This window comes from Centruroides sculpturatus, unplaced genomic scaffold (assembly GCF_000671375.1).
Source record: "Centruroides sculpturatus isolate CEXI.00-Female unplaced genomic scaffold, Cexi_2.0 scaffold74, whole genome shotgun sequence".
NCBI lineage: Eukaryota > Metazoa > Arthropoda > Arachnida > Scorpiones > Buthidae > Centruroides > Centruroides sculpturatus.
In genome coordinates, this window is record NW_019384309.1 from 455,358 (window position 1) to 517,347 (window position 61,990).

The following is a 61,990-nucleotide window of genomic DNA, read 5'->3' on the forward strand; positions in this document are numbered from 1 at the left end:
GGTCATTAAGCCAAACTTCTCTAGCAGCATGCGGTGGTGTACCATTATGTTAAAACCAAACATTCTGGCGTTGACATAAGGCGAGGTCGTCCAACCATCCATCAATTCGTTTGCAAGAAATGCAGATAAATCCCTGCAGTGTCTTAAAGTCGTTAAAATCGACTTTAATTAAAGTTAATGCATGAAAATATTTGTCATTAATTATTATTTTTAAGACTTTTTCTTTATTATTTTTATTTCTGTAGAAACGGCATCACCATTGTTAAGCCCCAAGGTCGTTAGAAGCGGAGTATTAAAATGATAAAAAGTAACATTAAAAAAAACTGCTCACTATTTTCAAGAAAAGTAATTTTATAAAATATATTCTTAATATATATTTAATATTTTAATTTTTTTAATTTAAATGTCCTCCTAATTATAATTAAGCGAAACACTTCCACTGAACGTGGTGTTACAACAACGAATTGTTAATTAGCACTTTTCAATGTCGTTTCGTATTTTGCTAAAATAATAATAATAAAAAAAACCGCTGATAATAACTTTATTTTCGAATTCTTGAGAAAAATTTTATTTCATTAATTAAAATTCTAATAATAAACTCAAGTTTAAATCGTGAAGAAATTAACTTCCGATAAATTTACAAAATTTTCAGGTTGTGACGCTTTTTTAATCTCTAAATGCATCGAATTAAAATTTAATTTAATTCGAAAAAACAAGAAGACCCCTCTTTAATATAATATAAAATATACATGATGGCTCAAAAGTCGATTAACTGTTCCGTTTGTATGTTCCAGTATTTTTGTGAATGTTTGTGGTGAACTGGGTTTATAGCAGCGTGTTTATCTTTCACGAAATCGGTGGAAGCGTGATAGAAATCAATTTAAATTAAAATTATCAAAAAAGTCTTAGTGTTTACGACGGTTAACTGACTTTAGGACTACCCTTAGTTTAAATAGTTTTTTTTTTAACGGTAAAATGACTTGAAGCAGTGGCACATGTATTATGAATAATCATAATTGTTAGATTATCATCAAATACANCACTCCACCATATTCCAATCTTTTAAGTGCTCTCTTACCTTGTGCTCATCTTGTATTAATTCCTAATGCATTTCTTCCATCTTGATGAATATATATTCCAAGATAATTGTAATTCTCACATCCCTCAATCTTTTCTTCTTCTTCCAGTTCCGTGTCTGTTTTACCCCTCCTATGCATAAATATTTTGTTTTACTCGTGTTTATATATAAATCTCCTTTAAAATATTCCTCTTTTATTTTTCTTGTCATGTATTCCAGATCATCCTTATCTTCTACCATTACCATCTGATCATCTGCGAATTGCAATGCAAATATCGGCTTACCGTTAATATCTATTCCCATATTACAACATTTCTTTTTCGATATTTTCAATACTCCTTCTACGTAGATTTTAAATAAAGTTGATAAGATATAACATCCCTGTCTTAGTCCTTTTGAAACCATAAATAGAGAGGTTGAGGCAGACGTTTTAAACGTGTAAACGTGTAAGTAGGACGTTCGGCGCCGCTTTCCCGTAAGCCTAAAAGTTTGACAATGGTGTTTGGATAGTCGGTGGAATCATGCTCGACATTCCAAACACCATCGTCAAACTTCTAGGCTTACGGGAAAGCAGCACCGAACGTCCGTCCTACACGTTTAAAACGTCTGCCTCAACCTCTCTAATACTTCTGATATTTTTCTTCTAATTTCTATTTTCGTTATGGATTCTCTATATAATTCTTTAAGTGTGTTATTAATATTTCTCTTTTAATGTCTTTTTCTTTTGTTTGATATCTTTCTTCGATTAGATCTCTGATTATTCGTCCATATAATCTACTAAATGTTGTTGTTACTGTAATTTCGCGATAGTTCTCACATTTTTGTTTGTCTCCTTTTTTTATAGATAAATGTCTAATTTTTATAATATTCTTCCTATTGAGATAAACTGTCCTTTATTACTATTACTTTCATTTCTAACATTTTTTAGAAATTTCCATGCTTCGGTGCATTTTCTTCCTCCTATATATGTTCCTATTTCTCTACAATTTCTATCCCAATCTTTTCCTTTCTTTTCTTTTTGATTTTCTAAGTTCTTTATATCTTATTCCATCCTCTTCTTTTTTAGTGTTCATCCACTCTAAGTAAGTTACTTCTTTTTGTTGTATCATGTTTTCTACCTCTTTGTCCCACCAGAAGTTTTTAAAAGTTTTTCTATGTTCTTTGATTTGACCTAGAGCTTTATTTGTTGCTTCATGCCGTGCTGTTTTCGTATAATTCTATAGTGTTATCATACTCTTTTTCTTTCGATTTTTCATCTAATCTTGTCTATAACAATTTTCTCGTACTTTCTTCTGCTAAGCTTTCCAGATTAAATTTAAGATCTTTAATTACTTCCATTACCGGTTTTTTTTTCTTTCTGTGTCTGTATTAATCTTCTGTAAGGAATAATGATTTTTGCTCTTACTAGATAATGGTCTGAGTCGCAGGTAACACCTCTCTGTGCTCTTACATCTAAAATTTTAATTTGAGTTCTTTGCTTCGTAATAGCATAGTCAATAATTGATTTCCACTGCCTAGTACCTTGGGTCCAAGTATATTTATGAATATCTTTATGTTTAAAAACCCATTATTGGCATTAAAGTAATTTGTATTACAAAAGTCTATTAGTCTTCTTCCATTGTCATTTGTTACATTTTCTCCGAATTGTCTAATAATTTTATTATTTCTCAATGATTCCGTTCTTGCATTGAAATCACCCAGTAACATTATTTCTCTTGTCTCTTCGTTTTAGAATTCCACCCTGTCAATTCGGGTTCGTTCCGCATCGAAAACAGTACTTTTAATGGGCAGTTTTGTCTCTGATAAATCGAGTCCCATCCCTCATATAATAAATGTATGTATATATAAGAAACGTGTGACCCAAAAGTAAGTTAACCTAAATATACTTTAATACAATTTCAACGGTTAACCGACTTTTTGGCCACATTTTATACTAATTACAATCAATATTTTTTTTATGGAATAATTCAGAAAGTAGGCTACTTATATTGCCTTTTATAGTAATTCCAGCGTTATAAGGTGACCCAAAAGTCAGTTAACCGAAGTATACTTCATTTATAAAAGAAATATTTGTATATATGACTCCATATTCACCCAATTTCAGTTTATACAAAATTTCATAATATTATCTCATGAAATTATATTCTAAATAAATCAAAGATTCGTTCTTTGCTTTATTTCACTATTTCGCTATACAAAATTTCATTATTTCAGTAAAATTTTATATAGTGAATAGTAGTGAAATTTTACAGAAAATTACGTAATAAAATTTATTTTTCATTCTTACTATTTATTTTATATAATTTTCTAAATACAGAGACCGAAAACTTTCATTTTTAATTATAATTTACAACGAAACAATTGAAATTTCATCTCACAATTGAGAAGAATGATTGTCTACAGGAACGNCTATAAACAAAAAATTGTAGGATTACTTACCGAGTGTGCACCGTTCGACGACGCCATTGCTTAAACTTGTTTTCGTCGCGGAGCAGCTCACCAAACGGCGGGCGCATTTTCTGATGAGTTATTTTTCTGCGAAAATATCGCTGAACTTTGGAGACATCATTAATAGAAATAATTTTTATGGCCGTTGAATGAGAAATGTGTTTTTCACAAGAAATGTATATAATTACAGTACTGTATTAGACTTACAGTACCTAATTTATATACTGTACAGACGATAGTAAAATCAACTTACCCGCTAAACTCTCTGTAGCGTGTAAGTAGTTCGGCTGCTCGTCCACTATTGGTCCAGATTCGACCAATCCTGTCGCGACACGAGTCGGCGATGATGATTTACCGCATTTTACGAGTCTCTTTTAGCGTCTTTATACGAATACGGGTCGCAATTTTTTCGCCGCGATATACGAATCCGCATTATATGAATCCGCGTTATTGGGGTCTACTGTATATAACAACAAAGTTTTCATAATAGCTGGAAAAGTAATAGAGGGAAAGTATGACGATTGGTCAAAAATGACGCCCAAGACTTTTACATTTTTTGACTCAGGGAATCTTGAAACGTTTGAAATGTTTGTGTATGTATGTGAGGGACGATTTTGTTCTCCCACTTTAAAGCTTAACTACTCTTCTACCTTTTGTCGAAAATTTCTGAAATGTTCATGTATTAGGGGCATTGATGCTATTAAATTTCGGTGGTTAAAGGGCGAGGGGTGGAGAGAGGGGTCCTATAATGTGTTAAATTTCACAACTTATAATTACATAACATATTTATGCTAAGTAAAATCAGCTGTTAATAAAAATACGCAAAAACTTTCCGTTCAAATCCAAATAAAATTACTGTAATACAGCAGTCATTGTTATTCTGTATTGGGTATGTATACTTTTTGACTTTTTTTATGATTTATACATGCTAGACTTGTAAACTTCTTGTTAAATTTGTGTTAAATTGGATAAAGACACCAATTTTTCCATTATACTGCCCGACTTTCCATTTCTGCATTAGACAGGTTCTGCTATATACAAGTTAACTCACATTAATTATTGCATAAAATTCAAGAAACTGAAGAAATTTTCCATTAATTAATGACAGGTTTTCACTATATACTGTTTTGACTGTATAATGCTTTTTTTATTATGATTCTCATATTTACATCAATTTTAGTCATTATATTATAAATCTAAACATTAAAATGGTAAATAATACTTTTATAAAAAAAAACAAGTAAAACAGCAAAGCCATTTTCAGGACAAGACTATGTCTCAGAGAGTGCAAGCAACACATTCGCAAATCTCGCACTCATGCCTGTTTGTAGAAACAGTCTCAGCATTTCTTATTTTTTTTTACCCGGATCTCGGTCCCCTGACTACCAACAAGTCTGGTATATTTTAAGTGCACATGATTTGGACACCAAATACTCTGTGCCAAATTGCAACTCCTGACATGTAATCCTTCATACCTCTAAGGTATGCAGCTGTTGACAGCAGTGCAATTATGCAAGAAAATATTTGGTTATTTTGCAATACATTATATACAAATGTTTGTAAATACAAATTTAACAACAAAAATTAATTTCTCACCCTAATCCTATTTACACATCCTTGATGAGGAATCATTGCACATTCAAGTTCTGGCTTATCATCTTCACATTCTTCATCACTTTCACTATCACTTTCATCCTCCAAAGTATTCTTTTTAATTTTTATTCTATGTAAATTGCTCATTTTCATAACTATGACATTATTTGTGTGTAATCTTTGGGCTTGTGTACCAGCAGCTAAATATGCTGTTAGTGGAAATGCATCAGCTCGATTGTCACCAAGACTGTCTTTAATAATATCAAAGCTCAAACATGGAGCACCTAAAAAATTTATAAATAAAAATAGTTAAACTACTATAATCATAAAAGTTTCAATTAATGAATGACAAATTTATATTAACATAAATAATATTTTAGAAGATTAATTATAATAATAAATTATCAATACATCAATTTGCTATGTGGTGAGCTGGAATATATGAATAACATCTTCCACATGAATACCTGTACTTTCATTTAGACATAGTATTCTATTTAGACATTTGATTTCTAAATGTTAAAACCTGAAGCAACCACTTAATGTAGTGGTGGATCACCCCAGCTGGATGCTGATGTGTGAGACCAAAGCACACAATTACATGTAAAGAAGTCACTCAACCAACATTAAGCATGGAGAATAGGCAGTAGTACTAATTCAAGATAAAAACTGTTTTCAGTCAGAAGTTACTGCATTTATTATTTGTTATTGGCACTGGTTGCCATTATGGCATCCAGTGCTACATGCAAACGTGATGTCAGCAAGCAAGATGATGACTGGAACTGCCACCATTGGAATTCCACAGTGGTGGCAGTTCCAGTCATCATTAATAGAAGGATGAATAGCTTGCAAGAGTCACACACAAAAGCAGGCGTGGCCAACATACGGACCACAGGTCAGATCCGGCCTGTCTAATGAATTTATGTGGCCCGCGATCAATCTTTTAATATTAGGTACTGAAATCCAAATAGCTTGATGAAAAATTCTGACACCTATAGAAAAGATAAAAAAAAAAACAGATCAACAACTCACTGCATGTTTAGAGTTAACCCTCCATTACAAATCTTGTAAGTACAGCATAGAGTGTTGATAAAGCATATAATGTGAATAATGTATCTGTAATCTCTATCTACAATTCAGTCTCTACGGGGTGATACCACAATGAGATCTCACACCACCTCAAAATCTTCCTAGGCCAGCCTCTGGTTCGGCCCGTGGAAAAAGTTTTCTTTCCAATTCGGCCTGGGGGCAAAAACTGTTGGCCACCCCTGCGTAAAGGTATGGTTCCTTTGACTTTTGCTCCTATGGATATGGTTTACAGCTCTGTTCAGGTCCAAACACTCATTCAAATCTGCAATCTTACCGTAAACCGTCTCGGTTATAATTGCCAATGATTGAAATCATAGAAGTTAGCTAATTCTTAGTTTCGACGAAGAAATCATTCTGATTTTAGAATTGATATTGTTTAACAACGTCACTTTACTCTGAAAATAGTAATTTAATAATCACGGAAGATTATTTATTTTTTGACATAATCAATGTAGCCTTATGATTATATTTACTTATAATTACTATGCTTTGAAACTTACCTGTCTGAGCGTGATGGTACAGCACATAAGCCGTTTCATCGTATTCCAAATCATCATCATCATCAACAGTTTTTCCGGGAAGATATGTTTCTAATTCATTATTCAAATTACAATTTCCATCTTCATTACCCATTTCTTCCGATTCATCACCGGAACTCATGACAATCTCATCGTCTTCCATCTTGAATAAATCTAAAACACGTGGTAACAAATTACAATAAAACGCCCTCTAATGTCTAAAATATAATTCATAATTTATTAATGTAATTTGTTAATTTTTTTTCACAAATTTATGTTTTCTTAATAAAATAAAAATAAAAAAATGACATTTAAAAAACTTTTTAAACTATTTTACGAATTATTTTTGAACAATTAAAGTCAATAGAATTGAATAAAATAAAATCGATGTATTACGATAAAGCTAAAAATAGCAAAGTTGCGGCAGAAGTTTTCATCTCTAAAACGTGAACGTCGAACGTTGAACGGCGTCACTTTACGAGATAGAGGCGCTCGACGTTCGACGTTCACGTTTTAGAGATGAAAACTTCGGCCGCAACCTTGCTAATATTAATTATTATTATTGTTGTTATTTTCATTTGTAACTTACCTCAACATTCTAGAAAAAAAGAATAAAACAGGATTTAGTATTCCTTTATTTTCTTGTAATTTATTCCACGTTGTATGTACAAGAAGCATACCTCTTAAATTAAACAAAACTGAGATAAGTCTGAGATAAACACACAATATTTAGTTAAGAATGAATAAAGTTAATGTTTAAGCGAAGTATTCCACTATCACCATTCAACTAGAAATGTTAGTAACCTCTGAACGACGACCACTGACGGAAACATAAACACGGCCTTTATTGGAGGTTTGACTGTATTTTGATCACATTTTCTAATATGTATATTTATAGAAAACTTGATTTTACGATCAAAACATTTATAGAACTATACATTTATCCTATATTTTGTACACGAACAATAAGAGTTTCTTACACTTGATGATAGTTAAATGTATGTTTGTAAATAACTTAAAATATCATTTACACATTGCAAATAGATTCTCGGTAATTAAATCATGTGGGTATTTTTCTTACAAAATTAAAATATAATGAGCAAAATGGCGTTTGAAAATGAAGACACTTCTTGTCTCAGTAACTGTCACGTCGCAACTTACAGTTAAGTTTTTATATCCTTTCTCTATAAAAGAATTATTAGTTAAAGTTCAAACCTCTAAACAACGGTCACCGACGAGAACGTCCATTGTTTTGGAGGTATTCGGTACAAAAAAAAATTCCCAAAATGGCCGCTATTTAGAGGTGTCCGTTGTTAGAGGTTCGACTGTGTTTATAAATATTCAAATAAATATATAGAGGAAGTTTCGTAAGCAACCCAAATACTTTTTGTGTTCTAATTGCATTTAATCTGCTCCAAAAGTATGTATTTTAAAGGGTTCAAAAATGGAAGAAATCATCATCAACAGCATTTTAATTTATTTCTATTGAAATTTATGATAACGAGTAACTTACGACATGAGAAAGAAAGTATCTAAAGCAACAGTTCCATTTGTAATTGTTTTAAACATTAATTCGTCGACAAATTCAGTTAGACCAGTCAACCTACCTAAAATGAAATGATAAAATATTATATTACTCAGTTAAGATTTCAATAATATTAATTTAATTAAGGAATAATACTTACGATATTTAGAAAAATATAAAATATGTGGGAAGAAGTACGTGTGTCCTAATACAATCCAGAAGGCTGACAGAACTCGACATCCACGAACGGCCGCTAGCGAGCGAATTCTTTGCGAAGTGCGAAACAAATGAATAGTGTTGGTGTATACAGAAAACGTCATCAGTAACGTAATCAGTCCGCCTGAAAGATTTCACCCCATTTATTGCAAATAAACTAATATTTAAAACATTTCGTGTTCCATCGTCTATTGTTTCGGCTTAGACAAATTGTGAAAAATATATTTATAACTTTTATATATTATTATATTTTTTTTTATTTAATTAAAAACTTCTTTATTGACAAATAGCTTATTATTTTGTTTCTATTTGCAAATATAATTAATATAAAGTTAAAATAATTATAGTTCTCATGTAACATATTCTACAAGATGGCGGATTGTGTGGCGTTCAGTTATTAAATCGGATCGATCCGATTCAATAACGAAACGCACAAGACGTGCTCTAGACGTAACTAATCACGCGCTGGAATTATCTTATTATATCTATTCTAATAAACTAGAAGAAATAACAACCAATGACGTTAAAGAGCTTAAGAACAAACGTGACCAACAGCTACATCCGGGTCTCTTTTTTTATGATCGTCTGCTTTAGTTCGAAGACGCCATCTTGAATATCTGAAGTAAAAGACGTTTATGCATTATAGAATCGTCGGAAATTTGTGATGCGATTTATTTATAGTTCATTAACGTAATTTTTCAAGAAATAAGAAAGAATATAAAATAAAACAAGTCAAATTTGTCACCGAAACATGTTAAGGAAGCAGTTATGACTGCCCGTGTGAGTATATTTATTTGCCATTTTGTAGGTTAAATAAACTAATATAATTACTCTTTAATCCAAAAATGACTACTTATTTAGAAATATTATTATGTAAAGAGAAAGAATTTTAAAAAAATCTATCTTACAACATTATTAAATTTCATTAAAATGACAGTAAAAATCTCCAGTTTGATTAGACTTTGTGATTAGATAATACAGTGTATTCGAGAAGGCGCCGCCATATTTGATCCTTTTACCACATAGCCTTTACAGTATCCTTTTTTTAAAATACTTATTTTCTCAAGTATTTTAACAAATTCAAACAACAATAGGGAGCAATCAGACTCGAGGGTGTTCTTGAAGGCAAGAGGCGGTAAGTAGATTGGAAGACATCTTTAAAAAAAAAAATAGGTATTTATATATATGTATGAAATATATACACTAAAAGGGGAGATAGCCCAAAAAGTTTGGAAAATACTGATTTAGACCATAAATAAGAAATTAATTTCAATTCTTCACACTTTACACACTTAAGTTCAAGTTGTTGTATTGTTTATTAATTATTTATTTATTATTATAAAAATGTGTGAGCGAAACAGTAGAGATGGAACACGAAAACTTAATATAAATTATTAAATTATAGTACAGAATTTTATACCGTGTTGGCCTATCAATGCTGTATGTTGTATAATGATATCGAGTACTGTACCCAGTATAACCAGTAAACCTAAGCATCCAAAAAAAGATCTGAAAAATATTTTCCGTTGTTTCTCAAATAATAATAATAATTAATTAGCATAAAAGAACAGAAACTCGAAGTATTTACATAAACAAGATCTGAGCCACGTTTGGTCTTACCACCATCTTTGTATGGCACTTAGCGTTAGAAGTTATACCAAAACTTCTGGTTGCTAGAAATAATTTTTTTTAAAATAAAATAAATATTAAAGTTCAATTACGATTTTCGTACATAATAATAAATTAAATTAACGAACCCAAATATACCACTTGTTTTATGTCACGAGCCGAACATTTGTCGGGAACACACAGTCCTAGACGGAATGCAAATTCGTTTCCCACGTCTGCGTATCTTTGTAAACTTTTCCACAGCTTTGCAATTTGTATATGGAAACGTCTCATAATTCTTTAAACATAATTAAATAAATCGTCCGGATGTAAATACTACTTACTGATGTTTTGAGGCCCGTGGAATTTAACTGTTTCAGTTCCGAAAAGAAAAAATCGGGAGGTTTTAGTTCTACCATACAATATTGACCTCTTAGGATTGTTTTTTCTTTCTTGTTCTTAACATTAATATCGAGGCATTCGTCGTAACCACCGAAAACCGTTAGGGTACCTTGAAGAATGCTAGCAGGAGGTTTAGCGCTTGCATCCAACACTATGCAAAAAGTATAATATTAATAGAAATATTTATTATATATATATATATTCTTGCATGTATAATACTAAATTGAAAGCATAAAGTAATTATCTTAAGTTTATGGGAATGTGCATATTCTTAATATGCTGATGGAAATATGGCCACACTAAGCTTTATAAAATTTTCCTAAAGTCATTTTATGGAATTTTTAATAATTTTTGTGAGACAACATAGTTGGATTCTTTGGTAATAAGGAAGAAATAATTAGACATTTCATTCATTTGGGACCCAAAAAAAACAGCTTATTTTCAACAATCTAACTTTGTGCCACATTAAAAGCATATGAAGTCAATATGACCACCAATTTCCCCTCTGTCTTAGACTTTTTAAATTTTTAACTATTATAAAGTGGCAAAAAACTTTATTTTGAGGGTAGGGACGGGTTTCATAAAAAATTCTAAACGCTAATAACGAGTAAAATCGTCATTAAGTCTGCCTCTACTGAGATACACACGACCCTCTTTACCGTCTCACTCCCTCGATCTTTAACCACCAAAATTTAACCCCCTAATACACAAACCTCCTTGCAAAATTTCAGAAAATTTCGACAAAAAGCACATGAGTTATTAAGCTTCAAAGATGGTGAACAAATTCGTGCCCTCCATTAACATCTATACATACAAAAAAAACCGGAATTTTTTTGCATTCTTGACGTTTCAAGGTGTCTTGAGTCCAAAAATGTAAAAATCTGGGTGGGGGTCATATTTTTACCGACTTTCTCTCGGTTATATGTAACAGCCGGAAAAGTAATGATAATGGAATAAAATATAATTTTCTTTTTATTTATATCACTTTAAGCATTTTAGACAAATGAATAAATTTCCAGAAAATGGCGGCTCTACGTCATTCTTTGGTCTTTTTTCCAATAGAAATTGTTCAGACACATCTGGAAAACTATACTAACGCTATCTTTCCCTACGATCTACTGCCAATTGTGCTGCCAATTGGATATATCATCAACATCGGCCATATTCCCATCATGTACCTTTTTATCTATTGTTTCAATGCTCGTATTATATGTATTTATTACAAAATAATATGATAAAAAGATTTATACTTCTAAAGTCGTCAAGGTGCTTTTTAATATATACCAATATCAGTCAGAAATATCATTTTAACACTGTTGTATTAATAGAGAAATTTTATTTATTTATCCAAATTATAATTTTCTATTATTATTAACCTTGGGCATAAACAATTTAACTATGGGCGAAATTAAGAACACAGTTTCGCATATTTTGGCGGGAAAGAGAGACAGCTTTATAATGCGCGGAAAGGACAATGTTCGTTTGTATACGGCAACGCGATACGTGGATGTCTCCCAGGAGTACTTTCTATGGAAAATTGACTCCTATTTAGATATAAACTCCACATGGCTAGCCCGTTAGAGAAACATGAACCCACGACCAAATGCCAGCGTTCAGTGGTTTTATCTATTCGGTCACTAGTGGGCTATGGAAAGGACAGAATAGAAAAACTCTAAAATTTGAGACATGCTTCTTATTTACGAATTTTTAAACGAAAATTATAGAGGCATCCGTGACGAGAGTCTCCTTCTATACCTTCTACTATGTAATGGCGGCGATGCTCTCGGTTCATCATGTGCTTTTTTTTGTACAAAGTCAGGTGATAGAGTTGCAACCCTGGCTTCCCCTCTTTACGAGCGAAGACCCAATACGAAAACAACACTACTTACATTATTTACTTTCTACAAAAGTGTAGGTTTATAGCCTACTGCCAAAATGAAACAATACCACTTACTGTTTACGGCCCATTCTTTCAACGTTTTCAAATTCGTAAAAAAATGCAGAAGGCTTATAGTACAGGGTTGAGAAACGTTAGATTCGGATACAATTCGAACTGCTAGAGGAAAAATTTGTTCCAATACTGAATTCATCAGTTTCGTAACTTTTCTTTCGAACTCCATTATGTTAGTAGGAACTGTATTGTCTCGAAAGACGTCAGATATAGAAGACTCGGTGTTTTTACACAAAAATAAAACAATAACGACAGACATCCATTTGTACGGTTCCATTTTCAAACTGTTTCTTTCTCAGAGAGAAATTTATAAGGCCTCTAGATTACATCATCGGGGTTTTTCAATGGTAAGACATCCGATAAGTAATGAGATTTTTCACAGTAGATTGTTAAATTTTATAATTATACAAACGTACGTATACAATATACATAAATATATTACGAAAGTATATGAATTTATAATTAATTTGTAACTTCATTATACTGTAGACTTATTATTATTATTCTTTTATTCATCTCGTGTTTCTATATAAGGGAACAATTTTGTTTTTGTCATTTCTAACTATTAATCTCTTCTTAACTTTATGTTTAAAATAAAAAATGGAGTGACTTATAATAGACGTGAAAGCAACACGAATAGAAAGTGGAAACACCGTGTTAATTTGTACGAAAATGTGAATGAAATCTATTCAGAATAACTTTAAATTCTGGAATTTTTAAATAAAAAATCCTAAGGCTACCAATGCAAGAAGAAAATTCTAACTATAGTTATTAGTTTATATCAAGGTTTCCCAATCTTTTAAGGCTTTTTCCAACCTTTCGACTTCTCTAAAGGTCCATCGACCCCTTTAATAACATATATATAGTATGTATTTGAAACAGTCTTTCTACATAATATTTAAATGGCATCTTCCTAAATTTATTTGAGAAAAAAATTATGTAAAATTTCTAAACATGGGCTTCCCAATGGGGTCGATAATGATACTTACCGTGTTTCCTCGAAAATAAGACAGTGTATTATATTAATTTTTGCTCTGAAAAATGCGGTAGGTCTTATTTTCAGGGAATGTCTTATTTTTTCCTGAAAGAAGAATTCACATTTATTATTGAACAAAAAAATTCCCAAGTCGAACATAGACGAGAGTGATGTATATCCGGTGTGTCGAACTGTCGCCTTTTCATAGCGTCAACATCGGACTCGATGACCAATTAGTGCTTACTGAACCGTAGCACTATGCAAATGTCATGTGGCGTGATTCCCGGCCGACCAATTAGCCATCACCAGCCGTAACGTTATGCAAATCTGTGATTCCCAAGCCATAGTCTTATGCAAATCATGCCGCGTGGCGTAATTGTCTGCTGACCAATTAGTGGCTGTACTTTGAAAAAGCCAACGACCACTTTCAACCATGACCGTTACTACTAAAAAAAACTTCGCTAGGTCTTACTTTCAGGGGTAGGTCTTATATTTCGCAATTCAGCAAAATCTGTGCTAGGTCTTATTTTCTGCGGAAGTCTTATTTTCGGGGAAACACGGTAGGAGTCAATGCCAACGCCCGTTTGGAAGCCATGGTCTAGATAAAGAACGACATTAATTTTAATGTTAGGCTATTTATCTCAACTTTATTCAATTTAAATGCTTAAATGAAACAGGAATGGAAAGTTTGGGTTTTTAGGGAATGATATAAATGGTAGAAAATTATTTTGTTAAAAATATTCGATTTAAAATAAAATTAATTAATTTTACAAAAATGTATTTTTTAATGTTTAAATTTTATTTTTAATTTTAATTATTTAAATTCCTACAGTGATAATAACGTTTCGGTTTGTATAATAATTAAACGGAAGATTGAAATATAGAAGAAAAATTCCAGAGAGAAATTACATACATATACGTGTACAGTACACATGTAAGTTAAGTACAGTGCGGTTCAAAAGTCAGTTTGACTAGACAAGTGAGTCAGATGTAGGTATAAAGGGTCTCCTTAAAAGCAATGCAGGATAATAGCTCAGAAAGAACTGTCTGATTCATGTAAACATTGCTTTGTTTCATACATCATTGAAGATGGGCTATTAATTAGTACATCACTAAATCCCTAGCTCGTAAAAATGAGGAGCTAAAGTTATCTTAGCTCCTATTGCAGATAGAACTACATTTCCAATTGTAGAGCTGTAGAGCAGGTCGAGATTAGTACAGTTTACATTTTGTTCAATTAAAAAAAAGATAAAGAAGGGTTGTGTAAGTTTGGCTTCTTATAGTACTGAACTGCTTGGCATTGATTTCATTAATTATCTCACAGGACATAGAGCAGACTGTAATTTGGAGCTTAGCATTTTATTGCACTCAGTGAAGATAAAATAACTTTTCCGGGTCACAAATGTCACTTTCTACATGAAAATACAGTCACTTCTATTTAGCAGCATCTTAAAAAATCACTTAAAAGTGCCTTCATTAACGGCAACACACCTATGTATTCGTTCAGTTGTTGAGTCACGACGTGGAAAAACACATCTCGAGTAGTGTTTGACAGACCTCCACAATTCTTTCGAGGTCTGCAGCATCTAATGGGGATTTATACACACGATCTTTTAAATATTCCAACAACAATGGGGGGTCTTGGGTGCCATCGAAGTAGTCCATGTAGACGAATCCAGTGGTCATTAAGCCAAACTTCTCTAGCAGCATGCGGTGGTGTACCATTATGTTAAAACCAAACATTCTGGCGTTGACATAAGGCGAGGTCGTCCAACCATCCATCAATTCGTTTGCAAGAAATGCAGATAAATCCCTGCAGTGTCTTAAAGTCGTTAAAATCGACTTTAATTAAAGTTAATGCATGAAAATATTTGTCATTAATTATTATTTTTAAGACTTTTTCTTTATTATTTTTATTTCTGTAGAAACGGCATCACCATTGTTAAGCCCCAAGGTCGTTAGAAGCGGAGTATTAAAATGATAAAAAGTAACATTAAAAAAAACTGCTCACTATTTTCAAGAAAAGTAATTTTATAAAATATATTCTTAATATATATTTAATATTTTAATTTTTTTAATTTAAATGTCCTCCTAATTATAATTAAGCGAAACACTTCCACTGAACGTGGTGTTACAACAACGAATTGTTAATTAGCACTTTTCAATGTCGTTTCGTATTTTGCTAAAATAATAATAATAAAAAAAACCGCTGATAATAACTTTATTTTCGAATTCTTGAGAAAAATTTTATTTCATTAATTAAAATTCTAATAATAAACTCAAGTTTAAATCGTGAAGAAATTAACTTCCGATAAATTTACAAAATTTTCAGGTTGTGACGCTTTTTTAATCTCTAAATGCATCGAATTAAAATTTAATTTAATTCGAAAAAACAAGAAGACCCCTCTTTAATATAATATAAAATATACATGATGGCTCAAAAGTCGATTAACTGTTCCGTTTGTATGTTCCAGTATTTTTGTGAATGTTTGTGGTGAACTGGGTTTATAGCAGCGTGTTTATCTTTCACGAAATCGGTGGAAGCGTGATAGAAATCAATTTAAATTAAAATTATCAAAAAAGTCTTAGTGTTTACGACGGTTAACTGACTTTAGGACTACCCTTAGTTTAAATAGTTTTTTTTTTAACGGTAAAATGACTTGAAGCAGTGGCACATGTATTATGAATAATCATAATTGTTAGATTATCATCAAATACAGTAAAACCTGCGTAAACCGGACTCGCAAGGTAGCTTCCGGTTTGGCAGGGTTTCCGTTTTGAACAGGTTTTACTGTACCTGCATTGGATGTCTGAGTCTATGTTTCACTTGAAGGAACCGAATAGTATAGAGATGGTTTAAAATAGAGATGCATGCAAAATGAGTTTTTGTCTGTGATACGTAAAGTCCGTCCTAGATGTTCACAAAGTACAATGGTTTCGCCCTGCTTTAAAAGAAATGTACCAGAGCTTTATACGACTAAAGCGCTGGAAACGAGTAACTAACGAAAAGAATGTGCCAAATCGTGCTTCTAACAGGTAGTAAAAAAGTATATAGTTTTCTATTATCCTGCAATAATCTAATTTCTATAATTTTATTCTTCGCGAGACCAATGATATTTTGTATTATGTAATTTTTTGTAATTAAACTACTCAACGTGATTTTTACCTCCGAGGAAATAAAGGTAATTTCTTGTCAATCCAAATACCTATATTTCTAAAAATCATCACAAATATGTCGCATCATCCAACAGTTCGATGGAAGTGCGATTGAAGCTTAAATATCATCTGTGCATTTACCAATATAAAGTACAGGGAATGGAAAGTAACTATGCACTAAGGAATCGCTGTAGTTTTTGTTATAATAATGCAATAATAATAACGTTTATGTGTGCAAGTACATCAATCAATGGAATTTTATAAATTCCTCATTGATGGAGTGGACAATGACCCAGAGATGCCACACGCACAGTGACAAAATCGATGGCAAACCAATTGTCTGTTCGGGGGCGAGCGCAAATTGCTGCACACTACAAAATTGGAGGTTGCCGAGTACGGTGAAGGGACGTTGTACCACGCATCGTCCGGAAACAATTAAAAATTGTCAGTCGAAGTTCAAATGATCACAGGTTCGATTGCGGACGCACAGGGAAATGGCTGTCCATTCACATCACGTTCTAAAGTGTCATTGGTAGATGGATCCAGTATTTACGTTAAATTTTAAAAAGTAGTTTACATCTATATTTCCATTTAACAAGGTACAAAACAAATAACATTCATCATTTTTGCTTTAGAAGTATAGAAAGTATTAAGATTTCTCAATGCCTAGTTTCCATCGATTCTGTAACACCATCAATATTAAAAATGAATGCCACTTGAAGCACCGGAAGCACAGCAACCAGTTGATATCCCAGTTCCTGAATTGAATGTATTGTTTATGGCGCTTAAAACCAGAACTAAACTTCTTTGCTAGGCTTTGAAACAGTTTGTTGAGATTCCTCTGACATGATTTCGAATAAAATAAATCTTCATTTACACTCAATAAAAAGTAAGAATCTATAGCAACTGTAATCGGACAGACTATAATAATTTTTGCAATTTAAAACGTCGGTTGGCCAAAGTAAAAATCTGCCTTCACTAATTTGTTAATGGGAGAAAAGACAAGTGGTACTGTGCATCTTTTAATTTATTCGATTTTCATTTTACCGTATTTTATAATAAATAGTAGTATGAGTAAAATTTATATTCAGCACGGACATGCACTATTACCAGAAGTATTGAAAAAGTAATCAACTGTTGCAAGAATTATGGAAACTTTACGTATTTAGTGGAAACATTTCAGTACGGTATAACTTCAATAGTTAAAGTACAAACCGTTCCTTCTTTCACTGCGCATTGTGGACACTAAGAGGGCCTTTATTCAAGTCCCTCAGTCTAGGCCCATAACGAAACAGCCGGATAGGGACGGGGCCCGACATATCCGAGACGAACCATTCCCCGAAAAAATAGGAGGCGTTAGGCGCCAGCGTTCGGCCGGCTCCGAAGAGCTGGCCGAAGCTTTTTTGCTTGACCATACGAAATTACTCGCGAAGAGCCGGGTAAATGCCTTCCGGGAATTCTTTTAAGGACATCCGACCCATATTTAGGCGTTAGAGACGTGGAAAAAATCCAAAGACAGTTGATGAGCATAGCCAAAGCAAGAGATAAGGCATCAAAAGATTTTACCTCTATTAAACTGATTAAAGATGATAAAGGAGTAGTATTACAAGATTACGAAAGGGTCAAGGAAAGATAAAAAGTATATTTTAGGAATTTATTGAATGAAGAAAACTCCAGAACTTTATACGAGAATGGAGATGCAAATGAAGGAGTGGTGGAAGATATTAGCAGGGAAGAAGTGGAAAGTGTGCTTGGGAAAATGAAGATGGGGAAAGCAGTAGGCACTGATCGGATTCCGGTTGAGGCTTGGAGAGGTTTGGGTAAAGAGGGAATTGATATCCTCTGGGACCTTATGAAGAAACTCTGGCAGCAGAGAAGACCCCAGATGAATGGAGGAAGAGCATTCTGGTGCCGATCTTTAAAGGTAAAGGAGATGTACAGAATTGCGGAAGTTACAGAGGTATAAAGTTATTGTCCCATACAATGAAGATTTGGGAGAAAATTGTAGAAAGAAGGATTAGATTGGAGAGGAACAGTTTGGCTTTTTGCCGGGAAGGAGTACGACTGATGCTATCTTTGCTCTAAAACAGCTGATGGAAAGGCATAGGGAAATGCAAGATTTGCACATGGTGTTCATAGATCTAGAAAAAGTATATGATAGAGTACCAAGGCAAGAGGTATGGAGATGTTTGAGGGAAAAGAATGTTCCAGAGAAATATGTTAGGATCGTAAAGAAAATGTACGAGGGAGTAGAGACCCAAGTTAAGAGCAGTGTGGGCACTACAGAAGGGTTCTTCGTTAACGTTGGTTTACATCAGGGATCGGCCCTTAGCCCTTATTTGTTTGACCTGATAATGGACGTGATGATGTGTGACCTGAAGTGTGAGGCTCCGTGGAGTATGCTGTTTGCGGATGATATTGTGCTGTGTGAACTTTCCCAAACCAAGGCTGAGAAGAAACTGGAAGATTGGAAGAAAATTTTGGAAGAAAAGGGCATGAAGATTAGCAGAACTAAAACAGCTTATATGACTCTGAATGGTAGAGATGGAGTGTAATATTAAAATCCAAAATGTGCGCTCCCTTTTGTTCCAAGTTTTAAATAACTTGGAACATTTGTCGAGATGGAAAGAGAATTGAACTCGGAGGTGCAGCATAGAATTCAATGTAGATGGATGAACTGGAGGAAGCTGAGCGGTGTGATGTGCGACAATAAAGTTAGCTGCAATCTGAAAGGAAAACTGTATAAATCAGTTGTTAGTCCCGCAATGTTATATGGAGCTGAGACGTGGGCAATAACAGGAGCCCAAGAAAGAAAGATGGAGGTGGCGGAGATGAGAATGTGGAGATGGATGAGTGGAGTGTCAGGGAAGGATAGAATAAGGAATGATTTTATTAGAGGTTCTGTTAAAGTGGGCCCCTTGAGCAAAAAGATGTAAGAATGAAGGTTGAAGCTGTTTGGCCACGCAGAGCGAAGAAGCGACAATTATGTTGGAAAGAAAACCAGAAAACTGGTAATAAAAGGAAAGAGGAAAAGAGGAAGATCAAAGATGAGTTGGAAAGATAAGGTGGAAGAAGACTTGAACCAGAGGGGACTTAAGAGAGAAGAAGCCCTTGATAGGGAGAAATGGAAGAAACGTATTAGAGAAAGAAACGCCGACCCCATATAAAGAGGGGAAAAGGCGAGGATAAAGAAGACGTGGAGAAAATCCGGAAAACTTCACAATCCTAGCGAGGAGCGAATCCACGACCGAACTACCAATGTTCAGGGAACGGACCGCTTCTACGTAGTATACTCCAGCTCGTCGTTAATTTAAAATATTTTTATATTGTTGATTTTTGCCACTAGAGGGATATCGTTAATTCTTGTGTCCCTCTGGTGGCAAAAATCATAATTCATAAATTACGAATAGTTTCGATATTTATTCAAACTGTACCCAATTGGCGATACTTTAAAAATGCCATTCACGTGACCGAAACTTAAAATTAGTGGACTATAAACTTTTTAGCTTTGTTAATATTTATTACGAATATGTTCGTTTATATACGTTTTAAAATGTTAAATTAAAATATATATATTGTATTCTTCGATTAATTATTCAGCTACTATTATAAATCCAACGGTATATTTAATTTTATCAGAAGGGATTGTGCAAAATTGCCACAAGGGTGACTCATTCGCATTATCGATTCAATATGGCGGATCACACCGATTTAACCATGTTCCCTTTTTATGTTGAAGAGTGTTTTTTCAGTTTTATAACGAATGTATCCGATCTATCATTATAACATACGTGATATTTATCATTCGGATTAACATATAATAGAAATATTATACTATTTCTAAGCATATTGCTTATTAGTAGCCTATTTTGATGATATAATTCTAACCATTGTAACAACCAAATAAATTAAAATCAATGCTTTCTCAATGTAATTACTTCTTTATCTACCTCACTATGTTCATTAAATATTAATGAATAAAAGCATAAATATCCATTTGTTTAATCAGTGTTGTACATAATCATAAAATATATGTTTTATAAATTTTCAATCAACATTTAAAAAATTCTCTGAAAAATATACTATGAACACATTTTGATAGGAAATGATTTAAATATATGTACATATTTCTGATAAACTAATGTATATTTATAGTATTCAATAATAAAGCTTTATTTATCAACAAACAACAATACATTACACTCAATATTAGTCCACATTTCACAAAAGAAAAGAAAAACAAAGAAAATATATAAAGAACAAGATAAAGTCCACTTTATCTCTAAGTATGAATGCTGACTTTTTCATAGTAAATAAAATGATTTACACATAAAATTCATTTATAAAATCAAAATAATGAAATTTACATACTTGTTTCTACTCGAATTATATAGCTCTTACCAATGAATAAATGTCGAAAATTTTCACAACTGGTATATACAGTATTTTTCTTGTTTTGTGTAAAATTATAATAATAACTGGCACACTGTAAAAGAAATGAAATTAATATATTATCTGTTACTAAGAGAATTGTTTGAGTTGTATGGATGCCAACGCAAGCATTCGACGTCGATCGATCTGTCGGTCCGACGTTTTTTTGCTTTAGAAAGATATTCTCCGATCAGTTCTTGTCTCTTCAAAACAATGTGTTTACCTTTCCAGTACTTCAACAGTCCCAGAGCTTGTAAAGTGCTAACTATATCATAAGCGGTAATTGCAGTTTCTTGGCTCAGATCTTTAATTGAGATTTCTTTCCCGTCGTAATTGCACAGATACTCAAGAAGAATACTTTTCCAGTAACTACGATAAGAGATGAGTCCTAAATCGGAGAGAGGCTTTTCTGGAGATCCTACTTTATGTTCTACCTTGCTTAAAAGATAGCTGAAATCTATTAGCATCCTTCCGTAACCTTGTCTCTGATATGGAGGTAATGTTAATATGCACGAAACATTATAATTTAAAAATGAATTCTTCTCCTTTGAAAAATATCCGATCATATGACAACCTTCACTATCACTTTCTGTCATAACGTAAAAGAGAAAAGGTTCGACATCAAAGTATAGTGTTTTATGATCCAAAAACAATTTTGCTAACAAACATAAATTCTGACAGTATAATTTATTCTTTTCTCCGTCCACTTCAAAGTAAGAAATGTTTCCTTTTCTATAAATCTCATCACCGGGAGGATGACGCCAAACACACTTTGCCATGTGACGACGCAGAATGGTGGGACTATTCATATATTTTAAACAAAATTCACACAAATACAGTTTCGGTAAGCATTGATATTCTTCAGGATATGGCGAACTGTACCAAACATCCATCTCGTATCGTCCCATTTCTATTGTTCTGATACCGATGCGTTTTGATTTCTGTTGTTGTTCTTGTAATTCCTGGGCAGCTCTCGCTTGAGCTTCTCTAAACATTTCTAAATCAAAAACTGGGCTTAACAAAGTAAGCGACGGTTCTCTCATCTTCTCTTCTGACGAATTGTGACCGTTCTCCAGTTTCCCGTTCTGTTTATTTTTCGATGGATCGGTTTTTCTTCTCTGTTCCATCAAACAGCGGAACCGTTCTCTCTGATCGGGTGTGGGTCCCATCTTTCTCAAACCAAATTTATTGACGGCACTCTGTTCAGCCGCCTCCTGCCTTTCGGCCTTCCGCTGCATTCTTTCGTGATAGCGTCTCTCGCACTCCTCCGGAGTAGTATTGTGGTAGATCGGGCAAGTACTAATACAACGGTGGTGTAAAAACTTTCCACTGAGATGACCTCTAGAATCGCATCCGGGAACCTGACACTTCAATTCCTCCTCGCTATCCTGTTTCTCCTGATTTCCCTGCTTAGAATCCTGACTAGACACGGACTGTCTGTTCGTTCTTCCCTTGGCGGGATTCCTCTTCCTCCTGAACGTCTTCTTGACGGGGCCGGAATGTTCGCTTCCACTCTCGCTGCTGGAATCGTCTCGGTGGAGAGGAATCTTGGCGCTCTGAGCAGACCGCGTCTGGTACGACCGGGCCATACCGTTACTGGCTTCGCTTTCTGAATTCTCCTTCTTGATTACGGGGTGAATGAACGGTTTGTTTTTACCCCGCTTTCTCTTCGGGCTCTGCCTCTCACTTCCAGAATCCGAATCCGAGACGTGATTCTCCACTTTCATCTGCCTCCTCCTCAACACTCGAGACTGTTGGCGACTCCCGGTGTCATCAGTGTCTTCAGAAGAGGCTCCATTACTCATAAAATCGCTATCGGCCACGTGATTGGAATTCTTGTTAATTTTATCGTTAACGGATTTGAATTGCTTTGATCTCTGTCGAGTCAAAACCGGTGTAGCAGCCAATATATCCGAGCTCATACTTTCGTCGGAAACATTGTCCTCGTGAACGGGGCTACTACTTCTACACTTTCTTTTCGGCATGATGATTCGTTTATAAAGTAAAATATAGCGAAATTTATTGTAATTTTAAGCGGAGAAACAAACCAAAGTCACTACTCAATCGTTATTTAGGCTTAACGTACATTCTCGATCGAGGGCGCCACTTTCTGTTTTCCTAATCTCGTAGCCTTGATTTTCAAAAAACGTCATCTTTGTTTTGGTCCGTTTGAAATTGAAATGTGGTGAGTTACACGTGGAAAAATAAATAAATAAATAAGGATTGAATTAATAATTTATTTAAATATTTATATAAGTTATAGTTGAAATCAAGCGGAAAAAATTAATAATATCGTTATTTTGGGGGATAAAAATTCGAAATTTAAGTATTAATTCAATAATAAAATAATGTTACAGTTTAAAAAGTTCAATTTAAAGTAAAATTGCGTTAAATTTTACCAAAATTTTACTTGTAAATATAAAAAAATGTATATAGGAAATTATATAATATGGTTATATAATAATACCTTTATTACAAATATAGCTATAAATTTTAATTAACGCTTGTAAAGTATAACGTTTTTTTTTTTTTTTTAATTCCTGTAAAACTGTTTTTGCTGTTGAACTCTTATAAAAGTAAATGAGAACAAATTACTTAGCATTTGTTGTTATTTAACACTAGAATTGCCAATTTTTTAGAGTAAATTCCTGTTTTTTTATGCTTAAATCAATGGACTGAGGCAAGTAAATGTTACCTAAGTAGGCACTTCCATAATAAATGTAAATAAAGTCGTATTCACTTTAAGATTTTGCAATAGCACATAACAGTAAAAAAAAATAATTGGGTAGCAAGTATGAATGACATTTCATTTCTTATAAAATTAAACAGAATGATCTACAAGAACTGCTCAATATGTGCTTTGTAGATGCAGATGTATAATTACAATTTTTAACATTTAAAATAAAAAGCTTCAGTTTCTAAGTGTTGATATTACAAAATTGGAAAACAAACAGCAGTATCCTTTTGGCAAGAGGTTTAAAATTGGTTTCCAATATGATTTTTTGGCAAGCCAGATTTTGAAAAGTGTTTATAGAGAATTTTAAGGTTATTTTTGACTCCAGAGTCTAGCCCTAAAATATTGAGGTGATGTTTCATTACACTTTGTATATGAAAAGAGTTAAAAGCTAGGCATTTTGATATTGCTGACAAGTGAGAGTAAAAAATGTCAAATCTCTCAAAATTTTTTACTCCTGGAATGGAAATCTCCCAGAATTGACTCATCGGGAGTTGGTAAGCTTCTCAGCTGTAGACAATTGGAAAGTCCAGGGTAACTGTCAACTCTTGAAGATGGCCCATTATCAAGGTCAAAAATGTTAACATTATTTGAAATTCACCCACTGTTGATGATTCAGTTATTAATTCATTTTTCTACCTTTATTATTCTTCTTCTTATTATTATTATCAAAAAGTTCATTAATATTACTGCTATTTTATATTTTATTTATAATTTACATTCTTTTACAATATTGTTTACAATTTATTTAAAATATCTGTTATAATATTGTATGAAAATGCACCTAACTGTGTTTGGGTTATGTTTCAGTTGGTCAATACTAGATATCAATTTAGAAAGAACACTTAACTTTACTATAATTTGAGTCTTACACTTCTAGAATTACATTACAAAACATTATTTGTATCAATTCAGAACAAATTCAATATTTATATAAACAGATTATAATTTTTATATATTATGAATAATGATATGAATTGTAAAGTTTGATAAAATTAATGATTTTAAAATACTTTTCTATTACAATATTGAATTCCTTAATCATTTTATTATTAAAGATCCAGTTTGTGAGTACGGTAAGGTCTTGTTTTATGCAGGATTGGTGTACACAGATCAGTATCTTTGTGGATGATGAATGATTAGCATTAAGTGAATGATCTTGAGTGCATGGCAGATAATTCTGGCTATTAATGTGCATGCTAACTATTTTTATTATGAAATTCAGTATGTAAAGTAAAAATCTAAACTAGGGGTCCCCAAACTTTTTATCCCGTCGACTCCTTTATAGAATATTTGCCTTCTTATCGACCCCCAGATTATTTTTGAAAACATAACAAGTTATATTGGGTGGAAAAAACCTCTTACTGTCATTTTGTGACTACTACTGAATGCCTTAAAAATATGTTAACATACCTTTTTATTAAAATAGTTGATATTAGTGGGATGGATGTGTCTGAAGAGAAGCAGCAAGATTATTGATATTCGGTTGAAAATTGGTAAGTTTTAGTCGCAAATCACCACGGTTTTCCAAGTTCAATCTGTTCCTCTGTTTTGTCAAAATAGCGTTCTCGTGGCTAAAATCAGCTTCAACCACGTATGAAGTTGGGAATGCGAGTAAGAAAGGTTCGGCTTCTGCTCTGAGCTTGGGATATTTAGTGGCAATATCGTTATTGCTCCAAAATTCACTGAGTTTTTATTTTTAAACAACACTTTAGTTTTGAGATCTACACATATTTCACTCACTTCATCTTCTAAGCCAGGTTCACTACCTTCATTATCTATTTTTACATCAAATGGATTAGCAAACCATTCAGGAACGTGCATATTCTCCAAATCTTCAAAACGTGCTTTAAAGTCTTCTCTTAATTTATCAAGATGTTTAATATACTGTATATCTCCAAATCATGGTCGGAAATCTTTTAGTTTTCTTTCTTTCTTTCGTTTCCTCCCCGGTTCGTGTGGAGATTATAGTTTCATTTTCTTCGCAAGTTTGAAAAATATTTAAAATCGGATTGTGCCAGTGAAGATTTAAATAGCTCCAGTTTTACTTGAAAGGCCATTATGATTGTTCGAGCTTGAACAATTGTAACGTTTTTTCCTTGCAAATGCTTCTGTACTATATTAATGATCTTCGATATATTACGATATTTTCTCTGTAAAGGATAAAATATCTACATTTAGATATAAAATACTTAGAGCGACAACCCTACTAGAATGTAACTGTGCAGTGTAACGTATGTCTGTGTATAATGAACTACCAGTGTTCGTAACAGGTTTGTAACACTGGTACAGTTGCCAGATGCGTGAAAACAGAGTAGCACATGCTTAAAGCGGCGTAGGCTAAGGCAAAACTCAAGTTATAACTAGTGTAGTCAGTAATGTTGTTGATCATATCCGTTTTTCGAATTTTTATTGAAATATTCTATATTTTTCCTAGACAGTTTAATTGATCCTCTTTGGTATTGATCGACCCCCTTTCGACCTTCGTGTATTAATCGACCCCTGGAGAACTCTTATCGACCCCAAGGGGTCGATATCGACCACTTTGGGGACCCCTAATCTAAACAAAGCATTTTAATATAATTTAAAGATTGGACATTGATTGAAACATCCACAGAAGCTGAAAACTACTTTATTGGTTGAAACTAATATCGTATCAAATACGACCAACTATTTCTAAATTAGATTAAAAGTATGTAAATAATAATTTGTCTTAGTAATTTTTTGGCGAGTGTTAGGTGCCATCTGTTATTAAATTTAAATATATTGGGTTTTGGGATGTTCGTACATAAAAAGTATTCATTTATATTTAAATAAATCAAATCTGGTTGTTAACATATATAATATATTTCAACGGTATTTTCAATTTTGTTATTGCTCATTTTTTTCTTACAAATTTATGATTTGTTCTCATACTCTGTTCATCAACATTAATTTTTAGTAAATGATTAAAATATTGATTTGGCATAAATGAAAACAGTATAATTATTTCAATAAAAATTATTTTCTTGAAAAATATAACTGTTTATTTAATCCTTTTATATAACTTTTTTGCTTTTTTTCAAAGGTACCTTTAGGATTTTGTCTTGGAGAGCAAAACTTACATGCTTTAAATGAATTAACTGGTAATTGATTCACTAAAATCATGTCTTTCTGTTAGGAAGTTGATCATGGGGTTCCACCTCACCAATGGGCTGGCTGTGTGGAGTTTTTTGATTTCTCTTCATATGTCTAATACCTAAATAGGGACTAGTTTCCTATAGAGCAGTGATCTTCAACCTTTTACACTTTTAGGAATCCTTCGAGCTCATGGTTTTCTTGAAGTAACCTCATATTTAAGTAGCAGATAAAATAGTTTATCAAAGCTTTTTTCTACTCAAATTTGCAAAATTATTCTTGTATCTTCATTTAATCTTAATACAAACATCTTAATTAATAAGACAATGAATAGTGAGGTAGTGAATCAGGTTTTATTTTATTTATTTTCTAGAATAAATTTTATGAATAATTAACAAAAGGAACAATATATTATAACAAATTAATAAAAAAAAATTCTTTTAATGACTTGACTGCTTTTTTTTTATCTCAAAGCATTTTTTCATCGGGAATAATTGTTGAAATCTGCAACCTGATGTCATCTTCAGCATCCAATCTGTTTCTGTATTTTGTTTTTGTGGCAGCATACAAAGAGAAAGATTTTTTGCATATATAGATCGATACAAATAACATTAGATGTTTCACAGCTCTTTTGGCAATTTCAGGATATTCATTCCTAATGTCAATCCAAANAAAAAGAAAATCTTTTAATGACTTGACTGTGCTTGTTTTTTATCGCAAAGCATTTTTACATCGGGAATAATTGTTGAAATCTGCAACCTAATGTCATCTTCAGCATCCAATCTGTTTCTGTATTTTGTTTTTGTGGCAGCATACAAAGAGAAAGATTTTTTACATATATAGGCTGATACAAATGGCATTAGATGTTTCACAGCTGTTTTGACAATTTCAGGATATTCATTCCTAATGTCAATCCAAAAATGCATAATGTCAATTTGATTAAATTTTAGTTTCAATTGAGTGTCAGACGATATATCAATTTGTCATTCTCTTTGTTTTATTGGGAGTTTGGAGGTGTCACAGTCTTGAAAAGGATTTTGAATCCAAGATAATTTTTCTTTTTGAACAGGAAAATATTCAAGAAATGTTTTTTGCAGATCCGATAAATGTTGGACCAAATTATTTTTTACATTTTTATCAAGATTAGCGTTACTGTCTACTAAAATATTGTGCAAATTAGGAAAGCATTCAATATTTCCTTTCAAAATGCAATCTGCCCAAAATTTCAATTTTAAAAGAGTAGCATCAATTTTACTCTGTACCTTGAAAATATTGATATTTGTTCCTTGGAGCAATGTGTTGAGTTCATTTAAATAGGTAAAAATATCTGCTAAATATACGGTTTTCTGAATCCAAACTGCACTATTTAATTTTTGAGCTAATTGAGGTGCATGTTCAGATAAGAAAATTCTTATTTCATCTTTTAATTCACAAAATCTTGCTAACGCTTTTTCATGAGATAACCAACAGACGTCTGTGTGCAACAGTAGTGTTTTATATAAACTTCCCATATTTTCACACAATAAATTGAAAACTCTTGAATTTAATGGCCTTGATTTGATAAAATTTATAATTTTAACACAATCATTAAGTACGTCTTTTAGCTCTTCTGGCATTTTCGTCACTGCAAGAGCTTGTCAATGAAGACAACAATGAGTACTTCTCATGTGAGGATTTTTTTGTTTCATGCGTGCAACTATGCCATTCAATTTACCAAGCATTGCCTTGGCTCCATCGCTACATACTTGATGACATAAATCCCAAGATATACCTTGCTTTTTGAAATATGAATCTATCAAATTAAAAAATTTCTTTCGCAGTTGTTCTGGTTGGCAGACTTTTCCAAATTAGCATATTTTCTTTCGTAGCCATTCCATGAATATATCTCACAATAACGAGCAAGATTGCTAATCCAGCTATATCTGTAATTTTGTCAAGTTGAATAGTAAATCCATGTTCAGAAGCTTGCAAATGTCTTATGAGCTCATTTGCACAAAAATTAGACATATCTTTAACACGCCTTGAAACTGTAGTATCCAAAACGGGGATACAATCAACTAATTTAGCATGTTCTTCTCCAATCATGGTAGTAACTATAACTTTTACACATGGCTTAATTAATTTTTCTGGGATCGTATAAGCTTCACCCTGTTGAGCAATATGATAACTGACACGATATGATACTTCCAAAGCATTATCATTATCATTTTTAACAAAGTTCATAAAGGTCTTTTTTCTAATCTTCAACTCATTACATTTTCTTTTAAAATACTCAACGTTTTTATTTTGTAAAGTTAGATGATTTGTTTCCAAATGTCTTTTCAATTTTGTGGGATTTAAACTGCTGTTGTGCATCATATGTTTACATTCAACACATAACCTTTTGGTTCATTTTCATCACCAATCCATGTAAAACCAAATTTTATGTACAGTAATACCTTGACTTACGCTACCTTGACTTATGCAAGCCTGGAGTTACGTGATTTTCAAATCTCATCAATTTGTCTTTTATTTGAGCGCCACGCAACTGTTGATTACTCACTCCCTCCCACACTATTGTTCAGCTTACGTGTTTGGACGTGTCGTGCAGAATCAACACATAAATAACACAAAATAAATTGTAGCTATTTCTGTGTTTGTTATATCTACAGAGACTTGAGAGACTCTATGTGGTGATTTCTTGTAACCGTGAACAAATCAAAAGACAAGATAAGATTAATGAGAACATTTATTAGTTTACATATATCCGACTTGGTTTTACACAAATTGTGAAATTATACCCCGACTTATGGGAATTTGACTTACACGGTTATTGCTCGGTCCCACCTATTGCGTAAGTTTGGGGTATTACTGTATTCTTCATTATACTTCCGCTTTTTACAAATGGGTAACTCTGAATTACCAGACAACTTTTTGGTATTAACATCTGGTTCATTTTCAACAGTAGTAGCGAAACTAGTTCCCACATCTGTGGAATGAAGCTTACCAGTTTTCAACCACATATCCATTATTGCTACGGTAGTCTAATTAAATTGTAAATAAATAATAAGAGTTATCAATTATGATATAAAAACAAAATAAATACTCTCTTGCACGTACACTTGTACATGATTGTATTTAACAGATAGAATGAGATTAACAGAACTAATATGTGATGTCATGCAGCTCAATTGGTGTATTTGAAGCACGTGACTTTTACTGAATTTCAAGATTTTATTTTATCCATAAAATATTTATTTTTTAAAATCAACTGCTACTTTATATCAAATTTATATTAATATTGTAATTTTTAAATATTATATTAATCTAATATTTTAATAAGCCAGTCCACTACCCTATTCCTACATGAAAAATTCCTTGTATAGATGATTTCCATTTTATGTGCATTTTGGATGAGCAAATAGTGATCACTTGCGGAACCCCTGTCAACATTCCAGGGAACCCAGGTTGAAGACCCCTGCTATAGAGTATTCCCGGAAGGCACTTTCCCTTGGCAAAGTACTGGTGGTGCATTGTCTTATCCCATCAAAACCAAACTCAAGTCCCTTGGAAACTTATTAGTTTCTACTTATACTAACTATATACATGGGTAGGCTGAAAAGTAATGCACACATGCTTGTAGAATACGAACAAAAACAAATAGCAAGATCGGGCAAAAAGTACATTAAAGTACAATTTTTAAGCTTCAAAATCATATATTTATTTTTCAACATAGTCACCGTTAAGGCTAACATACTTCTTCCAATGTGTAACAAGTTTTTTCATTCCATCACTGAAAAATTCTTCCGGCTTTTCTCGAATCCAGGACTTGATAGCTGCCTTCACCTCATTGTCTGAGGTGTAATGATCATCCTTGAGGTCTCTCTTGAGTAGAGGAAAAAATAAAAATCTCAAGGCGCAAGATTGGGGGAATAAGGGGGGTGCGGAATCGGTTTAAACTTCATGTTTCGCAGAGCCTCTCCAGTTGCACGCGAGGTGTGTGGACGAGCGTTGTCATGTTGCAAGATTATTGGCACCAGGCTGCCTCTAACATGACAAACTGAACGTCAGGGGTGTTTTAGAGTCTGTATGTACTGAAAAGAATTAAACATTGCAATGAGGGGCAACGGTAATCGTCTGTGGCAGTGATCAGACGTCTGCTGCGTGTTTCATCAACAATTATGGCTTTTCCAGGCTCGCAACCATGAAATTTTATTATCCATTGATTTACAGTAGACCTATCACCAGCATTGTCACCATAAACGGTCTTTTAGCGACGATGAATCTCAGTAGGAGTCACTTTTTCAGCAGTTAAAAATTGGATAACAGCACACTGTTTAACTCGCGTTGACATAGCACTAGAACACATCTCCATATTTCCACTTCTCAAAATATACTGAATGAACGCAACAACCTCACACTGCACATACGCATAGAGGGGGAATGTTACTTCCATATGCCACCTGGCGCGCTTCTGAAAATCATTTCGTTCGCGCTCTACAAGCATGTATGCATTACTTTTCAGCCTACCCTTGTATATTGTCAGCTCTTTTCTTGACAATGAATAATAAACATGAGTTAAAAAACTCTAACTACTGTATTTAATGTGGATTCTGCCAAATACAGGTATACCTCGACTTATGTCGTTTCGAGTTACATCGTTCCCGATTATACGTCGTTTGTCAAAAAAGTATATGGAAAAATAAAAATCAAGTTTAAGTCATTTTATTCGACTTTACGTCTGTCCGCCACAAATATTGAAGTCGTAATATCACTAGAAAAACGTTTAAAGCACATAAAATCATATTAAAATATATACATTTACAAGTATGTACTGTATTTACAGTACATGCATTCGTAAATTTAGATTACTTTTTTCTGTACTATATTAAAAACTAAAATTTATTTGTTTGTAAGCTTAAAATAGATTCTTATTAACCATATATTATTAAAAATGCATTAATAAATAAAATACAGAACCAGAATTGGCAATTTATGGTTTAGCCTAGTGACAAGTAGATTTGGAGACAAGTAAATTAGACTTACGTCGTTTTTTGACTTAAGTCGTTCTCCTGGAACCAATTACCGACGTAAGGCGAGGTATACCTGTAGTTTAGTTCTTGTGTACAGCATAAAGGAGAGCTATAGGCAATGTCTCATTGCATTATGTTTCTTTAGTTGGAAGACTATTCTTATAAATTTATTCTTATGTAAACATCTTTGCATTATAAAATTGTTATTTGAAAAAGCAAAGAATAAAATAAATCTCAGCAAGGGCAGTTGGGCTAATAGCACTTTCTGTGTTTTCAAGTTCTTTGTTACCTGTTCATGTTTTCTTTCTATAAAAGAAATAATATAGTAAATGATTGATTCTTCCAATAACAACAGCAGAAACTGTAAATGCAATGATTTCACGTTACAGAAAGATTCTATCCAATTAAGAAAATTAAGACTTAAAGAAAATTAATCAGCTTTTTTACATTTATTCTAATTAAAGCATATTTGTCTAAATATCATTTATTCAAAGTCTAAAACTTTGGCACACATAAACATTTTTAAAGCTAAGTATGATTAATATATAGCACACAGGCTCAAAAAGGTGTGCCAACCCTGATATAGGCTATACCGGTATTCTTCAACTTCATGCTTGTGGATTGGCAAAAATAGTAATAATATTTTGCAGATTGGCAGAAGGCTAAATTTAAAATTTAAATGATAAATTTTTTTAGATTTAAACTGCTTAGACATGGGTGACATGTGGGACTGTTATAATTTTATTTAAATAATTGCAATAAAAAAAAACTGTTTATATTAATTACATATTTAAAATCTTATTATTTTGTTATTGCAAAATTTCCTGCCATGTACGAATTTTTTGTGGACCGACAGGAAATTTCCCTGGACTTGCAGTCTGCAGACCCAAGGTTGAAGAACACTGGGCTATATGAATCAGAAGCAGATCCCAGACTGCAGACATATGTGAAACAACTTGAAAAATTCTAATTTTAATCAATTTAAAAGATTTTTAAATTATTGTTTTTAAATGTCTACATAATTATAGACATTAGATTAAGTTCCATATATTTGACACAATATGTATAAATTATTCTTTATTACTGCTTACTCAGGAAGCCAAAAAATAACCCTAAGAAAGAAAGGTTTTCATTTTGAATTAGATCGTCATCAGTTTAATCAGTAATAGGTGGAATGTGAAAATGTGAAAAACATTCTAAGAATCAAATTTAAGATCAAACATTTGAAATAAACGAAATCAAAAGACAATAACGAATGCTTCATATGCAATAAATACAAAATGTATGCATATTGTTCTAGCCAGTGTGATAACATAACTAAAGACACAATTATATGCAGCAAAAGGCAAAGTATAAAGCCAATCAAAAAGTTTATTTAATATGGCTCCCATTTACCAGTGAAAAAGAGTGCAAGATGTATATGGTTCTAAGTAAGCAGCCAATTTGTGTTTGACCGAATCAACCAAACAGCAATGTACATAGGAACCGATGCTATCAGGCTTCTTAAAAGTTTTGTAAAATCCAATACAAATATAATAAGATCCAAAAAATTTACTTTTTTGCTACTTGCTTCGTTCTTTTCTAGGATAATGCCTACAGCATTGTTATTTATGTCATTGAGATAATTACAGATTGAGCTCTCATCTGCAGATGAGCTTACTATTATGTAACAGTTATTATGTAGAATACTATTTTGCATAAAACATGGTAACAGTTGGAATTATTATACTTATTTGGTATTTTCAAATGATCTAGATCTGGTAGTTGTCGTCATATTATGTACATATGTTGGGTTTGTAGATGTTGATCTAGTTACAAAATGTTACTATCACTATGGTCAGTTGTCAAACTTAATGATACTGAAATATTCCTCCACTAATTAGAAATGGTTGTTGAATAAACTTAAGAAGCAATGGAAGTCTTATTGGATGTTTTCAAGTCTGTTATTAGTAAAAGAATTAAGGATAATTGAGGATTTTCTAAATTTTATGTCGTCTGAGAAAAAGAAAATATTTTATTTACCATATTTTATATCTTTTTGGTTGATATTATGATCTTTGCATGTTTTGGCAATAGGTATGATAGTAACAATTTGAGTTATAACTCAAAATAAATGTTAAGCAGACAATTTTTATATTTTATTCTATTAAACAATGATATAATTTGTATATTTGATAGAATTGGATTTATTGTATTTATAAAATTTATTAGATTTATTAATTATTTGTTAATACTGAACAGATCATACATTCTTTGAAGAAAGGATATCTGCTGAAAATCTATTGTTGGAGGTAATGCCATTCATAAAGATCTTACTTGTCTATATTTATAAACACTCCATCATAATGACTGCTCTTCCAGTGGGATCTTGTTAGAATTTTTCCATTCAACAAATCCTGTTTTAATCAGCATTATAAAAGAAATATTATCAAGTAAGTATGAACAATATTTAGTATGATTGTGATTGTATGAAACTAGATAGGACATTATGTGGATATTGTACAATGAAGAACATTTATAACCAAATAGTTTATTTTAGATATTTGTTGACTAATTGTAAATTATAAAGCATTAAATAGACAATAAATAAGGCTTTAAACTCAATAACAGAATTAATACATAGTGCCATCCTAATTGAGTCCCTAAATTTTTTGTTTGTTTGTTCAACTCTGATTATTAGTAGTGTCTTTGTCTTTCTATTATTCTAGTGAATGATAAAGACAAAACTGTTGATTTTGAATAGGAAAAGAAAATATTGAAGCACTGTCTGCAGATTATATTTCAGAGATAATAAAATTAAATTAAACAAGAACAAACAGTCAAAGCTGTATTCAAAAGAGGACAGGAGGGCAATACAGTTTGATGGAAGATGGTTGACAAATCTGATTATTATTATTGTTGTGTTTAGTGGGTTATACTCGGTTCACACCAGTGGCTGTGTACTATGCTAGACCAGAATGAAGGCATAGCAACCAAAATAAAACTAAAATTAAATAAGTGTGTCAGCGTCTGTATTAAGGAATTTCCTAACAATATGGCATGTATTCAATATAGAGGCCTTCTGTAGTGTGATGTATGTATTTCTACTCTATTGTAATGTGCCCAGGCTTTTGTGTAGTGTGTGTGGTATCAGACCTGTACAGGAGAGAACGACAGGTACAATAAGCACCCTATCCATCCTCCACAGATGCCTTATTTCCTGGGCAAGTTCTGTGTACTTGCTAATTTTTTCAGTGCATGTGTTTTGTACATTGTGAGTGTTTGGAATGGCTATGTCTATAATGTATGTAATTTTAATGTGTTTGTCAATGAGTGTGATGTCTAGTCTGTTGTGGTAAATTGTTTTATCTGTGATTATGGCTCTGTCGTAGTACATTTTGTGCGTGTTGTTTTCCAATACTGTCTGTGCAATATGTGTAGTATGGTTCATGAATATCTGCCAATTTGTGTTTCTTTGCAAGCTCTTGGTGTATTATATTTGCTACTTGATTATGTCTGTGTAAATAATCTGTCTGTGCCAAGAGCTTGCATCCAGATGTAATGTGTTGTATAGTTTCTGGCATGATGTGACATTTTCTGCATGTGTCATTTGTGAGTGTTGTCTCTTTGAGTATGTGTTTTCTGTAGTTTTTAGTATTTATGACCTGATCCTGTATGGCAATCATGAATCCTTCCGTTTCCCCAAAGAGGCATCCCCGATCTAACCAGCTGTTTGATGCAGTTTTGTCAACAAAATCCTGGGCCAGGTCATAAGGATGCCTGCCATGGAGTGCCTTTCGAGCCCACGATTGCTTAACGGTGTCTATGCTTTTTATATGTTGTGTCAAGTCTGTATGATGTGAGTGTAAGTTTAATGGTGTGTTATTTGAGTCTGCTAGAGTTACTGCTTTATGTAATTGTGATGTTTCTTGTTTCCTGTAGAAAAATTCTCGCAGAGACTGTATTTGTTTGTAGTGAAGGTTAACTATGTCAATCAGGCCACGTCCGCCATCTTTACGTGGAAGGGTTAATCTTTCTATAGAGGATTTAGGATGATGTTACTTATGGATATGTTACTATGCTTAGTAAGTGTTGTTCTTGTTTTCCTTTGGAGTTGCTCAAGATCTGTGTGAGTCCAATGTATAATGCCAAAAGAGTATGTGAGTACTGGGACGACATATGTGTTTATTGCTTTAACTGTGTGTTTTGCATTTAACTGTGTTCTGAAGATAGCATTTAACCTACTTTGGTATTCATTAATTAATCTTTGCTTTATTTGTGTATGTTCTGTTAGTTTGGCCTGTTGGAATCCTAAATACTTGTAGAATTCATCCTCTTCCATGGATTCAATAATGTTTCCATTTCCAAGTGCAAAATCTTCTTTCTTCAGGATTCCTTTTTCTATGTGAAGTTTTTTGCATTTGTCTAAGCCAAACTCCATTTGTATGTCCTTAGTGTATGAATGTGTGATTTGTAGGAGTTGATGAAGTTGTTTTTGTGTGGATGCATAAAGTTTTATGTCGTCCATGTACATGAGATGTGAGAGTGTAAACTGTGTTGTTTTTTCGTGTCTGATATTGTAGCCGTATTGCGTGTTGTTTAACATGTTGGATAATGGATTCAGGGCTAGGCAGAACCAGAGAGGACTCAAGGAATCTCCTTGAAAAATTCCTCGCCTAATGAATATTTCGTTTGTTTGTATGGAAGTGTTACTAACCCTGAGATGTAGTGTTGTTCTCCAGTGCTGCATAGTGTTTTCGAAGAATGCAATGAGTGATGGATGTATTTTGTACATGTGTAGAATATGTAGCAGCCAACTGTGTGGAACACTGTCGAATGCTTTTCTGTAGTCTATATATGCCATGTGTATGTTTCTGTGTTGTTTGTGTGCTTGCCGTAGAATGACTGAATCTATGAGTAACTGTTCTTTGCATCCCCTGTGATTTCTACGGCAACCTTTTTGTTGTTCTGTAAGAATGTCGTGTTCTTCAACACGTTTGTATATTTTGTTTGTGATACAGGATGTCAATAATTTGTAGAGTGTTGGAAGACATATAATTGGTCTGTATTGTGTGGGGTCTGTGGTTTTGTTGTTTATTATTATTATTATTATTATTATATATTAACTAATGAATGAATGGATTATTATAATTTCAGAATTATTAATATTTTTTTTCAGTTCCAAGAATTTGAATGAGGAGGATAACAGTCATATTCTAAACTTGACTGAATGTCAGACTAATTGTTTTTACAGAGCAAACAGAAGAATTTATTGTGAAAAGCTTAAGAAAGTGAAAGTAGGTATAATTTAATCCAATTTATGAGCTCTATGATGGCTTTTCTTTTCCACTAGACTTACACCATCATTTAGAAACAGGACAAGCTTTAGAAAATCACATTTTTATTCCTAGTTTATGCATTTCGGACTTTGAGTCTGTTATCAACTCTTTATGATGTAACTGTTTAGAAAATAATTCATACAAGTTAACATAAAATTTTTGCAGTGTTACAAAATTTGAAAAATTTTTTAACTTACATGGTTATGAGAAGCACAGAATGGTGACAATTGATAAAATAAGGATGACAATTATTAATTTACAGGTATTTGCTATAACAATAGAATGTTAATGATTTACAGGAATAATATATATAACATAGATGTAAAAGTTGTGAACTTACATTAGATATGACGGTATGATACATAAAGCCATCATAGAGCTCATAAATTGAATACAAGACTAGACAAGAAGCATATTACAGAATTCATAAGTATAATTTATTTATTATAAATTAAAAATTTAAAATATTCTAAACATTTAAAGAAGTCTGTAGTAGAAGACATCAGTTTATTTCAAAATGAATAATATAAAATATACAGAAAGACTATTTGAATATTTAATCAGCTTTATTTAAGTTTCATATATAAATATAATTGGGCTGCAATTTGAAAAAGCTGTAGACGTATAAATTCCCAGTCATCTGTTCATCAATCTGTCCTTCCTTAATCTTGAGAAAGGAGTTAGCTAGATGGAAATTGAGACCGGATACAGAAAGCTTAGGGAAAGGATTAACTATATACAAACTTCTTATGTAAACCAGAAGTCATGTTATTTCAATTCAAAACTTTTCCCCTGAAAGCATTTAATAGATGACCAGTATACAACACTATTGTTAAAGAAAAAGTATGATGTACAGGGGCAAGCCACTACTAATTTGAGGTGGAGAGTAAGCTTTCTCAAACAGGAAATCCCGCAAATTTCTTAAAAGTTCATTTTTTTCTTATTTTGTCTTAAGGTTGAGGAAATTTTGCAAATAGAAAGTATAATTAACTCATAAACTTTCAGAATACATTCGTATTTATTATTTTAAGCCTGCTTATTAGTTAGTCTATCTTTAGATATAAAAAATATGTATCCTAGTATAACAAAAAGTAACATTGAAAAATCTTTACAGAAAATTAATGCACCTATCTGGATTATTAAATTGTTTGTTAGTACTGGATAACAATCATTTCAAGTATGGTGATAACTTTTATAGTCAAACTGAAGGAATACCAATGGGAACGTGCATAGGCCCAAGACTTGCCGAAATCTTTATGATAGACATAGATAAAAAAATTACAGATATAAAAGGAATAATATTTTATAATAGATATGTGGATGATTGCATTATTTTATTTGATAGTAGAAAGACTAACGAAGAAAAAATTTTAAAACAGGCAAATTCAATAGAAACAAACATACAGTTTGAAGCCGAAACAGAATGTAATAATAGTTTAAATTATTTAGACATAACCATTAATAGAACTGACAACAAATTAGAATTCAGAAAATTTATAAAACCTATGCAAATACCAAAGGTACTAAATTATAAAACCAACGTTCCACAAGCTATGAAATTTAACATCTTCAAAATGTACATAGAAAAAATTAAAAACAGAACTAGTAAATTAGAAAATCAAGAGATGGAAATAGAACATGTAATAAAAATGTTCTTACTGAATAGTTACCCCAAAAAAATATTAGAAAAATGGTTAAACTGGACTAATAATAATGACAATAAAAATAAAAAATTTAAAAAAGATAAAAAATGTGTAAAAATGATGTATGTACCTAAACTGTTTGAAAGAGTTAAAAATGTACTAAATGAAAAAGTGAATTTAATACCCGAAAAAAATAATTTATTTAAAAGATATTTATATAATAGGGTAGATAAAAAATTGGATTTAATGGAAGAAAAAGAAATTGTGTATTCATTCAATTGCAGTTGTGATCCGGTTAAAACTTATATAGGTGAAACAAAAAGAAAATTAGGCACAAGAATAAAAGAGCACATACGTGCAATAAGGGGTAATTATGCAAATTCTGCAGTAGCAGAACACTGCAATAGTTATGGGTGCCAAATCAACAAAGATACTATAAAAATAAAGAAAAAAGAATCAAATAATTACAAACGTCAATTATACGAACATTTAAACATAAAGAAAGAAAGAAATAAAATAAACAATAATTTGGGTCGTATAATCCACCAATCCTGGAGCACCATACTAGATGACGTTTATAAAAAAGCATAGTTAAGCCTCTCTACCATAATACTGTTGAATTGCGAAAATTTGAACCTTGATGTGAGTTCTTTTGGTTTCCTATGTAATGTTTTTAGTTTTTAATAATTTACAACCTTTATTTATTATATTTTAATTTATTTATACAGTGAAATGTTTAACTCATTAATTAATTATACAACGAGAAAAATACATTTATACTCGGGTTTGGAATATGTATTTACAGTAAGTTTTTAAAATTATTTTTATGGCTATGTAAAAAATTTTAACTTATACAATAACTTATCTTGTTTATTATTGTTACTTTTTAGTGTGTGGTAGTAGTACTGCTGATGAGGGGCATGCTAGCCCGAAACACGTGTAATATGTGTACAGAAACTATTACTACAGGTGATATAATAAAGAAATTTTGCTCTTTCCTGAACTAACTCTCATTGCTGTGTCAATCTTTAAACACCAGTATTAAGTCCTATTAATAAATAATGTCCAAGTAGACAATTAACAATAATATTACAATTACTGCTTATTAGTTTTTTTACATTTTTGTTTATTATGGCATGTCACAGGTTGTCAATAATCAATATTTAGCTTACTTTTGACAGGACTCTAAAAATTCTTTACCTTTCAGAACCTGTAATATCTGGAATAATTGTGTTTACGCTGTCTTAATTTTTAACCATGCCCAGTATCTTCAATACTGCGTAATGCCAGGTCGTGCAAATTGGGCAAGGATATATAGTCTGCAAGTATGAAATTTTTCTTCATAAACCTGATTATTAAAGACAAACGAACTGCCGAATTATTGGGCTATGATGTTTCTTTTAAAGCAGTCGAAGTAGACAAATCAAGAATACTAGAGAGCAAAAGAAGTATTACAATATCGAAAACGAACTAGAAATCTTCCAGTCTACGGGTTAAAAACACATAATAGAGGGGTTGTGGCTGACATTTTCAACACGAAAACGTGTTGAAAATGTACGTTGGATGTTCAGTGCCGCCTTCCTGTGAGCCTAGAAGTTTGACAATGGCGTTTAGAACGTTGAGCATGATTCTACTGACGTTCCAAACACCATTGTCAAACTTCTAGGCTCACAGGAAAGTGGCGCTGAACGTCCGACGTACACGTTTTTGCGTTGAAAATGCCAGCCGCAACCTCTCTGATGTCTGTCCGGAGTGCCGAGTTTTTGATGCTATACTGTATTATAAATATCATTATGTTCCTATTTATAAATTATTTTTATATAGGATTTTATATGTTTATAAATTATTAGACTGATCAGCATGCTGCACAGTCTGAACTTTGGTAAATGACTTGCTGTTAGAATGTTGAAGAACATAAATTATAATAAAATAAAGTTACAAAAATTTAAGATTTATCTTTGACTTAAGCCAAGTGTTTATGTATAAAATTACTTAAACTTTTACAGTATGAATGGAAAAACTATATCATCTATTATGCCTGAAGAACTGCCATGTAATTTCAGATAAAAGTACTTCCTGAAATTAAAGATAAATCTTAACTATTTGCAACTTTGTATTTGTTTTAATTTCATTATAATCTAAACTTTGATGTTATCATTTTGAAATCAGGTTTTGGTTGATTTAATGTTACAGATTTCAACAGTCGACTCATGAATTGATAATAAATTTCTCTTTAATGTGTGTGCAGAGTGTCTACTGACTTAGAAAGTCTTGAATTCTTAAGGAATTTTTTTTTGCATGAAAAATAAGGAAAATTCTTTTTCCTTGCAGCATTTCTTTCTTGCAATTCAAGTGAAATTGCACATTTAGATTATCATCGCCACTGATAATTATGAAATAAATTGATATAATTACAAATATGGCAAGTAATTGATTTGTCAGTGATATGTAACAACATCTGATTAATACATGCACAACTGAAAATGTGTATTGTGTTTGGAACATGCATAGACAAATTTGAGTCAGTTCCACTTAACAGATGTTTCGACATATGGCAAAATTAAATCAATCATTTATTTAAATATTAATAAAGATACATTAATATGTTTGATTTGTAAAGAATAGTTAATTTCTCTTTTACTGTACAAATGTCAATTCATTGATACATGAACAGAATTTGTATTTAAATTGTATATTTATATTCACATAAAGAAAGATGCTTGTCAATTTTCGTATCAAATTTCTCAGTGAAAAAATTTTTGAACTGAAAATTTAACATAGAAATGATGAAAATATAATGGCTCAAATAATAATACCAGATTTATCTGGCCATAACTTAGCTAATTAAGTGTGCAGATGCAAAGTAATTTCATGCTCGGTTTATTGTATTATCATAAAATGTAATGACTTTTTAAAAACGTTAAGAATATAAAGTTTCCTCTTAATTTTTCATATTTAAAATAAGTTTCTCGAATAAATGATATAACAATTTTTAAAATAATTCATAATTTTAACAATATGAATATATCATTGAATATAAGTCAATAATGTTTTCAAAATGCTTGATGAAACTTCTAAATAATAAAACTGAAATACTGAAGTAATATTGATAATTTATTTATTTTAAAAGTTAAAAACCAAGGCAAAATATATTTAAGTATATTAACATCCAAAGCCCGATATAAAGTATATGTAAATAACCAAACGATTGCTTTAAATAATCAGGCTATAAATCTGCTATTTAATGATTAAATACTAAGTAATTTGTTACTAGAGGTAATTTATTAGGTACCATCTCTGATCTAAATTAATAATTATAATTTTAATAATTTATTAAATAATTTTAGAGTCATCTAAAAGAAAATAACTGGCTCAGGACAAGGCTTGAACCAGCAAACTCCACTTGCCATGCGGTGTGCTTGCCAGTTGCGCCACTCGAACTCCAAGCAAGCCTTCGCTTCCAGCTAGTGCCATCATTATAACCATGTAAGATTATATCTAAATTTAAATACATCTGGAAAAGTGAGTGAACAAAATCATGCACCACATACACACACACATACACATCCATACATATGGGAAAACACCCAAACTTTTTTGCATTTCTTGATGTTTTAAGGTTCTCCAAATCCAAAAATTAAAAATCTTGGGGAGAGGTCATTTTTGATCAATTGCCATACCTTCTGTTATATATAATGCTGGGAAAGTAATATTGCAAATGAATACAAACACAAATAAAATTTGTACTCTTACATATTCTTCACAGCTACAGGAACACAAAGCATTAGTAGAGTCAACCTTACATTGTAGGATTTAATTTTTTAGAAAAATTTTTTGCAAGAACTTAATAGTAGAATGACTATAGAAGCAATTTTTACATATTTGGAAGTAGAGAAGAGCCTATAATGGAAAAACTAATGTTTAATTATATTCCTGTACGTGAGAAGGCATGCAAGGAGTTTTATTTGTGTTTGTCTTCAACTGTAAAATTTTAAAATTTATTTACATATAAAATTCTTTTCCATTAGACGTTTAAATTTATAAACATGACTTTATTAACAAGTAAAAAATCAACTTCTTTTAAGTACAAATTTATTTATTAAGTGAAAACATTCATCCAAAAGAATTTTCAAACTCTTTACGTCTACTGTGATAAGAACGGTTTTTCATCTTGGTTTTCTCTTTATGAATGTGACTGAAATATTCTCGCCAATTTTGTTAAATTTTCACACAATAATGTCATTTGAAACTAGAGCTTTTAATATTTGCTTTTGTCCTTAATTTTCATTTGTAGAATGATCAGGATAAAAAATACAATGCCCCCCTTCAGAATTATTTTTCAGAACCACTGATAGATTGATCCAGACTTGCAAGTGAATTTAGCCTGTCCAAGGAAGACTAGATTTAGCTCGATATAGTTTTATTGCCATTCTCATGTTCACTAGAGGGCAACAAGCTTTCAGCATGTGAATACTGCAAGTATATTAACAACAATTCAGTTTTTCTTTGGGACTCCTGCATTGCTCATATCTTCTCTTTAACCTTTCCAAGTCTAAACAAGTGTTCTGTCTAGATTCTATTAAGTTCCACATACCAATAATTCCATGCCTATTCTTTTCTTCCAGTTTTATGCAATGTTATATCATAAATGGAAAAAATTCATNCCTATTTATAAATTATTTTTATATAGGATTTTATATGTTTATAAATTATTAGACTGATCAGCATGCTGCACAGTCTGAACTTTGGTAAATGACTTGCTGTTAGAATGTTGAAGAACATAAATTATAATAAAATAAAGTTACAAAAATTTAAGATTTATCTTTGACTTAAGCCAAGTGTTTATGTATAAAATTACTTAAACTTTTACAGTATGAATGGAAAAACTATATCATCTATTATGCCTGAAGAACTGCCATGTAATTTCAGATAAAAGTACTTCCTGAAATTAAAGATAAATCTTAACTATTTGCAACTTTGTATTTGTTTTAATTTCATTATAATCTAAACTTTGATGTTATCATTTTGAAATCAGGTTTTGGTTGATTTAATGTTACAGATTTCAACAGTCGACTCATGAATTGATAATAAATTTCTCTTTAATGTGTGTGCAGAGTGTCTACTGACTTAGAAAGTCTTGAATTCTTAAGGAATTTTTTTTTGCATGAAAAATAAGGAAAATTCTTTTTCCTTGCAGCATTTCTTTCTTGCAATTCAAGTGAAATTGCACATTTAGATTATCATCGCCACTGATAATTATGAAATAAATTGATATAATTACAAATATGGCAAGTAATTGATTTGTCAGTGATATGTAACAACATCTGATTAATACATGCACAACTGAAAATGTGTATTGTGTTTGGAACATGCATAGACAAATTTGAGTCAGTTCCACTTAACAGATGTTTCGACATATGGCAAAATTAAATCAATCATTTATTTAAATATTAATAAAGATACATTAATATGTTTGATTTGTAAAGAATAGTTAATTTCTCTTTTACTGTACAAATGTCAATTCATTGATACATGAACAGAATTTGTATTTAAATTGTATATTTATATTCACATAAAGAAAGATGCTTGTCAATTTTCGTATCAAATTTCTCAGTGAAAAAATTTTTGAACTGAAAATTTAACATAGAAATGATGAAAATATAATGGCTCAAATAATAATACCAGATTTATCTGGCCATAACTTAGCTAATTAAGTGTGCAGATGCAAAGTAATTTCATGCTCGGTTTATTGTATTATCATAAAATGTAATGACTTTTTAAAAACGTTAAGAATATAAAGTTTCCTCTTAATTTTTCATATTTAAAATAAGTTTCTCGAATAAATGATATAACAATTTTTAAAATAATTCATAATTTTAACAATATGAATATATCATTGAATATAAGTCAATAATGTTTTCAAAATGCTTGATGAAACTTCTAAATAATAAAACTGAAATACTGAAGTAATATTGATAATTTATTTATTTTAAAAGTTAAAAACCAAGGCAAAATATATTTAAGTATATTAACATCCAAAGCCCGATATAAAGTATATGTAAATAACCAAACGATTGCTTTAAATAATCAGGCTATAAATCTGCTATTTAATGATTAAATACTAAGTAATTTGTTACTAGAGGTAATTTATTAGGTACCATCTCTGATCTAAATTAATAATTATAATTTTAATAATTTATTAAATAATTTTAGAGTCATCTAAAAGAAAATAACTGGCTCAGGACAAGGCTTGAACCAGCAAACTCCACTTGCCATGCGGTGTGCTTGCCAGTTGCGCCACTCGAACTCCAAGCAAGCCTTCGCTTCCAGCTAGTGCCATCATTATAACCATGTAAGATTATATCTAAATTTAAATACATCTGGAAAAGTGAGTGAACAAAATCATGCACCACATACACACACACATACACATCCATACATATGGGAAAACACCCAAACTTTTTTGCATTTCTTGATGTTTTAAGGTTCTCCAAATCCAAAAATTAAAAATCTTGGGGAGAGGTCATTTTTGATCAATTGCCATACCTTCTGTTATATATAATGCTGGGAAAGTAATATTGCAAATGAATACAAACACAAATAAAATTTGTACTCTTACATATTCTTCACAGCTACAGGAACACAAAGCATTAGTAGAGTCAACCTTACATTGTAGGATTTAATTTTTTAGAAAAATTTTTTGCAAGAACTTAATAGTAGAATGACTATAGAAGCAATTTTTACATATTTGGAAGTAGAGAAGAGCCTATAATGGAAAAACTAATGTTTAATTATATTCCTGTACGTGAGAAGGCATGCAAGGAGTTTTATTTGTGTTTGTCTTCAACTGTAAAATTTTAAAATTTATTTACATATAAAATTCTTTTCCATTAGACGTTTAAATTTATAAACATGACTTTATTAACAAGTAAAAAATCAACTTCTTTTAAGTACAAATTTATTTATTAAGTGAAAACATTCATCCAAAAGAATTTTCAAACTCTTTACGTCTACTGTGATAAGAACGGTTTTTCATCTTGGTTTTCTCTTTATGAATGTGACTGAAATATTCTCGCCAATTTTGTTAAATTTTCACACAATAATGTCATTTGAAACTAGAGCTTTTAATATTTGCTTTTGTCCTTAATTTTCATTTGTAGAATGATCAGGATAAAAAATACAATGCCCCCCTTCAGAATTATTTTTCAGAACCACTGATAGATTGATCCAGACTTGCAAGTGAATTTAGCCTGTCCAAGGAAGACTAGATTTAGCTCGATATAGTTTTATTGCCATTCTCATGTTCACTAGAGGGCAACAAGCTTTCAGCATGTGAATACTGCAAGTATATTAACAACAATTCAGTTTTTCTTTGGGACTCCTGCATTGCTCATATCTTCTCTTTAACCTTTCCAAGTCTAAACAAGTGTTCTGTCTAGATTCTATTAAGTTCCACATACCAATAATTCCATGCCTATTCTTTTCTTCCAGTTTTATGCAATGTTATATCATAAATGGAAAAAATTCATTTACTAAAATGTCTTTTAATTATAATTTTTAATTTTATTAAATGTATAAATACTGAATCACAGAATATTTGAATTGTTCCACTTTAGAACTCAACATAGCTCTTTCATCTTTGGAACAACTTCTAAATTATTATGTAGAAATTAATATGAATACTGTTTCTAATAATAATAATAATAATAATAATAAACAAATAATAATAAACAAAATAAATTATTCGCAAACAATGAAAAACTTTTCTACAGACAAATCAGTACTAAAACAAACACTGATACACAGCACAGTGGCACACCAACAGAAGAAGAACTCACAACTTATTGGTCATCTCTTTGGTCCAATGCTGTTACACACAATGCTGATGCAGGCTGGATCAAGGAGGAGAACAGAAACTTGCATAACATACCAAGTATGCCCTGTGCTGAAATAAACATACACGACATTCGCTACGCTGTTAACAGAACACACAACTGGAAGACACCTGGTGTAGACAACATTCACAATTTCTGGTACAAAAAGTTTACATCACTGCACCAGGAACTAGCTAAACATCTAACACACATCATCATCAATCCACAAGACATGCCAAAATTTCTTACTCAGGGCATCACCTACATGAAACCTAAAAACAACAAAACCACAGACCCCACACAATACAGACCAATTACATGTCTTCCAACACTCTACAAATTATTGACATCCTGTATCACAAACAAAATATACAAACATGTTGAAGAACACGACATTCTTACAGAACAACAAAAAGGTTGCCGTAGAAATCACAGGGGATGCAAAGAACAGTTACTCATAGATTCAGTCATTCTACGGCAAGCACACAAACAACACAGAAACATACACATGGCATATATAGACTACAGAAAAGCATTCGACAGTGTTCCACACAGTTGGCTGCTACATATTCTACACATGTACAAAATACATCCATCACTCATTGCATTCTTCGAAAACACTATGCAGCACTGGAGAACAACACTACATCTCAGGGTTAGTAACACTTCCATACAAACAAACGAAATATTCATTAGGCGAGGAATTTTTCAAGGAGATTCCTTGAGTCCTCTCTGGTTCTGCCTAGCCCTGAATCCATTATCCAACATGTTAAACAACACGCATTATGGCTACAATATCAGACATGAAAAAACAACACAGTTTACACTGTCACATCTCATGTACATGGACGACATAAAACTTTATGCATCCACACAAAAACAACTTCATCAACTCCTACAAATCACACATTCATACACTAAGGACATACAAATGGAGTTTGGCCTAGACAAATGCAAAAAACTTCACATAGAAAAAGGAATCCTGAAGAAAGAAGATTTTGCACTTGGAAATGGAGACGTTATTGAATCCATGGAAGAGGGCGAGTTCTACAAGTATTTAGGATTCCAACAGGCCAAACTAACAGAACATACACAAATAAAGCAAAGATTAATTAAAGAATACCAAAGTAGGTTAAACGCTATACTCAGAACACAGTTAAATGCAAAACACACAGTTAAAGCAATAAACACATATGTCATCCCAGTACTCACATACTCTTTTGGAGTTATACATTGGACTCACACAGATCTCGAGCAACTCCAAAGGAAAACAAGAACAACACTTACTAAGCATAAACAACATCATCCTAAATCCGCCACAGAAAGATTAACCCTTCCACGTAAAGAAGGCGGACGTGGCCTGATTGACATAGTTAACCTTCACTACAAACAAATACAGTCACTGCGAGAGTTTTTCTACAAGAAACAAGAAACATCACAGTTACATAAAGCAGTAACTCTAGCAGACTCAAATAACACACCATTAAACTTACACTCACATCATACAGACATGACACAACACATAAAAAGCATAGACACCATCAAGCAATCGTGGGCTCGAAAGGCACTCCATGGCAGGCATCCTTATGACCTGGCCCAGGATTTTGTTGACAAAACTGCGTCAAACAGCTGGTTAGATCGGGGATGCCTCTTTGGGGAGACGGAAGGATTCATGATTGCCATACAGGATCAGGTCATAAATACTAAAAACTACAGAAAACACATACTCAAAGATACAACACTCACAAATGACACATGCAGAAAATGTCACATCATGCCAGAAACTATACAACACATCACTTCTGGTTGCAAGCTCTTGGCACAGACAGATTACTTACATAGACACAATCAAGTAGCAAATATAATACACCAAGAGCTTGCAAAGAAACACAAATTGGCAGACATCCACGAACCATACTACAAGTATATTCCACAGACAGTATTGGAAAACAACACGCACAAAATGTACTACGACAGAGCCATAATCACAGATAAAACAATTTACCACAACAGACCAGACATCACACTCATTGACAAACACAATAAAATCACATACATTATAGACATAGCCATTCCAAACACTCACAATGTACAAAACACATGCACTGAAAAAATTAGCAAGTACACAGAACTCGCCCAGGAAATAAGGCATCTGTGGAGGATGGATAGGGTACTTATTGTACCTGTTGTTCTCTCCTGTACAGGTGTGATACCACACACACTACACAAAAGCCTGGGAACATTAGAATTGAGTAGAAATACATACATAACACTACAGAAGGCCACTATATTGAATACATGCCACATTGTTAGGAAATTCCTGAATACAGACACTGACACACTTATTTAATTTTAGTTTTGTTTTGGTTGCTATGCCTTGACTCTGGTCCGGCATAGTACACAGCCACCGGTGTGAACCGAGTAAAACTCACTAAACTCAACATAATAATAATAATAATAGACATTTTTGTCATATTTTGTGGTGGTGATATGTAATGGATTGTGACCATTTAACATGAAAAATTAAGAGGATGCTTAACTTTTCTGGCAACATTTAAAACTGCATGTGGTGCCATGTGTTACGATATTTTATTTTTAAAATTTTTTGATAAGTTTAATTATTTTAAAATGGCAAAAAGCTTAATTTTCAGAGTAGGGATGGTTTTATAAAAAAAATTTTAAATGCTAATAACGAATAAAATAGTCATTAAGTCCGACCCTACTCCAGATACGACACACAATCTCCTATCCCTTGACATTTAACCACCAAAATTTAATATCATTGATCCTCCTAATACACAAATCTCCCTGCAAACTTTTAAAATGGTAGAAAATTTTCAAATTATAAATGATAATCTTGTAATTTTTAAAAGAATGAAAACTAATTTATGTTTAGATAAAACCATTTATATTGGTTTTTGTGTATTAGAATTAACCAAATTACATATATAAATTCTTATATTTTGGACAATCAAAATAAAAAAACATCTAAAGGAATTAAAAATCTGTTGTATAAACATTCAATTACGATAAATATAAAGTATTATTATTCAATACAGAAAAATTACGACACAAACAATAGAGAATTAAAAGTAAAAATTGTGTAGTAACAATATACCTTCAAAACAAAATATCTTTTTCTCCATTTTATGATGATAAATTTATTTTAGATAATGGCATAGATGTAATATCATTTGGTCATTATATCTTTTAATTCTTACAGATTCTCTTATATTGTTGTCATCATCACAATTTGGATATTTAATATTGCGCAAAGGAAAACAAAATTCAAAAACTTAATAAACAGTGTAATAAAATGTGTCCATGCTTAAAACAGAAATGCAATAAAGCTGCATAATTAAAATTACCACAAAATAAAATGCAGTAGAACCCAATTAAGAAGTCTGAATTTTTTGGTCTTGGCATTTACACCATAAGGTGTGTGTTAAAATTTCTCACATAAGTTCTTGCATAAGAAATTCCAAAATATCGGTCCCGGTGACAATATTTTACCCACTTAAGTTTTCATTGGAGAAAAAATGTAATCTTTTTCCTCACCATGATTGACAGTGAATACAGTGAAAATATTGGAATGTTAATATATGTTATAAAAACTGGTACTGCAATAATAAGTGTAAAAAATCTTAACATCCAATGTTTATTGAAAATATAAAAGTAAATATACATTCTTTTTAAGTAAAAAATATAATCCAAAGTGTATTGTACCTATACAACCACCATCATCATCTTTAATCTATGCAAAATTATAAGATCACACTTAAAATTCCTACAACTGCCAAATTAAGTCACTGGGAACCACAAGTATTGTGTGTGGTGGAGGCTTTTTCACCAGTGCATGGACTACTAACATTTTAATCTCTTGACGTGATCAATACACCTTTAACAGTAAAGTTGGAGAAATGCTAATGCTTTTGACCCAATTTAATGGACCTCAGGCATGCACAGATGAGAGTGAATACCGGTGTCAGTTAGGAAAGAAAGAAGTGATAGAATAAACAAGCAATGGAAGATGGACTATAATGGTGGCAATTGATGCTGTAGATCAGCATTTCTCAAAGTGGGCAATAACGCCCCCTTGTGGGCAATGAGTAAATCTAGGGGGCACTGGAGGCAGGGTATTGAACGGTGATCAAAGGCAAAATTGGGGTCACTGAAAGCCTGTTAAACTGATAAGAGGAAACATTGCATTTAATGATTTCCAGATGTTGAGAACAATGTATGGTAAGGGCACAAAGTGTGAGATTCATAGAAAAGTTTTCCTAAGAATATTTCCAATCCTTTCTCACACAAGAGAAAATGGGTTAGGGGGCTTGGGTATAACTTTATGGAACAAAGGGGGCAATGGATCGAAAAAGTTTGGGAATCACTGCTGTAGATTAAGGAGATATTGTCTAGCAAGGGGAGGAAATCCTTACCCCATGCTGTTGAAACATATTGGTGATATCTCCATGGTCTTTTGCATCGACTGTTGCCATCTTAGTTCACTCCTCATGCTTTTTTTCTGATTGATACTGGCATTTAACTTTTACCTGTCCATGCTCTGAGGATGATCCATTATAGGATCAAAAACATTATCATTTCTCCAACATTGTCCGCTGTTCAATGAGCACTTTTTTTGGAGACAAGTGACTGGAAACTAACACATCTATAGGATGATCCACACAGGAAGTGAGGGATCAGTATGAAAGGGATGGAAAATTCTAATCAGTATGAAAATAGAAATTACTGAACTAAAAATAGAATAGTATATTGAAATGGTAATTTTTTGAAGGAATTTATAAGTATTTCTTTAAAAGTGCTAAGTATTTACACAAAGCATTCAAATCCTACTTTTAAGATAACTGAAAAACATCTTCCATACATTAACATAAACAAACTTATAAGAAATCTCTCATTAAAGCAACTTTATTGTGTTTTATATCTTATTTTATATACATTGTATTTTCTGCGTATGTAGTTTTTACAGATATTTGTTTTCCTAATATTTTTATGTTCATTTTCCTATTATCAGAATTTAGACAGGCAGTTTTCTCTTACCGGAGGAAATGAACAAAAAATGATCAGCATGATAGACTGCCCCAGTTTGAAAACACCTACAGGGTAACAGACACCATCCCATCCAGGCAAGCCCAAACACTGCAATAGAGAGGCCTTTTTTTTTAACTCTCCGCTTTGTAGGCACTAAGAGGGCCTCTTTTAGCAAGCCCATCACGGGTTCGGCCAGGCCCACAAACGAAAAAACGAGAAAACAATTTTGAAGTCTTTTGTTATGTATTTGTTACGAAAGTTTTTTTTGTCAATACAGTGTACTGTACATAATACGTAGTAAATATTATTAGATATTCTGTACTTTAATAAATACAAATATAATTATTTAATTGAATATCTTATTTTAAATTAAATGGCGAAAACATATTTTGCCAGACTTCTTCCAAAGAACAAGGGGGGACGCACCAATTCGACTTGCTCCAGGGAGCCGAATACGAAGCTATCCCCGCGTTTCTTTATTCTTAATTGGCCAACACTGCTCGTGACGTCATTTCGCTACACACACTTTGCATGAAGAAACGCAGGGTATCCTACTCGCTGGTAATCTGTGTAATGCTAGTTCACTCAAGAACAAAGGAACGTCATTTTTTAAAATTTCCTGAATTGTCATCGAGGAGCTGTCACCATGGAGGCAATTTGCATGACTGGAGAATTAACCGGAAAGATTTCAATACGGACAAAGTGAATATCAATACAAGAGTGTGTCAGAAATATTTCGTTTCAGGTAAGAATAACATTTAATTATTAATTATTAGTGAGTATCATAAAGTGGGTATAAGCCGGTTGCATAAATCCCTTTGTTAATCCCGACAAAATAAAGTTAAATAATTTTAACAAGCGCAGATTTTAGTTTGAATAGATAACGATTGTGTTCTAACTTTATTTTTCATCTTTCGGTTTGTTTTTCTTGATCTCTGTAATAAATATACAGTAGAATTAATATTAAAGTATTAAGCAAAGATAATCGCTTAGCGGATGAAGAATTGAAAACCCATTTTGAACCAATTGTCCTTCCAGTCTAATTTACATAAATAAAAGTGTATTTTTGTAAGATATAAACCAATAATTTCCATTGTTCATTTACAAATAGCTATGTTAGGTTTAAGTTATTTTAGTGAGCGACATAGGCGTTTCTTGAAGATGTTACTTTTTACAATGACTTTTTTTATTTTTTTACATAGTAACCTTCAAGTTGTTCCTGACAAACTCTGATTTATTATTTATATATGTAATACATTATTGAAAAAGATTTTTTACCCCAGAGGAAAACCTCCCTCATTTTATTATGATCTATCGCCAGCTGTGTGCCAACATTATATGTGGGGTAGAGTGGCCACAACCCAACTGCATATCGGGAGTGTTATGAAAAAGCGCCGTAATCGGAGAAACACGGCCACTTGTAATATAATTATGGGCCTCTAAAAATTTGTAAGCTTCTATTTGTGAAAAAGTGTAGTAATTTGTCGTCAAAACCAAATACTTTATCGTGTCACCAAATTCTATCAATACTTTAGGCCACGACTCTCGATCTATAACGATGTATTGATCGACACCTTGACATAATGAAACTTTTTTTCATATAAAGAAGTATCTCGTCCTGGCAGACTGCGAGAATAAGTCGCCAGAAAAGCATCTTTTTTAACTTTGTCCGTGATATAAAAATACTGCGGTTCTATTAAATTTAAATTGAAAAAAAACGCTGTCAAACAAACCACGTGTAAGCTAAGCAAGCCGAAGCTAGACCACAAACATGGCGAAGGGGCGGAACAAACGTGCGTTTTATCACGTGACACGCGACCTTGAAACCTCTATATTGGCATTAGGGTTTCTCAAACGGGATCCTTTTTTTTAACCCGGGAAATCCCGCAAATTTCTTAAAAGTTCACTTTTTTCTTTGTGTTAAAGTTGAGTAAATTTTGCAAATAGAAAGTATAATTAACCCATAAACTGTCAGAATACATTTCTATTTATTAATTTTAAGCCTGCTTATTAGTTTTTAAATTTTTGCTCGTTATGACATCTCGCGGATTGTCAATAAATAACATGTATTTGCGGCAGGCCTCTGAAAATTCTGTACTTGTCAGAACCTGTCATATCTGGAATAATTGTGCTTATGCTGTCGTAATTTTTAACCATGTCCAGTAGCTTCAATAACTGCATTATGCCAGGTTGTGCAAATTGGGCAAGAATAGAAACGAGCATGGAGTTTTTCTTCTTAAACCTGATTATTAAAGCCAAACGAACTGCCGTTCCACCAGTGGCCAAGTGGTCTTCGTTCCCTAAACATTGGGAGTTTGGTCGTGGTTTCGCGACTCCCTCGGACGGGCTGTCCACGTGGAGTTTTCATGGTTTTCTCCACCTCTGTAATGCCTAAATTAAATTAGTTTTAAAAATGAAAAATAATTAATTATATCCCGGAAAACAGTTCACTTTCCCGAAATCCCGATACAAGCAAAAGTCCGGGAAATGAGAAACCCTAATTGGCATGCAGCCTCTGGCATTGTAAACAAACCAATAGCTTTTGTAGCAACCACGGGGTGCAGGGATGATATTCACCCACGTCGTGTCTCCCGCCACCGTTGTGGGCATTTAAAACGGGAGAAAGCTCGCAGGCTGGAAGTACCAATTATGATGTAAGTGCTGTAACCCAATGCTGAATCCCAAGGAGATTTTTTAAAATAAAATGTGTCTGCCCGCTTCGTTTTCGTACCTATACTTGTGAAAGTATTGTTTGCATTGTATGGTTGACATAATTTCAGTTGTTGGACCCGAAGACCAAAAACGAATCACACATACCGCCATATTCAAATATGGCGGTATGTGTGATTCGTTTGGTCTTCTCTCGTGGTGTTCTCTCGTCTGTCATTTCCCCCATGCGATGGAATGGAATGCCGCGTTCTGTACGTAGCTATTTTTTCTGTTGTAATTAGAAAACCGGTAGGGGACGCCAACTTGCGTTTTGACGAGTTTAAAACGTCACTTCCGGTACCGGATAAGCCAATTGTTATTTTCGTCAGTAATCGAAATGATAGGTTATACGGGAATATGCTGGATAACAAAAAATCGATTGAAGGTAGAATTTGTTTTGATACTATAATAACTTTTCAGTGAGCAAAAAAACAGAATGTTTATTTTAAATACAAAGTTAATTTTTAAAAAATTAGTTTAAATAGTGAACAACAGATGGCGCCAAACGAGAGTGCTCGTTCAGGTTCTATAACTTTCGTAACTAATTCGTTAGACGAACCAAGTTACGGGTCGTTCGACCTGCCAGACCCGATTTGATATTCCAAGTGTAAATTAATTCACCGATTACAGTAGTAATAATAGTTTCTCCATAGAAGAGTTTATTGTATTCCATCCGAACCAATCACGTCAATCTCCTCTCCAACTTTATCTCCCGTCCGCTTATCCTTCGCCAGGAATGTGGGATGCCGAGCCATTTCCATTGTTTAGTCTTCCTCTTTGTCCTTTGTCTTCCGATTACTCGTCTTTTTACTCTGTTCTCTTTTTCTTCAGGCCAACTTATTTTCTCGTTCGCCACATTACACACGAATCTTGCTAATATAATTGTTATTACGATACATTTGTGTGTTTACAAAACACACTGATATTATTGCAGCAAATGAGTGTATTGGAGTAGGGGAAAGTAGGGTCAGGGCCCACCTGTCTTTTTGGCTAAACTGTTCAGAATCTTCAGAGCCGACTTCTGAATATAGTGGCTGTTCCGTGCATCTTTCTTCTAATTGGAACACTTGTTCGACTGTATATACCTTTGTATATAACTTACTGTTTCAATAATATAAATTAGTGCTAACTATTCCCTCAACTATTAAAATACATACGAAGAAAAGATTATCATTCATATGCAAAAACTTTTTTCAAGGAGCCTTTTTATTGTTATTCAACCAGAAATACTCACAAATTGTCTGATTTAGAGCGCAAAGAGGTTCCTTTATTTACTATAACCGTAACTAGGCAGGTGCAATAGGGCCCCACTTGAAAGGGGTGCTAAAAAGCATGTATCTGTTTTATTATTTTCCCAAACCCCTAGTCAATTAAGGGGCCTAAATGCAAATTCTTGCTTTCATATCATAAAGAACAACATTTTAAAATGCGTCATAATGACGCAAAAATTTACTCTATTATTACAAAACGAACCCGTTTATAATGTTAGAGCCGATATTTCTACGATAATTAAGACGCGTTATAACAAGGAACTCTCCTTGTTCCGGGTGTGGAAATAACGAATTGGCTTCGAGGGTATGACGAGAGATGGCCAAATAAATCCGTCAACTTAAAAAAAATATTTTAAAACTAATATAACACGCGCTACAATATAATTAAAATAAATCGAGTTACGCGTAATTATTGAATCATCATGTAAATAAAACGTCAATACTTCTTTAAATGGCACGTGCACGTTACACTTGTTAAGTTTCCTGTCAGAAACAGAACAGGGATTTAATCATCATCATCCGGTCAACGATCCAATAAGATGATGTTTGATGGATTTAACTCTAAATGGATAAATCTGCCTTTTAATTGTGATTAAGACGATAAGAATTTTCCACGAAAAAGTGGCTTAAATTTCATAAATTTGCATGGAGAATGCGATGATGGCCCGAAAGTCGGTTTACAAAATGAAGTTGAACATTTTTCTAATACAGTGGAACCTCGGTATACGACCTTAATCAGTTCCTGATTGTTGGACTTATACCGAATAGGACGTATACCGAATCAACCTTTCCCATAAGAAGTAATGTAAAAATTATTAATTCGTTCTCATGTAAAAAAAAAAATGGCTGGCTTTAAACACCTCGCTTTCCTGGCTAGTTCCTGCTTGATTTTTCATGAGATCAGCGTGTATTTTTGTAGCTTTCTCGCAAATAATTGCTTCTGATACGGTGTCTCTAGCGCACTGTTTTTCAGTTATCCAAAGCAAAAGCAATTTCTCAACATGATTTAAATGTCTTCGATCTCTGTTTAGAAATTGATTTAACCAGGCGAAAATAGACGTAAAAAAGGCGAATTCTTATCCGAATCGCACTTTCTTTACGCAAATTCGAGTAATTGTTTTTGTTAATTAAATACGGATATACAAACTGACAGGCTAATTTAGAGCCCCGCTTTTTTTTTATTGTTTGGCGATGAGGAAGAGCATATTATATGCTACAGTTTAGGGTCACAAGTTGAAATTTATTATAGAGGCCTAAGCCGTAACGTATGAGGCCCCTCAGAAGGGCCTAGGCCCTAGGCCCTATGTAGCTTATATAACGACACTAAATAACACGGCGAAGAGTAAACAACGTCATTTATCCAAGGCATTTCTAAGTCGCCTGGAGTGAGATAAACTCGCTGCTTCGTCTGTTTGTCTGTCTGTGTTTCTAATAAATATACATCTCGAGACTTATTTTTGAGTGGCTTTTAAGATTTATTTTGTTTTCAAGAACGTTGTATCTTTTCTTTATTCCTTTTCTAGCTAATAAATTCAAGAGATTCGTGACCTTTACGACCTCCAGCCGCTGGCTCTGATCTGTCGGGGTCGATCTTTAACCAAAATGAACGCTACAGCTTCGTTTTCTAGCGTCAAAACTGTCGAAAATACTGGAAAAATGCAATTATTTACTTATTATAATTAGAGTTTGAGGTGATGGGAAGTCGGGAGGGACTTTGATGAGGTCATCGTACTTCCAAGAAATCAAAAAATACACCTGATAATGGATCTGGTTAAACTCGTTCCGTGACAGGACGCTAAGGCCGTGTTGTCATCTTCGTGAACTTTGGTGCCAAGTGGAAAAGCTACCATTGTGACGCGAGACCGCCTATAAAAAGAGGGTCAATGTCGAGCACGAGCTGCTAGAGTCCCAGGTGATTGCCAGGTAAGACATTGCTGCTTAATACTCTATACTTATATTGTAATACTCAATAGGCAGTAAAACAGTTGAATATTCTCTAAGGTTAGATGCAGTTTACTTGTTTTCTACTGAAACAAATGAATGGTACTGTTCGTTACTCTTTTCTATTGTTTACAGTTATAATGCAATTTCTCTTATGTTTCTCAAATGAAACGGAATGTGCTCTCTCTCTCTCTCTTCTCGTTTACTGCAGTTCTACTTGTTCTTACTGAAACAAACGAAACAGGACACTTGTCTAGTGTACTGTTTAAGTTCAGTTCAATATCCAATTTAATTAATTAAACGATAAGTTTAATTCTTATCTGCATTAAATCTTAAAGTATTTAATTATCGTTTCAATGTGAGAATTATTATTGATTTGTGTGTGTTTTAATGGAGCAGGCTAGGTTACTTCGTCGTAATTCGGAGTGTATCTTCTGTAGGGGTGATTGTATTCTCACACCCTATAGAAGTTAAATTACACTACAGTTTACAAATATCTATCGCAAAAAGATTCTACACGAAACAGTCTTGTGCTACTTTTACTTAATTGCAAGGCGTTTGAATGCTTTGGTAGATCATTAAGCTATTAATCAACGTAAACACAGTTCTGTTCTGTTTACAATGAATTTTTGAAGTTGGGTTCATAGAAGTCTTTGGTGGGATCACTCAAGGAATCTTTCCAGATTCAGCAAAAAAAAGAAAAAATTCCTGATAATTTTAACACGATCTTATCTGTTACGTCATAACCGAACGACCCGCAGAGATCTGGAATGACCCGTTTATATCGATGTTACCCTTTGTATAAGTTGGGTCGCGTATCTCTGTGACGTAACAAAAAAACCTCGACAGTGGTTTAACCAGGCGAGAATTTCAAATTGTGATCCTAAAAGTCTGTTAACCTTTCTAGTAAGAGTTCCATTGTTAATCCATTGTTACGAATTTCTCGTCTATGTTGGTTAACTGAGTTATGGGCCACCCCTTATACCTCTGGATATCTTAACGAATGGATGAGATACATCGATTCATCCCAAGATACACAGATATCGAGGTCGTTTAAGTTGGGCCCTGGCATAGAAAGGCCCAAAATTTATTGTTTGTGAGTATTTTATGATGATTATTAAACGGTTTATTATTATTTTTCTCTAGAATTCCTTCACATTGCATTATGCATCGTATAGGATACTACGCCCTGTTTACCTTGGTCCTGTGGTTTCAGGTATAAAATATTTCTGCATCTCAGTTAACAATCGAATTTTAAATATTTCATGCTTAAACTAGAAATTAAATATAATTAGTAGAATTTTTAATGGTTTAGTGGTTTTGTACTTGAAAAATAAGATAACTCCCTCTAATTAAGTCTATAATAGTGCAGTGTTAACTGTATACAGTAAAAAAACCTGTCTGAAACAGAAGCATGCAAAACGGAGAATTCTGGAAGGTAACTTGCATACATTTTAAACAGTTTTTAGTGTGTTTTTCCACGTGCTACTTTGGAAATGAAACACCCCGTTCCACGCTCCATTATCTTATTTTTCTAGCAAATCACTGCCAAAAATCAGTGATGCGTTATCCGACGGGCAATAATATATATTATTGCCCGTAGGATAACGCATCACTTTATATATATATATATATATATAATGTTGTGTGTGTTTCTTTTTCAGTCATGTGTCAATGTGGAATCGTGCATGTGGGCAGGAGCGGAGTGCATAGATTACGTGGTCCTTTCCAACAATTCGGTAAGTTATAATTACTTCGATGGCGGTATTTACAATTAACAGGATGGTACTTTGGTGTCATACTTATAAATTGCTTGTTTAGGATTATGAGGTTCGACAGTATCCACCCACAGTTTGGGTGAGCACTTCCATAAAAGGATCCAGCATGGTGGATGCCATGAAGAGGATGTATCGAAGACTCTTCTACTACTTCGATGAAAGGAACGTTAAAGGTAAATTGTAGCCTGAAAAATAAACACAACAATAATTAAGTTTTCAAGCTTTTTTTAGAAAAGAATGCCCTTTAATGCCTCTAAATCTCAAATTGGGTGGACATTTTGTTGCCATCTTACTAAGTGATTTTGGACGATTTAAATTGCTCAAATTACATGTCGAGTTGTGTCTGTTGTACAGGGTTGTTCATAAACACCACGACACCGGTTCGGACCCGAGTCACCCCCTGCGTGGGAGCATGTCGACCGACATTCACCATGTCCTTCCTGATTCCTTCGGCCCTACGAGACGATCCACCACTGCCCATAGATCAGGACCTGTATTGCGAGAGGGAACCGACCAAGCGTTACATTGTCAGGTGAATAAAATAGGAATTGCAAGACAAATTCCTCATTCTAATTTGCATTTTTAAAAAAACCCACAAATCTTTCAGGAAATTCGGAGGTTACCCGGGCGAAATGGATTGGATCGACAACGCTCACAAATTGTCCATAACGCTAAAAGAGGAGGACATTGTCGACACGAGCCATTACTACTTAGCCTTCTATGACCCCCCTCTGAAAATATTCAATCGAAGGAATGAGATTTGGATGGAGAAGATCAGCGTGGACAATTCTATATCGGATGCCGAAACCAACGATGCCTTCTAGTGCCTCTTTTGCCAATTTCCTCACCCGCTTTCTACTTGTTTTCTGTTAAATTCCCTGTCTTGCGCGTGTAAACGAATGGTGTTACCGCGTTATTTAATTCTTCCATCGTAAATACATGCATCTTCACGCACGAGGCACTCAACATTAATGCATTGTCACTTGTGGAATGAAATTTTTAAAATTTACATATTTAAAGCTGGTTTTTTAAAGGAAGCATTTGATGTGGAATATATTTAGTAATAACAATAAAATTTTATTTATTTCTTTTTGTAAATATTTTTTTACAGTAATGACAATAGTCTAGTGTTTGCAGCAATTAGCACCTTGTATTTTAGGAATTTAAGTTGTACGGAGGTGGGCATGCAAAGACAAAGTTTCTGATAAATGTGTCAATTTTTTGTCCTACATTTTAGTGTAAACTGTCCTCTTTTCCACTCCCTTTCCTTGAAAGACGAACTGAAATAGTGTACCGAAGAGGAGGGTTGAAATTCCGCTGAGATTGCTTTTGTTTTGATTCGGTTCCCTGCCACCACGGGCACTACAAAACAGGTATAATGCTTAATTAACAGTTCAAAATGGCAGCACTGGTTGTTTGAGGCAGACAATATGTGCAATCTATCAATAATTTGTTGCATATGGATCTGGTTTAGTGCCACGTAAATGACATGGATTTAGTGATGATTGATAGAACCCAAACACTAAGAAATCGGGTAGCCATTTTATGACTTGCTATACATATGCAACAAATGCTTTGGTCTGAATGACTTGGTTGTCGGGGATGTTCTTATCAGAAACTGAGGGCCAAACTCTCTGAAATTTTCTATATTCGAATGAATGTTGTTTCCCCTTCCCAAATGCCCTTTGGTGTTGAAGACTTTACTGTGGTTTGTTCAGTGGGATAAAGCTAAATCGGATGAAATCGGGAATTTCTAGAGGATAAGACCAATTTCTCATACCAAAACCTTCCCTCTACTACTAATGAAAAGATATAACTACACAACAGGTTAAAATGGAACCTTCTGGTTTCCCACCCCACGTTTCAAAACACTGTAGTTTTGAAAGCAGCGTGGTTTGTTGTGGTTAGCCAATACGACGAGAAAGGACGCGTTTTCTAATGGTATCACTTATACACGATATACATTTATTACTTTTGTTAACAAAATTTTAATTTGGTGGATGTAGATATATTACATATCCATTAATCCAATTATTTAACCAAAATAACGGTGCTGGGGCCTAAGCATTGAAGGGGCCTTTACCACATTCCATAACAAAAACTTCTAGTTAGGCCATTGCCTAACATACATTTAAATCCAAATTATTGGGGCCCTAGTAGTACGCTTTCTACATCATTGCAGCGCTAAAGATTTACTCGAGTGTAGTATATCTCCTTAATCTGCATATAACACACATTTCGAAGAAATGATAATGTCAACAGGGTATGGCCCAAAGCACCAATTTGATGTCGAAGGTACCAATCTCTAAAAACGAGCATGAAATTGTATATTATTGGGGTATGTGCCCACCCCTTTTCCTAATCTCCAAGCGGGTCCCAATCATCATCATTTTTGGGTACTCTTTGCTTAAACACCGACACCATAAGGGATGACACGAGGAGATTGCTTTGTGTTGTTAAAAAGTTATCGTTGTCGCTCGTCACCTTTGGGCCTTTTGCGTGAAAAGTGGTCTCTTTAATGGGTGCGTGAACGGCAGAAATTTGTCCCGGTCC

At 32.9% G+C, this 61,990-nt stretch overlaps 4 protein-coding genes across 11 annotated transcripts; 1 reads left to right on the forward strand and 3 right to left on the reverse strand.

Annotated features, from left to right (window-relative positions):
• Nucleotides 1–5,103: 5,103 nt before the first annotated feature.
• LOC111620460 (glutamate-rich WD repeat-containing protein 1-like) lies at nt 5,104–6,899 on the reverse strand. The gene is made up of 2 exons (XM_023362385.1): nt 6,709–6,899; nt 5,104–5,403 (listed from the first exon to the last, which is right to left on the reverse strand). The coding sequence occupies exons 1-2, from the start codon at nt 6,887–6,889 to the stop codon at nt 5,111–5,113; spliced, it is 474 nt and encodes a 157-aa protein (XP_023218153.1). The 5' UTR covers nt 6,890–6,899; the 3' UTR covers nt 5,104–5,110.
• Nucleotides 6,900–7,311: 412 nt separating this feature from the next.
• LOC111620712 (nose resistant to fluoxetine protein 6-like) lies at nt 7,312–12,798 on the reverse strand. The gene is made up of 8 exons (XM_023362703.1): nt 12,432–12,798; nt 10,420–10,628; nt 10,225–10,339; nt 10,056–10,140; nt 9,888–9,976; nt 8,412–8,591; nt 8,240–8,333; nt 7,312–7,408 (listed from the first exon to the last, which is right to left on the reverse strand). Exons 1-8 carry the CDS (start codon nt 12,703–12,705, stop codon nt 7,312–7,314), a joined length of 1,143 nt encoding a protein of 380 aa, XP_023218471.1. The 5' UTR covers nt 12,706–12,798.
• Nucleotides 12,799–20,515: 7,717 nt separating this feature from the next.
• Nucleotides 20,516–23,106, reverse strand: LOC111620664 (histone acetyltransferase KAT7-like). Its single transcript, XM_023362643.1, has one exon. It carries the CDS (start codon nt 22,974–22,976, stop codon nt 21,072–21,074), a length of 1,905 nt encoding a protein of 634 aa, XP_023218411.1. The 5' UTR covers nt 22,977–23,106; the 3' UTR covers nt 20,516–21,071.
• Nucleotides 23,107–23,110: 4 nt separating this feature from the next.
• On the forward strand, nt 23,111–60,529 carry LOC111620682 (heme-binding protein 1-like). 8 transcript variants are annotated; one of them, XM_023362694.1, is made up of 9 exons: nt 23,118–23,176; nt 34,096–34,286; nt 52,135–52,483; nt 57,242–57,641; nt 58,806–58,875; nt 59,324–59,398; nt 59,481–59,610; nt 59,792–59,969; nt 60,045–60,529. In XM_023362694.1, exons 5-9 carry the CDS (start codon nt 58,825–58,827, stop codon nt 60,259–60,261), a joined length of 651 nt encoding a protein of 216 aa, XP_023218462.1. In that variant the 5' UTR covers nt 23,118–23,176; nt 34,096–34,286; nt 52,135–52,483; nt 57,242–57,641; nt 58,806–58,824; the 3' UTR covers nt 60,262–60,529. The 8 variants fall into 8 exon arrangements, 3 of the variants coding, with proteins under 3 accessions (XP_023218462.1, XP_023218433.1, XP_023218457.1); XR_002755950.1 differs by lacking the exons at nt 52,135–52,483; nt 57,242–57,641; nt 58,806–58,875; ... (2 more) ...; nt 59,792–59,969; nt 60,045–60,529 and adding exons at nt 37,013–37,130; nt 38,287–39,619; nt 39,706–39,784; nt 40,023–40,140; nt 42,163–43,445 and having other exon boundaries at nt 23,111–23,176; nt 34,096–34,145; nt 34,216–34,286; XR_002755948.1 differs by lacking the exons at nt 23,118–23,176; nt 52,135–52,483; nt 57,242–57,641; ... (3 more) ...; nt 59,792–59,969; nt 60,045–60,529 and adding exons at nt 23,575–24,295; nt 38,287–39,457; nt 39,544–39,619; ... (1 more) ...; nt 40,023–40,140; nt 42,163–43,445 and having other exon boundaries at nt 34,096–34,145; nt 34,216–34,286.
• The last annotated feature ends 1,461 nt before the right edge of the window (nt 60,530–61,990 follow it).

Coding starts and splice junctions, on each gene's coding strand:
- LOC111620460 (XM_023362385.1), bottom strand. CDS start 6,889: ATGGAAGACGATGAGATTGTCATGAGTTCCGGTGATGAATCGGAAGAA. Junction 5,404..6,708: donor GTACCATCACGCTCAGACAG/GTAAGTTTCAAA, acceptor TAAATTTTTTAG/GTGCTCCATGTTTGAGCTTT.
- LOC111620712 (XM_023362703.1), bottom strand. CDS start 12,705: ATGGAACCGTACAAATGGATGTCTGTCGTTATTGTTTTATTTTTGTGT. Junction 9,977..10,055: donor GTGGCTCAGATCTTGTTTAT/GTAAATACTTCG, acceptor AATATTTTTCAG/ATCTTTTTTTGGATGCTTAG. Junction 8,592..9,887: donor AGCATTGATAGGCCAACACG/GTATAAAATTCT, acceptor GAAATCTTTCAG/GCGGACTGATTACGTTACTG.
- LOC111620664 (XM_023362643.1), bottom strand. CDS start 22,976: ATGCCGAAAAGAAAGTGTAGAAGTAGTAGCCCCGTTCACGAGGACAAT.
- LOC111620682 (XM_023362665.1), top strand. Junction 34,146..34,215: donor CTGAAAATCTATTGTTGGAG/GTAATGCCATTC, acceptor CTGCTCTTCCAG/TGGGATCTTGTTAGAATTTT. Junction 34,287..38,286: donor TATAAAAGAAATATTATCAA/GTAAGTATGAAC, acceptor AAATCTTTACAG/AAAATTAATGCACCTATCTG.